The 71,516-nt window shown below is 45.3% G+C and overlaps 4 protein-coding genes across 4 annotated transcripts; 2 read left to right on the top strand and 2 right to left on the bottom strand.

The window, feature by feature from the left end:
- Window positions 1–12,487: 12,487 nt before the first annotated feature.
- Window positions 12,488–23,401, bottom strand: FLVCR1 (FLVCR choline and heme transporter 1; the record flags this gene model as incomplete). The annotated part of the gene is made up of 10 exons (XM_081997053.1): window positions 22,651–23,401; window positions 19,150–19,294; window positions 18,488–18,628; window positions 18,130–18,197; window positions 17,780–17,883; window positions 16,478–16,588; window positions 15,313–15,418; window positions 14,982–15,093; window positions 14,245–14,312; window positions 12,488–12,550 (listed from the first exon to the last, which is right to left on the bottom strand). The coding sequence occupies exons 1-10, from the start codon at window positions 23,290–23,292 to the stop codon at window positions 12,488–12,490; spliced, it is 1,560 nt and encodes a 519-aa protein (XP_081853179.1). The 5' UTR covers window positions 23,293–23,401.
- A 19,651-nt stretch (window positions 23,402–43,052) lies between these two features.
- Window positions 43,053–48,142, bottom strand: TATDN3 (TatD DNase domain containing 3; the record flags this gene model as incomplete). Its single annotated transcript, XM_081998371.1, has 10 exons — window positions 43,053–43,196; window positions 43,556–43,636; window positions 44,820–44,932; window positions 45,148–45,203; window positions 45,617–45,726; window positions 46,842–46,904; window positions 47,517–47,601; window positions 47,812–47,885; window positions 47,979–48,011; window positions 48,083–48,142. 10 exons carry the CDS (start codon window positions 48,140–48,142, stop codon window positions 43,053–43,055), a joined length of 819 nt encoding a protein of 272 aa, XP_081854497.1.
- NSL1 (NSL1 component of MIS12 kinetochore complex) lies at window positions 48,141–62,053 on the top strand (the record flags this gene model as incomplete). The annotated part of the gene is made up of 6 exons (XM_081998370.1): window positions 48,141–48,440; window positions 48,679–48,763; window positions 55,643–55,773; window positions 58,278–58,332; window positions 61,095–61,162; window positions 61,775–62,053. The coding sequence occupies 6 exons, from the start codon at window positions 48,141–48,143 to the stop codon at window positions 62,051–62,053; spliced, it is 918 nt and encodes a 305-aa protein (XP_081854496.1).
- Window positions 62,054–67,532: 5,479 nt separating this feature from the next.
- BATF3 (basic leucine zipper ATF-like transcription factor 3) lies at window positions 67,533–71,034 on the top strand (the record flags this gene model as incomplete). The annotated part of the gene is made up of 3 exons (XM_081997214.1): window positions 67,533–67,610; window positions 68,255–68,359; window positions 70,849–71,034. The coding sequence occupies 3 exons, from the start codon at window positions 67,533–67,535 to the stop codon at window positions 71,032–71,034; spliced, it is 369 nt and encodes a 122-aa protein (XP_081853340.1).
- Window positions 71,035–71,516: the final 482 nt, after the last annotated feature.

Below are 71,516 nucleotides of genomic sequence, written 5' to 3'. Positions count from 1 at the left end.
AGGAGTTGACGTAACTGAGAGACCTACCAGTAATCTTCCCTGCTGCATCCTGGCCACATGGTATGCCTGAATCTCATCAGGACATTTAACGTAAGGGAAGCCAGAGAAAGGCTCTTCCATCAGCTACAGCAAACCAAAGGCTTCAGCTTACACAACTTGCCCAGTGTCAGCTTGCAGCCCAGGAGACTCTGATCTAGGGAGCCCCCTGAGCTGAACATGGGAGTTCAGTGTGTAAATGGCGATGCAATCTGGGGGAGAGGAGGAAAAATCAGAGCAAGTTTAGAGCTGCTGTGAAGTCTTCACCCTCTCCACTATGCCCAGCATTTCCCTAATGATCAGGCAAACGCTGCAGCTGGAGGTGCCCCATGCTGGCCAGACACAGTCCGCACACACCTCCCCTGCTGAGTTTTGGATCAGGATCCCCGAGGGAAGCACAGTCCCTCTCTCCTTCTGGAGCCCAGACAAGGCTGCACATCAGCGAGATGTGAGAGCACCGAGATGAGCTCCAGATGGGAGCTGATGAAGCACAGGGACTCGTAGAGGCTGCAGATCGCTGCAGCCACGGAGGAGAGGGCTCTCAAGGAGCAGAGGGAGGCTCAGGCAAGGCAGTGTGAGGAAAGGGAGGCTGAGAAAGTCTGCAAGTTTGCTGGAGCAGAGCCAGGGGAAAGCCTGAAAATCACTCAGAACTGGATTTAGGACTAATGGGACTGTGCAGGTGGTGGCAGCCATGTGTGAGCAGCCATGGGACATGCTGCATGTGACAGAGCCTGGAGCACTGGGATTGCGCAGCAGAAAGTCATCATCAAGGATGCTGATACATAAGCTGGCAGTCATGTATGTCCCAGAGCCTTGTTCACTGCTAGAATAGGCAACCATGGCAAGGCTGCCACAGCCTCGCTCAGTGCCGCTCCACCGCCCAGAGCAGCCAGGAACACTCAGATCATGCTTTCCTACACCCACCCACTTCTCAGCCACCCTGAAAGGGTGAAGACCAGAGCGATGCTACATGTTTTGCAGTTCAAAGCCTTCTGCATCCACCATGCCAGTGTGTGCTCTGTGCCAGAGGGAAGGACTCCCCGTGGCCAGACAGGTAAAGGGCACAGCAATGTTGGGACACCACAGCCCTGTCCATAGCAAGCCTTTGCAGCACCCAGACCCCTTCTGATCAGGACTGAAAGAAAAAAAATCCTCCTTGATGCTCAGGCTGAAGAGGGACAAGTTGAACAGCCAGTTGGCCAGCCAGTGTGTCCAAGGCCAGCTGTGGGCTGGACAGGCAGGGCAGAAGTTAGCTGAGGTCCTGAAGCAACAGAACGGCAACCTTAAAACAAGGGAAAGCCTTAATTACCCTCTGCCCAGCTATAAATTAAGAGTAAAAAGAGAAGAATTCTGCCTTGGTTTAGCCCAAGCCCTCCCCAGTATTAGTTATGAATAGACATCAGGGTGGGATATGCAGCGTGCTTCCCTGCATCCCCCCAGCATCCAATAGCTTTCACCTTATGGAACCACCTAATTTTGATATCGTAACTCTCAGCAGAGCCACCTTGTTCCCTGCTCCGTTCGCAGCTCTTCCTCTGCCCTGCCGGTGCTACCCTTCTACTTGCACTCGGGCTGCTGCCCAGTCTCTGCTCCCAAGTGCCAGAGCCTTTTGATTTTGAAATCCAGTCACTTTGCATGGAGGTACCTTTCTAAAGCTAACTCTAAATAACACCTTGAACCTATGTCTTGTTCCTAATGTGGTGCTTGTTGCTACCACAGCTGCTTTCTGGGTCAAAGGAACTAATTTGATCATAAAATCACGTAAGAGGGTTTTAACCTTCATTATTTCCAATTGCAGACTAATTTAAATGGAGCGTTCAAAAGGCCCTGCAGCGCAATTAGACAACCAACTGTGGGAAAATTAATAGCTCTTAATTGTACCATGGAAGCAAGGTGATATCAGCATCGGCACTTTTTCCAAGAAGATTTCTTCTCCAGAAGTGTCACCTCCGCACCCCTCCAAGGAGTCCCAATAGCCCCTTCCCCCAACAAGCATGTTCTTGCACACAGCGACGAATCCAGCCCTGCCACATAGCAAACCCTCACTACTCTGTGATATTCCACACACATAGAGGCGGTTAATTTATGTATTTATTTGGGCTTATTTGGAAAAACACTTCCTCTATTACCCATTGTTTCCAAGCAGTCCTTCTTGCTGGCTCGGTGCAGGCACTGGGAGCAAGCAGGAGAAGGCTTCCCTGGCCACTGCCAGGGAAGGGAGATGCCGCTGGGCTGTGGAAGGACCTGCTGGCTTTGCTGGGGAATGGCCCATTAGTATGATGAGTGCCTGTGAGATCTCATGGATGCCCATGCTCCTGCTCTGCTGCTTTGAAATTCCGTGGTTTTCTGCTCTGCAGGTCTTCTGCCAGCATGGCTCGAGCCTTTTGTAAGATCTTAGTAAGGCCTTGCCCCAACCCAGCTATCAACAGACCCATGTTAAAATATGTCTCACCATGAACGGGAGTGCCGCTCTGTGCTGCCAGGACACACAAGTGAAGCACCAAACCCAGAGGTGGAGCAAGACCGGCAGCAGCACCGCGGCAAAAGAAGGGCTGCCCGGCCATCTCTGCCTCTGCAGCCTGGCCTCCCAACCCCTCTGGCCCAGGCCGTGTGGTGGTTCCCCTGGTCCCAGCCCACACCAGCGCCCTTCTCAGTGCCACAAAGCTGCTCCCGGTGCATTTGCCTCGGTGCCTCTGTAGGCAGGCAGTGGGGAGCTGGCCCGGCAGCGCACCCGGCAGGGGCAGGAGACACCACTCACGGTGTTCCAGCCCCCCAAGGAACAGCTGAGGTTTGCTTTTTGGCAAGAAGGGGTGCTCAGATCTTCTGCCATCCAAGAAGCAATAGCCAAGGAGTGGTCTTACAGCACCTGAGCAAAAGCTTGACAGTTTATCTCTTTGTCTTCCAGCAGACAGATGCAAATTGGTGGCAGCATGATAGATCTGGACCTGTGCTGTTATCCAGGTCAGCAAAAGTGGACACTCTGTGCTCCGCATGCACTGAAGGTCCCTGTACCAGCACTAAACATATGAGAGGCAGGTCGGTTCCCGGTGGAACAGGAAATATGCCTGGTACCTCTGGCTGGCAGCAGTCAGTGCAACAGCCTGAAGCCTGGGTACTTGCAAGTGTCCCCACCTTGGGCACACTGTTCTGCTGAAGCCAGGCCAAGTGATCTTAATGGCCTTTTCTGACTTTAGGAACCACTGTATGTCCTGGAAAGCAGAAGTCTGAAATGGTTAATCCTACAAAGGTGCTTCAGCTTTGCAGAAGGGAAGCAGGAAAACAAGGGTCAAGAAAGTTTGCCTGCCACAAGTGAATTGCATTATTGCTCTGCAAACATTAGCTCGTTTCCTGAAAAGACCATAGCGACTTTGATCCTTGAAAAGGAAAATAAAACTTGTTTGTTTGGGGCTTTTTCCTAAACTGGAAGTTATGTTGGAATGGGATTTGTTTAGTAACAAAATGCAAGGTTAAACTGTGATCAGGGTGTAACCATGGTAATATGGAATGGCTGTTGATGCAAGTTTGTAGGAGTGATTTGTGTAACCACGAAGAATGACAACTTTATGTATTCATCAATGTGATCATTGGGAAAATAAATATGTAAAGCAGACTTTAAAAAAATCCCAAGCTATAAAAGGAATGCTTGAGGGTGCGCTTCCTTGGAACTTTCCCCCAAGGTAGCCCTTTCTGGAAACTCTTAACACACTGTTTATTTTGCAATGGTCTAGCTGAAAAAACAGCCACCAGCTGCTTTGGCTTTAGCAATGAAGAACATCAGCAATATCTTTTGATTTCTGCCTGAGCAAGTCCAGGACCTCCTGCAGTAATTCTACTGCAGCAAATCATTACGGCATTTATTTTAGATGGGTTTGTTTAACTGGGCTGTGGTTGATCTGAAGCTAATCCAGCAGGCAAGATTTGCAGCATAAAAAAAAAAAAAAAAAAAATTGAAGTGGCAGGAAAATCCTATAAGGCCTCACCAAAACCATTTTGCAAGTCTTTTCTTTCAACCTCTCATTGCAGGTCAGCATGTCCTACTTGGCCTGAGCCTTTGCTGGCTGTGAATAGCCCTTCCTCTTCCATATCTCTTATAGTCACCTCACTCTGATCCACAGCTGACAGCATCAGATACAGATGAAACTGTTTTTTCTCACTGGTGCAGCAGCAGCATGCCTATTAGCCTGCCTTACTCTTTCTGTCTTGTTCCAAGGTTTCAGTCCCAAATATTGCTGTAGCTTGGGAAAATATTTACATCGACACAGTTTGCTGTGAAAGTCTTACTCGCCAGCATACCACATGATTTGGTCTCTGCAGCAAGCTCTGCTTATAAAAACAAGGGAACACTAATGTAACCTTCTATAAATCTCATCAATCCATCTTTTTTGGACTAATTACTTCTTCTTTGACCTTTAGTCAGAGGGTAAAATACCCAGCGCAATCACTTCTCTTCAGGGCAACTGCATAATAAAAGTACAGGTAGTAAAGAAAGGCAATGGCTAGAAAGAAGTCTGCTACTCAGAAACAAGATCTCTTTTCAGCGATCATCAGCACCTGCAGCCCTTGTCACAGGGGAGCTGCTGGTGGTGGCACCAAAGGTGAGAGTCAGGACATAGTTCCACTGCCAAGTGAGCACCTGGGTCATCCCCACTTGCACGGAGAGAGGAAGGTACTGCAATAAAAGCCTTGCCTGCTTAAGATTAGAAGCACAATTGTTGGTGCTGTTTAGAAATTGATTAAGCAATGTAGTTCTGTTATGGGATACCCTGTGCCCTCTAGCAATAATATGATGCTGGTTAGGAAACGCTCTGAACAAAGGTCATCCTTATGTATTAAAGTTCCCCAAATGCATTATCTTTTACAGAAGTACTTGAAAAGTGGACTGAAAAAGTGATTAAGTTTAGCAATAGAATATGTCACAAGCCCAGAAACCACAAGACCTTGAATTTAGGTGCTGTGTGAAACCTGCAAAGAGAGATATGCGTGGTATATTGTTCTTAGTGCCATGGTACAACAAGATCATCACAACACTGATGATTTCATCAAACAGTTTCTGATCTGAAGCATCACTTCAAGCATCCCTGGAAAGCAGCGCTCTGCAGATTGATTCCCCCTCTCTAGAGAACAATGATTGAACAGTAGTCAAACCACTGCAGAAGTGCCTGAAGGCAAGAGTAGAGTTCAAATATTGTGGTAATTTTAAAAACTTAAAGATCTTAAAGGAATTATAGTCATCTGAAGCAAAATTATTTTTTTCAGTCATCTTCATTATTTGTCATCCCCTGAGTGATATTAATTTTCAGAGGTAACTAGCAAACTCAAGAAGCCTACAGAGCATTTTCCAACTTCGGAATCAAAACCAGGAACATCATAAGCATGATCATGCAAGCAGCAGACTTCAAGGAGGGTTGATAATGCTTTACGTCCTCCTGATGCACATGGACATTTCAACCACTGTGAGATTCTCACAGCTCAAGGCTGAGCAGATGGAGAAAGCGACAGGAAAATCACACCAAGCACGGGGCTCTTTGCTCCCCAAAAGCAAATGGACCTCCATATCTCCCCTGGCAACAGTCTGGTTTGGGTAACTTTGTCAAGCTTCTGAGCCTCTGAGGGCTCCTCTACCCTTTTGAAGCTGTGGAGCAGTGACAAGATGAGAAAGCATGGGATTTTTAGGCTCTAGGCATTAGCTTCTAAGTGAGTTTTAGGCTTTTAGCGTTAGGCCCCCAAGTGAATTTCAGTTTTTCTCTGGGAGCAGTAGATATAAAAATTCAGGTCCCATTGGAGACATTTAATCATCCAAGGGTTAGTCATTCTCACCCTAGTGGGACAACACCTCTTCATTCAGCACAGGATGTAGGTTTTGTCTAATGCCTGTGAGTTTGTTCAGAATTACCTGATTAATTATTGTGAAGAAATCAAGTTACCTTCCAGGAATTAATGGAGACAACAGTATGCACAGGCTTGGAAACAGCACTGTTATATTTCAATTTATTTTTTCCTTGGCAGCAGCTGGACAATTTGATTTCTAAAAAAGTAACTTTGCAGTCATCTGCTGTCCCTTTTCTACCTTATCCAATCTAGCAATCAGCATCTGAGAAGCCTTAGGACTGCCCTATTCCAAAGAAAGAAATTGGGAAGTTTCTGGTCAGCCCAGTGTAGGCTGAGAAAACTTCTGAAACCTCGAATACTTCCCTGGGATTTTTCCTAGCAACTTTCACAGTGCTCTAAGAACCAGGGTTAGCCCCTGACATCCCTAAGTCACGCTGCTCACCAAGAACTTGGGTTTAATAGTTACCTACCTAACTTTTGAAAGCCAAGCCGATGCATGATTATGAAACTAAAGTTCAGTTTTGCTCCTACAAGTCAGTTGAAGAAAAAACTTTCAAAATAATTTTCTAGGGTAAAAGCCAGTTTCTCCATTAAGGAACACCTAGATAGAGAACTAAACTATCAATCAGAGGTCCCATTCTCTCAGTAGGTTTATTGTTCTTAGTCAGGCAAAGCATTTCTTTCCAGCCGCTATGTCCAATAATGCCAATGATACTTTACTCACCTGACTGGTCTCATCCAAAATTCTTTTTCATATGGCTTTTACAAGGTATTTCTTTATGATGCACACACAACTACAGATAGAATATAAAGTGAGTCAAAACAGTAAGAAATTGCTATTACAGACATTAAAAAAAAAGAGTCACCTAGGCATGGAAAAAGGCAACTTCTAATTACACCTTCACAATTTCCAAAATCAGCTCACTAGGATGCATGTCCACTGCCTTTTCTATAAAGCTGGTGGAACTCTGACCTGCGGAGCTGTATGAGGCATCTTGAAACAGATTTTTTTTTTTTTAAAAAACACTTGCTTTCCTGGTTACCATCTGCATAGGGTTTATGGCTTTTGTAGGGTCTTGTCTTTGTTTCTAGAACTCGCAACACAGGGCCACAATTCTGACAATGCTCCTTAGTTATTATTTACAACTTTTTTAAGCATTGTTACAGGCAGAAGCAGTTTATTGAGAACAAGACTGAAAATCAGCATCCTAGAGGCTGAATTTTGACCACACCTGATATTAAGGAGGTATGAGCCAGCCTCACAAATCCGTAACTATGCCTAACCATTGCCAGTACTTAGACTTTTTTTAATTTTATTGCTGAAGTCCTTTCTACAGAGTTCAGGGTATTATTGTTTTGTCTTCTGAAAGATGTTGTTTAACTGAAGATATAAATATTGATTCAGATCATGGCTAGATAAAGTTAGCTCATTGTGAAGTAGAACCAGGAGGAAATCCAGCAGGCTTCCAAGAAACCTTTCCAGCCTAGGAAGCAGCTGGACTGTTAGGCACCTGCGTATTTTACCCATACACAAACCGCATGACTTTCTGGAAGGGGTAACACTTGTTAGCTTTGGATATACAGGGTCTCCTCCCAACTACAGAAACATTACCTGAATAATCACAGTCAGGACGGCTTCACATCTCCCACTTTACCTGATGAGATTTCTGGTGTTTTCTTTCACGAAAAACTGAGTATCTGCCAAAAAACCCCCGAACTTTAAGGCAATAATAAATTGCTGTGATTATTCCTTCCCAGCTGTGGGAATGTTTAAATTGCAGCGCTAAATGGGGATATAGCCTGCAGCATTCATAGAGATCTATGAGAGGAATACAACCCTACAGTCCCAGTTGTAAAACGAAGTGCCCATCTGAAGGTTCATCCCACCGTTGAGCTGGGTGCTAGCACTGCTTTACAACACAAGGCTTGCGCTTTCCTGTGCTCTGCAGCACCTGCAGCCTCCTCCTGCAATGAAGAATCTCTTACATAAAAATAGCCAAGAGGTAATCCCAGTTTTGTGGAGAAGAGAGGAAAGACAACCCTCAAACTTTTTCTTACAGTGACTCTACTTTCTCTGAAGCAGGTTGCTCAAACTTACCTGGCTTACAGCTGGTGTGCTGGGGATCAACACTACACACCTGAAGATAAGCAACAGAACCCTTACAGAGTGTTCACTGCGCTCCCACTGGAGACAACTCTGGTTTTAGAAACGAAAGTTGGGCCATAACTGAAAGTAATATCCCACTCTATCCTCTCTAAGAAGTTATTCTACCCTCTCTCCTCAGATAATCTCCCTATAGCTGGATGCTTTATTAAAATAATATTTGCACTACCCTTAAGGAACTGCTTTTAGATTGCTCTGCTTTAGGTGTTAACTGCACTTTCTTTTCCTCACAGAGCTTTCCCAAAGCAAAGGAGGAAAAATCACTGTGCTAGAGCAAGTGCAACTCAGCTACTGGTGCTAATACTTTAATTGCATGCCCTCAGAAGATTTCTCTGTAAGCCAATATTCTTGTGTATAATACATGTATATACCCTGCATACATGTACTCTGCATATACATATGCATATATGTTTATTAATGACACAGTATATCATTCACTTATAAAATTTTCCTACATTAAATGGCAGCTTTTAAGGAAAAAAAATTAATCATTTTTAGACCACCAGCTGTATCAGCAGCTGTCAAAAATTGTAATCTTGGCTCTAATCAAGTTACATGTTACACACTTTATTAGTAACATATAATGGCAAGGAATGATGCCACCCACATACACATACGTACAATATTGCAATCAGAGAATATTCATAGGGTATTTTTTATTTCCTCTTGAAACAAAGAATAGGACACTAACAAAACCAAAATGTTACAGCAAAAATCTTTGCTATCTTCATGAGAAGAACAAAGACATGAGCAGTAAATAACACGGGTCTTACATGGAAATACATTTCTCAGGATTTTTTTTGCTTAATCCATTCTAGTTCATGCATTAACATCACTTCTCCCTCTCCACAGACTTCAGACCAAATGGTGGTGGTGGGGAAATCACGTGCGATACAATAACTTGGCTTGTAGTCTATGAATCATTAGTAGCCTATAACACTTAAGAAGGTGGTACATATATATACTGAAAAGACAGCAACTGAAAAGGTCACGTTCCCATTCACGCAGGAAAACTCATGAGTTCACAGAATGGAAAATGAAAGCAATAAATGCCTATAGCTTAACCCAATTTCACTTGGTTGTAGGTGCACAAGATAGTGCAAAGATTTCTCAAAAAGCATTTTTTCATTAGGCAACATAGGCTGGCAGCTCTAATTACACACTCCAGTGATCGTCTCTGACACAACAGACTGTCTTGAACAAAAGAGATGACCAAGAGGATGAAGTTAGGAAAGCCCTATTAACCCAAAATGATTTATACGTATTCCACCCACTTCTTCCCTTGTTCTTTCTTCCTTGTAAAACATAAGCATTCAGCAACAGAAAGAGAGGTTATTAAAGACAAGCACCTATCTACAAAATGAATGCTCCAAAGGACTTCTCTACCAAGCTGAAGGAGAAAGCTCCTGATTGCAGCAATTCCAGACTATGCCTTACAGGTCTCATATTTTCACACCCAGCCAACAGAAACAAGTGTTTTAAGGCCATGTTACGAATCCTGAATAAAAGTGGGACGACATTTTCTGGATCTCTCCCACTGAAGTTAGCAAAAGTTTAAATGGTCTGGAAAAACAGAGACAGAGTTATTTTAAAGGCTAATCTCTGAATCTTGTAGCTGAAAGTTTGCAATTACACACCCTGGTGGGCCCCTGGGAACTTGGGGGCAACATCCTTGCTGATTGTCATCATTATATGAGTTCACTTGCATCCTCTAGAGTGCTCTTGAACCACTCAGAAGCACAGCGAAGAGCAAACACTGATGCATGGGATTGGGATGCCCCTCCTCACTTGGTTTCCCACTACATCCTCTCACAGTTCATGTGTAATTCCATTCATTACATGATAACCTCTTTAAGCAGTTACAATTTTTAGCCCTCACCTCTACTCCTACTGGAGGGCTGAGCCAGAATCTCAAGGCTAAGACAGTCAGAAACCCTATTTCCAATTCCAGATTGATGTTTGATTGGGTGGATGTTGTTTCTTTAAAAAAAAAATATTAAAAGCAAAAAAACCAAACCCAAAGCCCAAACTACGACAAATTTATTTCTGCCATGAGCCAGAACCTCTGTTCTGTCAAGAACCTCACTTTCTTGACAGACAGATGATTATTGCATAAAATTCCGGTTTGTTCTTTATTTGCTCTTTTTTTTTTTCTGCTGAGCCTTTTATTCAAATATTTTATCGTTGCCTGGAAATAGCTCACAAGTTTCCAACTTTCAAGCTCCTTTTAGAGGGGCAGTATTAAATCCAGGATGTAATTAAGCCTTCATTATTAGGAATATTTTCTTTTCAGGGACCCAGTGGGGTTTCCAGCATGCCAAAATCTTGTTCGGACCTTTTCAGAGCGTAGCCAAGTAATTTGGCAGAAGATAAAAAACACAAGGAGCCAGCAGGGCTAGAATATTTTTTCTATAATCAGCTGAACGTAACTAAAGAAACTGGAAACTAGTAGTGAGGAAAGGAATTAAAAAATAAATTTTAACAAGGAAGAAAGAAGCTCAGTCTTTGAATTTGAACAGTGTGTACTGGACATTTCAGAAAGCTTTCTGGATACTCCCAAAGACTTTCTATTGGACATTTGAAAATACTTCCCCAAAACTGCAAAGATATTATCTTGTTAAGATTTTGCAACAGCAGAAGTACAAAGTAACCACGGGCCACGAACACAAACATTTACTGAATCTCTATCTTGCAGAAGAACATCTATATTTTGGCACACATTATTATAATTTTTCCAACGTGAAAAGCCACCCACAGATAGCAAAACGCAAGAACTTCCACTTTGCTCACTCTGGCTGAAAACATGTACATCCCCTGATGGGGCAGCTTACATCACAACAAGTCATTAAATGTAAAGAAGTCCTCTCTAAATCTACAGTGAAACAAGAAAGAGAAAAGCATTTAATGATACTTATCATACTTGGGGTTAAAAAGTTCCCCATATCCAACTGTAACAATCCATGGAAAATTTGAATAGGATTCCACCTTCTGGGTGGCACTATCTCTGTGGGAACTCAAAGAGAGAGCATCATTGATGATACTGAATCTTATGGCTCAACTTAAAGGCTGCTAAGGCTTAAATGTTCGCAAAACGTCCACTAACTCAGGTCCGACTTTTTCAGTAATAGTAGGGCCCCAATATTATTGTAGTGCTATCAGTTCTGTAGGTGTGTAGATAGAGCACAAGGTAAAGGAGCATATTTTTAGAAGCACTGCAGTGAGAAATCCACATTACAAATTCAGATAAATGTAATAACACAAGGTGAATGTTAACGAAGTCCGCTCCTTTTGTAGCTAAGATGCATGATATAAACAGCAAACATTTCATCAAAGATCACTATTTTCCTTTCAGTCATCCTTACAGCTTTTAACAAACTGCACAAGACATGATTTAAGTTACATGAGCACAAAAATTTCACAAGACAAATGATACGATTCATCATGCTGAGAAATAAATGCAAAAAAAGGGTAGAACACATTTTCTGATATTCCACAAATATTCAGAGGCAGTTTAACACACAAAATGGAATTTCTTCAGCAGCACTGATTAAATGCAAGATGAGGCAAGGATCTGCTTTACAAAGTAAAGGCACCAGCTCTTTGTAAACACATACTCTTCTCACTTTAACCGAGAAAGCACTCAAAATACTCCATGGAGGCAACCTGTGTGGTAGCGTTCCATTGCCTATAAATGCTTCACAGTAGAGATATCAGAGGCCTTTCTCCTCCTTTTTACTATATTTCATATGAAATGTTTTTTCTTCAATTTATCTAGTGGGAAAATCTTTAAAATCTCCCCAAAAATGTTTCAATGAATCTGTAAGGAAGTGGTTTCTCTTACCTGCCTTCTGATATCTATCAAGAAGTTCCAAGGCAAAAGAAATATCGGACGCCAGTATGAAACACACATTTGCAGTCATCTCTTGTTTTCAATATTGTGCTATAGACAGTTTCCCAGAAGGAATCATTGGCTTATATTAAAAGTACAGATAGAGTTGAAAAAAAGGAACTTGTGAACATCCTCCAGCTGTGCAGCTACCTACTCTCTGACTTTTCAAATGTGCTAGCAAATATTGAACAAGAAATTAACTCTCAATTGTCTGGGGAAAAGAAGATTAGATACTTCTCAACGTGACGACTGTACTTCAGGATTCCAGATTTTTTCAAGTATGCATCCTGAGTGTACATGTCTCCCTAGCATGGCGAGTATTCACACAGTTCTTTACTAATGAAACTGCAAAACTTGAAAACTGTTAAAATAAATATTCCGTACAAACGTGAACTGTTTGCATCTTGGGCAAAATGAACTGAGCATCTTCATAGTTTCCACCGCACAACTATCACCAATATCAGCAAACACATTTTACTACTCATACATACAAATCCAGTGATTACACTAATTAATATTGTCCAGTATCCAACCAAACTTGTGCATTTCTAAGTCACCTTCTTTCTGTTTTATAAAGCTGACTGAATTTTTAATGTAGTACTTTCAGGTTCTACAGGACTGTCAACTGGTACCTGGAGAGGGGGGAAAAAAAAGGCAGAAATTAAGCTGTTGTACAGCAGAAGCTATTCCTAACTTCAGTATTCTTGGGTAATTATTAGGTTAGACTCCAATAGTATATGTAGTTAATTAGCCAAATTAGAAATCTTTAGAAAGCTCTAGTTTCCTTTTTCTCCATAATTAAAAAAAACCCAAAAACATAGAATTGAGTTTCTTAGTATAACTCTAAAGTATTTACTTAATGCACATAGATATTTATCACATGGAGATTAACTCTCAGCTTCTTTTCTCCATTACATTTAAATACAGTAGAATCTTGATGATCAAGGTTTAGAATCAAAGAGCTATTGTACCTTATTAACACGGGCAGCTCTCAATTATGGCTAGTAATATCAGGGCAAGGACTCCAGGCTTTTATTATATCCTGGCTAATATAAATGAAGTTGTGCGACAGTCTAGGCTAATTAGCAAGGTCATAACAGAAAACAGAACAGTCACAGACCACTGCCTATAGTCAGCATGTACACCCCCGAGATCGCCCCAACCCAGGCTGGTAAAACCCACAGGATGCCATACTGTGCACACACAGCTGCACAGGTTTCAGGTTCACATTAGCTCATATAGCACCAGCTTGGAAGTTTCTGGACCTCAGGCAGACACTAAGTGTGCTATCACAGGTGATCAAAAGCTGCTCCATATGCAAGACACCTAGACATAAAAAGAGGCATGACAGAGGATCTTTCAATATCTGACTCCAAAAAGCTGTTTCACTATCTTGATCCAAATTATCAAAAAAACCACAGAGGTAAAAAAAAAGTTTCCAATGTCAGCCTATTTCTACTAGTGACTGGGATAATTTGGAAAAGCTGCCGAAACATGGTTTTGGGACCTCCTGAACAGCAAAAAGTGCTATGCTCACTCTTCATTTAAATCGAGAGACTGCTTAGCGGAAGAGCAGACCCAGCTCTTCATACAGTACAGTATAGAAACTGCAGCATGACTTCTGTTCATCAGACACTTACTTTACTTAAACTGCAGGTATTTTAAATAAAATATGTAGTCTATAGCACAGCCTCCTCCAATGAGCAGGGACATCTTCAACTAGATGAGGTTGCTCAGAGCACCATCCAACCTAACCTGGAATGTTCCCAGGAATGGGCCATCTACCACCTCTCTGGGCAACCTGGGCCAGGATTTCACCACCTTCATGGTGAAAGATACCTTCCTTGTATCTAGTCTAAATCTACCCTCATTTAGTTTAAAACCATTACCCCTTGTCCTATCACTACAGGCCCTGCTAAAAAGTCTGTCCCCATCTTTCTTGTAAGTCCCCTTGAAGTACTGGAAGGCTGCAATAAGGTCTCCCTGGAGCCTTCTCTTCTGCAGGCTGAGCAACCCCAACTCTCTCAGTCTGTCCTCACAGGAGAGGTGTTCCATCCCTCTGGTCATTTTTGTGGCCCTCCTCTCCAACAGGTCAGGAAAATCTGAGAGCAGAAGGTCTTTAACTTTTTTTTTTTCCCATGGGAGCTAAAGGGAGAAATAGATACGTGAAGGCAGCATCCCACATGGCTCTGTTGTTCCAAAACAGCATGGAAAGTGTGATGTAAGTTTTTGTCAATTACTCTTTTGCTGTTAATATTATTATGCCAATAGAAAACAAGCATTCAAGTACAGTAATACAGTCATGGTAAAAAGAGTCACCACTTACAGCTTTAACATCCAAATTCATAATCCCCGAATTCACATTGTGTCTTCGCAAATCTGATTTTATTAAGGCTGAAACAAAAAAAATACAGAGAAAGCATGTTCACAACTTTGCAGTTCAAGGGAAACGTTTGTACACTATAAACACACAGAAGCTGCTTTCAGCGCATATTCAAAATACCTGTATTCACTCTTCTGCAATTTGAACTTATTGGCAATTTGAACTTGCTCCTCACAAAGCACACGCAGAAAATTACAATAAAAGCTTTTAAGCCATGAGTACTTAAAGGAAAGCTTGATAGTTTTAACATTTTCAGCACATTTGTAAGAACCAGCATGTGTAAGTCACTGGTATAGTTCAGGAATACATCAGCAACTTTTGCATTTGGAAAACCGCAAACTGTCTCCATTTATGTATTTGCTCACATTTACTATCCTACTCTGGAGATAGACAGGACTCAAGAAATGGGTGACAGATGGCTGTCCATGTATTAGCAACATCATTCTTAAAACAAAGGGCATGCACACAGCAAGTATTTAAACTGAAAAACAAAGGAAAAAACCAAAAACAAAAACCACACCCTGCACTTATAACTTCTGTCGTCCCAGACAGGGAGCCACATATATTTAAATCCTAGATGTCTGAGACATCTAAAAACTAGCCAGAAATTCATAATCTCAAAAAGACCTCCACATTTTTACATTAAAGAGAAATTATTACTTACATTTCTGATTAATTACCTGTTAAGATAATGCCCACAAAAATCCAAGCACAAAGAAAGAGGTTTCCTGCACGAGGATTGTAGTCTGTTGTGAGTTTTCCTTGAACAAGTGTAAAGACAATTCCAAATATCTATGAACAAACAAGTTACTTCATCAGGATCACATAGAAAAGAGTCACTACTTTACCTTGCAAAGTTTCAGGTCACATCTTATACAAACCAAATTGAAAAAATTAAGACTACAGCAACACAACAGAAACTTAGCAGCCAAGTCTAAGAAAGCCTTCTTAGATTTGAGCAGAGTGGCCTTCCTGAACATTACTTCACTTGAAGAAATAAAATTATATAACCTGTGCTGATGCATTAAGGAGACCAGAGGAAGTGCCTTCAGACTCTGGGTATGTAATTTCCACAGCAAATTCAAATCCAAGTGGGAGATAGCCAGTCATGAAGAACCTGTTGAAGAGGAGAGTAAGAGGATGACAGGTGTGGCCTTCATTTATTACTACAGTTAAGAAAATCAAACATAAACACATGGTATTATGAATTAGCTGGTATTCTGAACTGTCTGTTTTCAAGACCTAACATGACTCAGTAGTTGCTTTGCCTGCTTCATTCCCTTGACCTCATCCAACAATTATAGCTGTACATCTCTTTTTAGGACAAGGATGTTTTAACGTATTTGTCCTGTTTCCCATAACCACTCCATACATATGAAACAACCTTCTCTGACCAGTCCACAAACCACCTCATAACTGAAGCCAATTACTTTCAAATGAAAGACATGCATGAACACCACCATTTGATCAGCCCAAACATCCGTGCTGGAGGACAAAAGTAAGAGACCATATGTAGGGAGCGAGGCTGAACACTGGAATATCTGCTAGAAGCTGCTGTGGAAGAAGCCGAGGGGACCAACAGGTGACAAGAAGACCAGGGGCTTAATGCGGTTGAGGTTGGCTGATTGGTTTTTGAACTGAAACTCAAGACACTTTGGGCTCTGCCTTGACTGCCATGCCTGGATACAGCACCTTTCCCTCAGCACCTTCTGGTGCTTTTACACTACATATCTATGAGAAGTGCACACGCTCTTCTGAGCGAACAAAGCACTTGGCATGTTGCTTGGCCTATCAAAATATAGATTAATCAAAATGCACAGAAGCCAGTCTTCCTAGATTTGCTCAGTTAAACTCTAATCGCTTACCCACCAGTCAACAGAAAGATAAAACTTTACTGCAGGCAGCTTTTTGAATTGGAAGCAAACAAACTGACCACATAGACACTTCTGTTACGTCCATAAAAATGATAAATGAAATTCACTGAAAAGTGAATTATTTTAGATTTATTCTGACGTAACAGAAGGTGAAACCCCAGTAAACCATATCTGTACTGTGAGCTATAGGCATAGGTTGAGAGCTTGATGACAGAATATACAGTAGAATCATTTAGTTAAAAGTTAAATATTGTTTTTGGATGGAATTGCAGCAAGTCTTCTAGTCCTCTTTAATTGCTCACCCAAGTACTCCTCCAGTCACAAACACTACTATAAGGTATCCGAGGTCCAGCGTGAAAGTAAATACCAGCAATCCAATGAAAGAGAGAATGTAAACAATCAAAGTAGTTTGCCTGCAACCCAACCAAAGGAAAAAAAAAATGTAAAAAATTAACATTATTAACATAAGGTAATAGCATATTGCTGAAGCACAGAACAGTAACACAAACATTACATAACTGTCTGACAACTGACATTCTACAGCTATAAAATTTGCTTCATGTAATTCTGACTCAAACATACCATGCAATGAGAATGTATCCCTAAAGTCTTTATTGCCTTGGTTACACGGTTGCTTCACTCAAGGCTAAAGAGACTGACTCAGACTCTTTGTCAAAGAGTGGACAATCACAGCATATACTGTTACCTTAAGACTATTTTCGTTCTCTGCTATCAAAATACAGATTGTACCTCTTGGCCATTCTGCAGCGCTGCCCATTATACAATACTTCAATACATGAGCAGCCAAATCGAACACTATTAGTGATAAAAGTCAGCCTAAGAGGCAAGTCAAACAAATCTCATTACAATATTCTATTTATTTTAAATCTGGAATAAGGGATGTCATCCAAAATATTAAAGCACATATCACTTATCTATAAGCCAAAACACATGCACAAACAAAGCCAATCTGCATCATTAACATCCATTAGGTTTCTAGAGCTCTTGCACATAATATACTGAGAGTCACAGGGGAGAACTACTCCACTGCAAGCAGCACTTCAGGACACTGCTCACTCCTGGAGGGCACCACACCATGGATGATGGACCCAGGAGCTCCTACCGCAGAGTTCTGCGCCATGGTCACCTCCTGAGTTAAAGCAAGTGCTATGCTTACTAATAGGACCAGAAGTAGTATTTAAAAAAAGATACTCCATCAACTGTCCGTTTTAGAAAACAACACAGAGTAGGTTTTGAGCCTTTATGCTTTCCTAGGAGAAGGAGCCCAGTGGGCCACCTGGCTACTGCATGTACGACATACAGTGCTTTCCTTGTTAGCCTTACACTCCTGAAGAGGCAGGAGTAGATGGAAAAACCCTTTGCACCTTTACATTCTCCTCTCTCATTTCTTTTGGCCAAGAGCCAGTAAGAGTCTCAAGCTTTTGCTGTAGCCTCAGAAACTAGTCTCCATCAAGGCTGCTAGAAGATCAGGGATGAACTGCATTTTATCATCGGTTCACTTCAGCCCTTACGTTGTAGTATTTTTCTAATGCAATTGCACTGCTCTCCTACCCCTAACCCCATACATGCCTACCCACACTTACTTGTATGTTTTAGTGTAATCCAGCCACAAACCACAAATAATCGAACCCACCATTCCTGCCACCACCAGTGTCAAGCCAATTCTCCCAGCGTTCACTTCTTCTCCCTTTCAACAAATATTTATATGGTGCTCATTAATAACTTGCTTCCACTCAGAGTCAAGTTCAGACCTCTTGGCAGTCATAAGCGCAAACAAACATTCCTATGACTCCCATAGCTGTAGGGAGGTATAAAGGAAACCAAATGTCCAAGCACACACAGCACCTAAATAATAAGAAACGTCACCCCTGCAAATGTACAGTAAAAAAACAAACAACAACAAAAGCACAAAAAGATGATTCAAGAATCTTACCTCATAATGAGTTACTATCATCTGGTTTAATAACGTGGAAACAGAATAAAATGCCCCAGTCATAATACCTGCAGTACCAAAAGAAAAGCTTCAGTCATTCCAAGTGTAGCCACACAGATCTGCTACCCTAAAGGGTTGATCTTCTGATATTTAAGACTCACATCAGAGGCAAAACTTTTTATCTGCCAGGTAAAATCTCTTCACCAGACCTACAAATGGTATTTTGAATCCTGCCAGATTTTCCAGCACTGACACTCCCTCCCCCATAAAAAAAAGCACCAGCACAGCTAAAGCTCGATGTGCTTTCAGCACACATTTGAACCGTTCTGCCAGACTACAGCCAGACAGAACCACTTACCATAACTGATCAGCAAAAGTACAAACGGAGTATTTCTGAACAAGTTAATAATCGACTGCTTGTAGGAGTAATCCTCGGGAGGCATAGTTTGCAGGACTGCTTGAGAGTGACTAGGAGGGTATTTGGGCTTTTCTTCAAACACTAGGGAAAAAGAAGGAGGAAAAATTTTGATTTGTCTTCACCAGACTGTTTTTTCTTTTTGAAGTGTTTCAGTTTGATGAATTTCAGAAGATTAACTTGCATTTTTTAACACTTCCATGAAAAAAATATTCTAGATTTTCTCATGGAAGAATCAAGTCACAGCCACAAAGGATGTGCTAGTTATTTGGTCACATCTGAATGCTACCAACATATGGTCAAGGACAGGCTTCATCTGCAATGTGTCTAGACATTTGTACCTGAATTCTAAGATTATGATATAATGTGACTTCTCTCTGTTAATGTCCTTGTAGCAAAAAGCCTAAGTGAGCTAAATACTCTGAGAGAGGTCACCCCACACACATACAGTAAACGGGCTGTTGCTTAACCCTGGCACAGCAGGTAAGTGAACGCAAGTAAACTGGAGAAAAGGTAACCTCAACTACTTTGAGCAAATCAGATGCTTTGAGATGTTGCAAATGCTCCTTATTTAACCATTTGAATTACAAAAATGGAACACTTACCAACTCCCGTTAAGAAGAACAAAAGGGTGGACACTATTGCTGTTCCATAGAACATGATGCTGATGTTATGTGCCATTAGATCGATATCGTTAGGTGTATTTGGAACCAAAACAGGTGGCAACAAAAAGCCAATTGCAGTGCCAAGCTGTAAAGCAAGGAAAGAAAACCAAAATAATTTTCTTGTAAACATAATTAACAGAAGTGAGAAGCCTTTACTAGGTAGAATTCAGAATTCATATCATAATAAGCATTAGTAAAACTATAAAGGAAAAGCATTCCTTTAGTATCATATTTCTGAGCCATTTGCTCGCAATGACATTTCACAATCAGGTTTTCCATAACTCAGGTTTTAACCTTTTAATTTCTAAATTAAACTACATATAGTGTAGCATATATATACTACATAGTATACAGCACATTCAACAACTAAGCATTAAGGAAGTTTTTTTGCAAAAGAATCTTTCACAGGAGAATCTGTGCCCACGTGCATGCCCATAAATTTGTATCAGTCATTCTGCAACTGAAGGCCTACAGACGACAGAAGACTCCAGCTACTCTTGTAGAAATGCTCTTCTCTTTTTCTCCATCAAAACACTCCACTTGATGTCATGATCCTGCCATTACAGGAACAAAGACTGGCATGCAAGGTTTGTCGCAGAACTGATAGAGCAGAGAAGAGCAAGAGAAAAGGAACATCCTTATTAAGAAACACAAAACCAAAACCTCCATCTGCAATTATTGCTAAGGAAATAAAGAAAAATTACAAAACAAAGTAGTAGTGGGTTTGTATCTGGAGTCAATTCGAATGTACCAACTGATTTTGTATTAAACAGAGACAAAAACAAGGACTGACATTTTGGGTATATATATAAAGCATTTTAAAACATGAAGGAAGAACAGTCAGACTACTCTCCAATTTATCTCTGCTGCTCCTCCAAAACTAAACAGCATTTTAAAGTGTTAGAACAATTTTATTTTTTTAAACTAAAACACCCTGCATCTATTTTGGGTAAAAAATAAAAATTAAAAACTAAAAAATAGCACCAAAGACTATTAGAGTAGCAAGTCCAACACTCAGAAAGTACTCAAGTTAAAAGTGTGCCAGTGTGCTTTCAAAGCACCCTTTGTGCACATGCCCAATGAGGGTTTTTCTGCCCTTTTTTTTTTTTTGCCCCAGAGACCATCAGATTTACACAGTATCCCATGTTCACCTGAAGAATTGGTCTCTTTTTATCCTCACTCTTCAGTATATGAACACTACAAACACGAACTGAGAACACAGTTACTCTTTTTCTTAAGATATGTTTTTTCCTCACGCAATGTGAACCAATACAGTACCCACAATACTCCAAGAAAGTCAAGCGAGACCATTTTTCACCTTTCACATCTAGAGAGGTTAAGGCCAGAAGGATCAAAAGTTCCAACGAGTCTGGTGCGCTCAGTTTAAGACGCTGAATACTTGTGGAAATCTGGCACTCCTAACAACCCTTGACAGCTACATCGCCGCGTTCCCACCGATTTGTGTTTCAACTGCAAATGATCAGCATCTCAAAAGGTAACGGGTGCGATCTGATTTTTGGTAACTCCTCTGTGCCTCCCCTGCCTGCAGTCCCAGCCCTGTTTGCTGTAGCTCTGAAGTTATGCAAAATATCTGGTAAGAAATCAGATGACCAACAGCCCAGCAACCCGTTACAGCAACCTGTTTGTTAGAGATTTCACCTTGTGCACTTGAAGAACAAGCGAGACTGTACTGTAATGCATATGCAGAAGTGAGCTGCATTGGAATATACATTACTTCTAACTTCCAAGTGCCTAATTTGTCATTTTACTACTCTTTCAGTCTAGCTTTTGAGGGTTGATTTGTTTGGTTTTTTTAAGAAAGCAAAAACTGAGAACGGAGAAATTCCGTTGTTTGACACTGTATCAGTCTTCATAGGTCACAAGCAGGACTGGAATCCCAAGACTTGTGCAGCACACAGCTCTGAGCCAGTGGGGTACAGCACAGCTGCAGAATATGCCATTATCCTCTGCGCAGGACTGCCAGAGGGAGATGAAACACACTTTGTCTGTGCATTTTGCAGGTATTTCCCAGATAGGTGGCAGAGGACCACCAAGCACATCAGCACGTTAAGGCGAGTCCTAGCTTCAGCAGGGAAATACGCTCCAGGAATAACTAAGGTCTTTTTTTGACAATTCTACTCCTATTTTCCTTGTCCATCCTTCTCGTAGCTCCTATCCTTGAAATCCCTGCTCCTGTCCTTCCCCACTTCAACCCTCACATCTCAGCATCAAAGCAAAGCATCCATATCAGACTCCCAGGTGGATTAGTGCCACTGTACTGCAGAACTGAGACCCCAGTAACTCCTTGCTACTAGGAAGACTGGTGCATGTCAGGAGAAGTGAAAACTTAGCTGCCAAAGAAACCTTTAACCTGATTCTAGGAAGCAGATGCAAAATTTTTGCTCAACTGCTGAAACAACCAACCAACTCCCAAATCTTCAGTCCAAAAGGGACAGCTGACTTGTCCACTGGAAGACTTCAGTTAAAAAAAAAAAAAAAAAAAAAAGTTTGGAAAAACCTTTGGGAAAACTGTAAGCAGCCAGGTATGAGATAACGAGCAACCCTAACTGTAAATATGTAACATTAATATTACCCCTGTAATAATCCAAAGTGCACAAACATAACATCATTAGACTCACATGAGGATAAACAAATCCCCTGTTACCTTAATTGAACTGTACCTACGACCTCAGCCACGCCAGCGATGTTCATGGGAATCTTAATGTTTTGTCTCCACAAAAAAGCAGGGACAGTGGCAAGTGGTGAGAACAAGGCTATGCAAGGAAAAAAAACTCATCAGCATCACATCTTCACCTGTGCTTTCAGATATGGTTATTCCAGCTCTCTCAAACCAGCCAGGACCAGGGAGCTCGAGGAAATCCGTGACTCAGTGATCAGCTCCCCACAGTGACATGAACTACCACAGCGTTACAGAAAACTTCTGAGTCACCAAGGCATTGACTACTGGCACTTAGTGATTCGAGGCCATATTTTAGAAAGCAGGAACTAATAGATGTTGGTATTGCGGCTTTCCACAAAAGTTCACATACTTGATCCCCCTCCAGCCAGGGGCAGATTCAGTCAGATGAACGATGCCAAACTAAGAGACAAGACACTGAACGCCAAGAGGAAGAGAAAGCAGAGCAGGATGACTTCTGAAAAGGGTCTCAGCTGCTGTACGCCGGGCAGCTGATAGAAGCATGCGAGCTGCTATGCACTGCCACATCACCAGGGTCCTGCAAAGCAAGGCTGGCAGGGGAAGGTGGGACAGAGCATCACCTCCACGCTTGCCCCTGCTCTGTCACTCTTCCTCTCTCCAATGCTGCCCCGTAACCATTTCTTGGAGAATGCTTTTTCCCACTGAAACCATGTATTTTTAAAATCAATCCCACACCAAACGCTAAGGAAGCCCACTTCTCCGAGGCCTCCCTTCCCCCCTACCTGGTTGCCCAGCACGGCCACGGCGCAGGCAGTGGAGACCTCGGTGGGGCCGAACCAGACAGAGGCGACGCGCGAGGGCAGCCCCAGGATGAAGACCTGGGCGACGGCGCAGACGGCCTGGGCCGCCAAGGTGAGGGGGTACCGGCCGGGGGCCAGGCTGGCACACTTGAGCCACGCGCCCAGGCCGTTGAGGCCGGCGCCCAGCAAGGCGGTGAGGCGCAGGCCACGGGCGTCCAGCAGCCAGGTGGCGGGCAGGATCAGCGGCACGTAGGCCACCATGTAGACCATGGAGAGCCAGTCTATCTGCGTGAAGGAAACGCCGTAGAAGCCGGCAAAGACGTTGCTGAGGATGCTGTACTGGATCCACTGGAAAGCGTTCACCAGCGAGTAGCAGCTGAAGACGGCCAGCACCGCCAGCCGCCGCCGCGACAGGCGCGTCTCCACCCGGCCGCCGCCCGCCGACAGCATGGCCTCGGCCTCCGCCGCCCGCTCCCCGCCGCCCGCCGGGGCCGCCCGCCCGCCGTCCTCCGCCTCCTTGCCGGGAAGGAAGCCGTTGCAGCGCTGCAGGGGGGGCACGGCGGCGGCCGCCGGCATCTCCCCGCTCTCCCCCTCCGCTTCCTCCTCGCCGCCGTCCTCCACCATCTCGGCCGTCTCCCCACCCAGCTTCCCCGGTGGCGGTGACAGCGGCGGGCAGAACCCGGCTCTGCCTGCCAAGGTCACCCGGTTCCGGCTGCAACTCCCGCTCCGGCTGCGGCTCCGGCGGCGAGACCACGCCGCCACCGCCCCGCCCCGCCCCGCCCCGGCCCGGCCCGGCCGCCCACCCCCGAGGCCGGGCCCCGGCGGGGCGGAGCGGGAGGCGGCCCCGGCGAACGGGGCGGGGTGGTTTCGCCGCGCGAGGCGGCAGTGAAATGGCCGGGGCTTGGGTTTGAAAAGCTGTTGCTGCAGCACTGGCTGCTGGCAAGCCGTTGGGCGCGCGCGTGCGTGTATGTGTGTGTATATATACATATATATATTTCTTCCAGTCTGAACCTATAAAGGCTGCCTGTGCGGGTCACTGAGAACAATATGGAAGCGGGGATGATGTAAATAATCCCCACGACATCTCTGAGGAAAGGAGCAGCATAACCTCATTCCTGTCATTGCTTTCTCGGCTGGTGTGGCCTGCGCAGGCCCTTGGCAGCTGGTCCCTCGCCTACCTCCCCTGGGCACCGCGCCGCTGCGCCGGGCTGTGCCACAGGCACTCAAGGCTGCGTCACTCCCAGCACGTTCAGGGAAAGTCACTGGCCTTCCCCGGAGATAATAGGTTTGGCTCTTCGCGGTGGTGGTGTGGAGAAATGTACTGGTATGATAAGAGATGGAGGGGCAGAGACAGAGGCCCAAATTGCGGCAGAGGGTGGCTGGGATGGATGCATCGCGAGGGCGTGTGTGTCCACCCCGGCCCTTCATGGCCTCCGGAGCCGCAGGCAAAACATTCCTTGTTTCCACTCAACCTCGGAGATTTGATTTGACACGTACCCCAGAAAACTGGCTGTCTGGCTCACGTGTGGATGAGGTTCAGTATCACTTCGGTGAGCAATCCTCCCTCAAACCCTGCTCGGCACGCATCTGCGCAGGAGCAGCGTCTGGCAGCCCCTGTCATGGTTGGTAATACTGCTGCTGCAGACACTGTACCATAATAAAATGATGGATTATTCTCCAGAGAGCCTTAAGAAAATACAGATATATTTAACTTTGTTAACAATGTTGGAAGTATTTGGCTGGCTTTTGTGGGAAATAATTTGGCATGTGTTCAGCAAAGAACATACTGCAAATTGTTCACCGATATGTCGGAGCCTAATCAGATCTGTGTCTGTGTGGTAGATATGCTTAGCCACCAGTCTTAAGTTCCCTCACTAATTATGAGTTGGTATTTTACTCAAGATCAGGTGATCTAGGTAAGCCACAGTTCCTGATCTTATTTACAGCATGAATAGTAATATGAACACATGCTTCAGAATATTAATTTGGCTATGTTTGCTGTCCCTGAGCACTTAGCTGAGCAACGGTAGTGATGATTGCAGGCCCCATGGATTTTCATAGACGACTGGAAGTGTATCCTGAATTTGCAGATCACAGGTGTGCTTTCTAAAAATAAGACTCAAACCCTTCTTGCCTTTTTCATTCATACCAAGAAAAAGCCTGATTTATTTTTATTTTTCCTGTGGAAGGTCAGATGCTGGGCAAATTCTCCTGAATTCCTCTGCCTAACTTCACAGTTCAAGTGCTATATCCCGTAGCAATGAAGCCTTTTTAAAACAGGACTTCAAAAGGAAGAAGTGTACTGGCAACTGAAACAAACATTATCAAAGCAACAGAATAGTCAGCTTTTGCTTTAGGAACACGTGTCCATGTTACATAATGGTAGAAATAAGCTGAAAACACACCTGAGACTACGTCTATGCTAGTACTTCCAGCAGTGCCCATTCATGGTCACTGGGACCCAGTCATCCACGCTGCTGAAGTGCTACAGAAATCCCTGGCACAGGCTGTGCTTTGGCCTTGCGGCCAAGGAAAGGACCATGGCACTTTGTTTGGGTCATATAGATATAGCGTTAGCATCCTAAACAACTCTTGTTCTTTTGGAAGAAGGTGTAAACATTGATCTACAGCTGATTTCATTTAACATTTTTGCCCATTGAATTTTGGATGACCTCAAAGTCCATCCAAAGATAACACTCCTTAAAGACAGAGGAAAATAGGCTTTGTTCTTCTCTCATTCTTCCTTTTCCTACTGTTACACCCTCGGCTCCGTACAGCGGGCCGAGCTGCTGCCAGCTAATACCCTCAGCGAAAGGTTCGAGTTCAGCCTGTTCCGGAATGGCCGGCATGCCTTGGGTTTCACTGCCACAGCACCCGCAGGGCATCGTCTCCTCTATCCACCTGACAGTTCAGCACACGGAGCATCATCTGCTTCATGCACAGGGATCCTGCACAGAAGAAAGAACTAGGCATCAGGGACCTGTAGAGAAAAAGAGGCTAAGCCTGGCAGTGGAATGAGCAGCTGGATGAAAGCTACCTAGGGGAGGAGACTTTTTCCAGAAAGAAGTAAGTTTATTTACAACAGATCCTACACGAAGCCAAAACCACCTTTGCTACAGCTGCACTGATCTTGGTGAAACAAAACCAGGTTGATTTTGATGAGGTACGGTCAAAACAATTCCATCTTTGGGGACATTTATCTCCAGAAGTACCTTCCTAAACACGAAAGGGGAAGGCAAACCAAACTGACAGCATCAAGGCAAAGCTTTGATACATATCTCCTGACTTTTTATACTGCTGTATTTCATAGGCTTCACAACCATTACTTCTGATTTACATCCATTTGTATGAGAAGCAGGGCCAGGGACATAGTTGCCCAGCAAGAGAAAGGTATCCCATGAGAAACATCTGTTGCAGAAGTTCACTTAAAAGGCGAGTCCTTGGATTTCTACATTTTGTGACGATTTATTAAGCTAAAACCAGAACACTGATGTCAAGGTTTACAGCACAATTTTAGCTTAAAACTGCTGCTATCCTTTTTCAATCTACCCTCTAACTGAAAATTTAGGCTCCCCTGAGTATTCCTGTTAGTGACACAGCCAGAAATTGCTCACGTATACCCAAACATTAACAAAGTTGTTTTCCTGAATGCTGTGAAAAGGCTAAAATATGTCTTATGTATCAGGCAGTCACTGGGAAGTAGCTGATACTAATTTACTCCACAGCATTATTTTCTTGTGCCCAAATTCCAGAAGTCAAGCAGAGGACAAGCACTCAATTTTTTAGGCTGGAGAAAGTTAAAAAACCATTAGAAATGCAGTATCTTTACTTGTAAAGATGTTATTGTTCCTCCTGTAGCATACATTCCATTGAAAGAACAACATATTCTCATAACTATTTCCAAACTTAAATTTTATCTTGCAGGTAATGCCATCTTTGTACAAAAAAATGGCTCAGGAGGTGCCTTTTTGTTTCAGTCCAGGGTATTTCACAAAATAAAGGAAACCCAGCTATAGAGTGCTGTTTTCAGGGTGTGATTAGCTTTCCAACACTCCTGGCTAGATTATTTCAGTGATATCAATTCCTAGTTGTGTCCTTCTTCCAAATCTCAAAATGGTATCTAAGCCAGCTGACCCCCCAAAAAACACAAGCCAATCCATCTTTGTAAAACTTGAGTCCAAGGTTGGGAGTCTGAAATGAACAACACCGAATGTTGCCAAAATATCAACACTTCTAAAATAAAACTAATAAAACAGTTAAGACTTTCAGATTTTCTTTTTTTAATGTTTCAAACCATGTATTTCAGTCTCTAAAGGAAAAAACCCAAATTAAATGTTAATTTATAATGCATTTAACTCTTGGTTACGATTTTCAATGCAAAAATTGATCTCTCGATGCAGAGAAAACTCGTCTTCCAGACAAGTTGTTTAAACAAGAAAACTACAGCAGCTTAAGAAAGGGATTATGGAACAAAAGATCTGAAGTTCCAACTGAGCTAGAAATAAACTATTTTAGGAGGATATTAAACAAACCTCAATAAGCTGGACTTGAAAGAAAGTAGTTGGAGAGTCACATGTTTAAATTTCTTGATTGAAAGCTATTAGAGAATACAGGGGAAAATGTAAACATCCTCTTCCCATAAGATAAAGCCATAACCCCACCTGGAGAATGAGTGCTTGCAACACAAGGCACTTAACTGAAATTTGTTTGTAGCTCCAGCTGTTTGTTTGGCCACCTCAATTTTGGAATATGACTGCCCACAGTAGGCATGTTTGCCAATGACCTGGATTCAATTTTTGCTGTACTGACAGGAATATAAACTATACTCTTAAGTATCAGAGAAAAGTTTTGAATTTTAAAATATAGATAATGAACTCCTCTACTGTAAACAATAGAAATTTGCATTTCTGGGTTTCTCCATCCACATAAAAGATGCAGAAACGTACATCTGGTACTTCTGTCGGGCTGCCATCTGGTTTGCCTTTCATAGTTAGCTATCAATTTCATGAATGTAATGGAATTTTCCCCCTGAGTTTTGTACCAAAGCAAGCATGGGAGAAAATTAAATACACAAAACAATTTTTGTGTACAAAAAAAAAAAATCATGTGAACAGATAGAGTAGGTAAATTTTTTTGAGTTCTTATTTGCCAAGATTTGCAGGCTTTTCATATATTACAAAAATGTAACTCCCATCTGAATCATTTATGCATAGTAAGAAAAGTGTATATGCCCACAAAAATTAATGAAAAGCATGATCTGCAGAAGAGTTGTCTTGGATGAACGTTCTCTTGTTTGACAAGCACTCATTCACTCAAAGGTTGCTTAACTTTGGGGAAAAGTTTTGAGGCATTTTTGTTGTTACTTCACAAACACCTTCCACTGACATGCCTTTCACCGCAGCAATGTGCTGGCAGACAATCCTGATCTTCTCAGGTTCATTTCTTTCCTAAAAGACAATTGACAAAGCTCTTTTGTGAGAGAGGTCAAGTGACACCAACCTGACCCATCAAAGGACCATTGGATAGAAGTGATTAGAGAAGCCGTGTAGATACAGCCAACACCTTCTGAGCAGGTTGGCTTGGTTCAACCTATAGCCCGAGGAACGTCTAGGCGGCAGTTCACCCCATCCTAAATAGTACACCAGGGAGATATTGCAGGTTTCTGCTAATGCAAGCATCAGCTTGGCATATAAAAATTCAGTAATGTGAGAGGAATGGCTCCCAAAAAGTTTTCTCTGATGGCTACAGCAGGATCCCAGGTGACTCAGATGTAGGCTTCTGTAGATGCAGAATGTCCACTGAGAGCTCCTGCTCCCTGCCCCATCTACGTAGGAATACATAGCAATATTGAAGGAATTAGCTGGTGAAACCACCATTCAGAGCAAAAAGGATAAAAGGTCCTCTCCACTTCTAGGAGGTCTCAGATAACTTAAGAGTTACAACAATTTAAAGCACTATACTCATGAAAAAACACCTTACTGTAACTTGAATTTTCCAACTCTCTCTGGCTACTTAATCATTGCAACTTACCTGCCTGGTCCTTGCACACAGATCCATTGAAAAGTAAACTGAAGGGACATGTGAATTTGGAGCCATTAAGAGCCTAGTATGGAATTGTGCTTGTATTTTAACGACAGATTGCTCACCCGAGTTTGAGAAATATTGCTACTTTTACTATTGAGGAAAACCAAATAGTTTAGTAACAGCTTGAAGTTCCCAATTTCTCTCTGAAGAGGTTATCAGCAGGAAGAGAGCCATGTTCTTTAAAGGCCTACATCTATTCAATGGGGAAGGTGCTGGCTGACCTCGGCTTAACTAAAAATCAGCAGGAATTTTTTTTGTTTAGACTGAATAACAATAAAAGATGCCTGCCCAAGACCCTGGCTGCGACAGTACATTATGGAAAATGCATTAACATTCCAGCAGCGTTAATCATTTTAACAGGAACTCAGGCAGACGGACACCAGGAGAGGCTCCCCTTGTTGGAGCTCCTGCGTTGGGAAAGCACTCCAAGCGTTCTCCAAAGACCCTTTCAAACAGTTGTCTTTTGCAGCACATCTAGCGAGAGATAAACTATTTCAGATTAGCTGCAAATCCAGAATCTCTCACAGAAAATTCCCTCCCTTTTATTATCAGGGGAGACAAGCCTAGTGCCCCTCTCAGCCATGCCGTTACTGCCACAGCCACCGGCCAGCGGGCAACTCCTCTGCTAGGATAACCCCAAGGCATTTAGAGCTTTTTGCATGTGAGACAACATCTACTTCATCCAGATGTTTAGAGAGCAGGGGAGGGCTTGGTCTTCTGCTTCCACCTCCTGCCTGCACACTGACCCACTCAACGCTACGCCCAGCTCCTGACGGCACTGCTGGGAACGGAGGGCACTCGGCACCTGCGGCACTCACCCAGCACCTGACATCCCTGAGGTGTCCACGAAGACATTCATCAGTGTGTTTTGCTGGAGCAGCTGTCATATAATGTCAGCCCAACAGCTGACTTACAAGTTGTTTTTCTGTGCCTCCTTTTATATATATATACACATATATATATTTTTTTTATATATTTTTTTTTAATAATAAGATCAGGACAGTAAAAAAGAACGTATGTAAATGTTACATAGAATCATGGAATCATTTAGGTTGGAAAAGACCTTTAAGATCATTGAGTCCAGTCTACACGTCTTTTAAATACCTCCAGTGATGGTGACTCAACCACTTCCCTGGGCAGCCCGTTCCAATGCTTGACAACCCTTTCAGTGAAGAAATTTTTCCTAATATCCAAAGTAAAGCTCCCCGGGCGCAACTTGAGGCCATTTCCTCTTGTTCTATCACTAGTTAGTTGGGACAAGAGACCAACACCCACCTCCCCACAACCCCCTTTCAGGTAGCTGTAGAGAGAGATAAGGTCTCCCCTCAGCCTCCTCTTCTCCAGACTAAACAACCCCAGTTCCCTCAGCCGCTCCTCATGAGACTTGTGCTCCAGACCCCTCACCAACTTCGTTGCCCTTTGGACACGCTCCAGCACCTCAATGTCTCTTAAAGTCCGTGAACTTTAGAGAGGATGTAGAAAAAGGATTTTAAAGGAGCATAAATGTAGGCACTAATCTACATGTTTTTGTCTATACCTCTTTGTTTGGACCAAGGGAAGGGGAATCGGTCTCCAAGCAATGTTCTTCAGTGGAATCTGTTTAATTAACTTCTCTCACCAGTGCAGCCAGGAAAATAAACAGGACAGAATAGCCCATGAGAAGGCCAACATCACTACAGCAATCAATATAGCAACATGCAAAAGAAGTACCAGATCTGCCAGAATGGCATTCAGACTGTTAAAACCTTTGGGGATAATCCTATATTTCCAATGAACTGCAAGCACAGGCTGAACAGAGTACTTATGTCGCTTAAGACCTCAGGCAGTACCAACAGCTTATAGCTTTTAGAAACCTTAGGAGGGGAATGAAGAGGAAATAACTTGGGTCCTGAGAATAGCTCCGCTTTGTGTGTTTACTTCTTTCCACTGGCCATACAATAACCTTGGGCTCGTAGGAGCTACGCACAGGACAAAAGCCATGTTGGACGCCAGAAAGCAGATTGGCAAAGCTGCTGAAAAGACACGGGTCAGCTTAACACCCTGGTGAAAGAACGACCTGGCTGGCAGCTCGGGAGCACCGTGCTCGGAAACATCCCAACCTCCTTCCGCCCAACCTAAATGAAGGGATTAGGGAGAGCCTCCTTTTACCGAGGGAGATTTGGCACGCTCAGTAGTAGCTCTCGTGTCAGCTCAGCCCTTCCCTAGGTAAATATCTGGGTGCTGGTAGCAGAAGACTTTGTGCCTGCATCAGGTCAGAGGGAGGTGATGGAGCAGCCGGAGCCTGGGGCAAGAGCAGCGCTGGGCTGTTTGGAGCGATGGTGTGAGGGTGACACCCCTGACAAGGGGCTGGCTTGGGAGGGGCTGTGTTTTTGAGGGACCAAAGTTACTTATGTGTTTGGGAAACTTTCATTTATAAGTACCAGAGCATTTCACTGTCAATTTCATACTGAGCTTTCAGTTAAGAAATGTTGAAATGTTTGGTTTTACCTGGGAAATACAGGGCGGGGGCGGGGGGAAATCAGCCTCATTTAAAAATGGGCAGTTTTGTTTGAAAACAACAGCCTGTGGGAGACTCCGCTTCAAGCTGCTACATGAGTTCCCTTTCTCATGTTGTTTTTCCAAAGCCCCAAAAAAATCACAGTGTCTCACTTTCACTCCCAAGGAAAACAAGTTTATGGGGGCACTAACATTTTTCATGGTGTGGAAGTCACCCTCCAGTCAGCCACAGCCAACCCCCCATCCCTGCTAGCATCACTTTTCCTTCTGCATTGATTCAGGTACTGGAAAATGATAGTTGGAAGAGAAGGCAAAATGCCAAGGCTCATGCAATCCAATTATAACCCTGCTGAAATGGTTTCCAGGAACTCTGCAAGCACTAACCTTCATGCCTCGTAATGGCTGGAGGAAAAGAAAAATAATAGCCAGCTTGTACCCCTTCCAGGGTGACAGACTGTATCCCAGCAAAGTTATGGAGCAGGACGTCCTGAATGCCTACAACACACGTAAGAAACCAGAGAGCTTGAGACACTGGGGTCAGAGTTGGGCAACCCAAACACTGTGTATCAGGTTTTCTTATAGCCGGATAAGAAGACTCCAAGGTTATAGTCAGCAATACAACCACTGTGCTATTGCACAGTGTAAAGCTTGGACGTGTTAACCCTGCCCTCCACATGGTGAAATGGCTGCTGAGATTCCCTCAGCCCACTGGTAGGTAGGCAAGTACCACCAAATTAACTTCTTATCGGTCACCAGAGGACTGGTCATGGGCACGCTTTTCAATTAGCACCTGCCTGATCTATACTGGGACTTGCAAGTATAGGAAAGATCTTTGCTGTAATTGCTGAACTACCTCTCTTCCAGATCTACAGCCCCTCTTTTTCTGTCCTGCAGTCTTCTGCCATGCTTATATTTTAAGGTATGCATAAACCTAATTGTTTTTAAATGAGTGGAAAGGATATAATTTTTTTTCTCCGTTAGGTAAGTCAAATATGGAATATACATATCTGCTTAAAATAGCCCATGAGGAGAAAAAAAAAAAAGTTACGAAATCATGCTTTCTTACCCTAATTAAAAAAAATACACTTTATTGGGTAATGCTGAGGCAGCAGCTGTTTTTCTCTGCTACCTTCACCATTCCCTCAAAAGTTACAGTGCTTTCCCTGGTCTCTTTTTCACTAATTTTCCATCTGACATACCTGTTCAGCTGTACTGTGTTACTACTGACGTTACTAGATCAGTACTGCGTAGCACCCCTGTGCTTTCCACCCAGCTCTCTTGATGTTACCGAGCCTCGAGGTGCACGTTCACGGCAGGGGTGCATTACCAGCAGAGTCATCTCGCGCATTGCTTCCAAAACCAGATTATTTCTAAGCCTGTGTGCCGTACCCACTGTTAAAAAAAACAGGAGCAATGCCTACCTTCCTCCTTCAGGAAAGCAAACCGCCTGCCGGCTGAGCGAGGGTGCGCGTTGCCGCCCCGTGCAAACACGTGCCTTGGAAAAGCGGAGCGACACTGAGCGAGTTCGTGGGTTGTATCTTAAAAGCGAATTTGTTTACTTTTCGAAAGCAATAGCCTTCTTTTAGCAACGAAGAGCAGCTGCGGAGGCAAGCCGAGTTAAAGCTGGCCCTCGGAGCACAGCGGAGGGGTAGGAGCGCAGGTGGCTGGGGGGACAGCCGCGCGCGGGTCGGAGGAGGGCTTTGCACCCACCGCCGCGTGCAGCCACCGTCGCTGCGGGAAAGCGAGGCAGACCTGGTTCTTTTTCCTTCTAGTTGTCCTTCTGCTTCCATCCGCTTCGGTGGTGGTGGCACATCCGCCAAACGCACACTAAGGTGGTGCCACTGGAGGGTTACCGTGGAGGGCACCTGCATCCTTTTGCTACGGGAAGTGCGAGGGCAGGACCTCACCTGGTTTGCAGTCACAGGGCAGGCGGTCTGGGGCAGAGGTACTACCCGGCAATGATCTCCCTTCCCATGGATCCAGATCCATGTGTGTGTGGATTTGGCAGCACGAAACATGTCAGAAGTCAGGTGCAAAAGTAGTTCCAAGCCCCGCTTTCCACTGACTCGCTGCCGGTGCCGGCTGGAGCGGGCCCTTACAGCCGGAGCGCAGGGTGAGCGGGGGCTGCGCCCTCCCGCCTCAGACTGGACAGAAACCCAAAGCAGCGGGCTGGGATAAACACTCAGCCCCTTTTTTTCCAGCCCCACCTTTGCATCTGCTATGCCAGGTCCAAAGGGTGTAAGTGGAACAGCTGGCAGTGGACTATACCCAAAACACCCTCTCCTGGTCACTCAAACTGGCTTATGGCCCGGAGACACGGAGGGTGCACCGCAAAGCGGCGGCGCTCCAGAAAATCTGATCTTTCCTTTCCTCCAAACACCTGTTTTCCAGTGATCGCTGCTGGCCGCGTGTTACTTCATGGTTGTTGCTATTTGCATCCATCTGAAGTTTAAGAGGGTCTCTTGCAAGTGTTGGATTAGATTTAACTTGGTTTTATTCTGCCAGCACCCAGGACGCCTATGCGAATACAGCTGTGACCCTTCCCCACGTGTGTGGAGTGCACGCAGCATGCTTACTTATAATAATGCAGCATCTGTATGAAAACAAAGAAAACAAAGATCTTGGCACTCCTGAGGTTAATATTTATATCACGAAAATAAAATTAATTTCTTTGTAACAATGTTTTTTCCTAAACACTGATAACATTGGCTACAGAAGAAAATCGTATCTACAACAGAATAAGGGCTTTAAAACAGACCCAGATCTTACTTATGGCGATCTAACCCCAGTGATTTCTCAGGTTTACACAAAAATAACATAGCTGAGCTACGGAAGTCAATGCCCTAAGAGGTCTGCATAAGAAGACGACAAGCTTCTTTGTTCCATCCTCCTTTCTCCATTGCAAGTTAGATATATCAAGGGCTGAAACCTGAACTTGAGTCAAGAAGGAGTTTTTAAGAATAACTGGACAGGAGGCACATCCATGTGGTGCAGCCTTGCACAGTCAAAACACTAGCAAAATTCCCCGGAGGTGCCAGCAGGCCCTCTTTCATTTTTCTCCCCTTGCTTCAATGGGAACCTCTCCTCTGCTACGCCGTGGAGCGTGGGAGAGAAAATGAAGCCTTGAGAGCAATTCTCACAAGCCTAAATCCTGAGTGGTCATTTTAGGGGAGCATAATCCAGTTATCACTGAAAGGATGGTGTAAGTACTAACAGAAACAGGTGAAGAACCATAAAATGAAGTCTCCTTCGGGAGAAAGTCTGGGAAGTCTCCCATATACTTAGCAGAAGCACAGCTGGAAAGGAGCATTTCTCTAGTTCGCGTCTGGTGGCACCGCCACTCTCCTAGATGCAAGAGCTTGCAAGTATTGTTATTTTTTTCATCTCAAGTCATTGAACACTTGGATAAACAACCTGTAGTGTTCTTTAGAGGATGCATGCAGAGCTGTGATGCAGGAAACAAGTGTCGAGCCTAGTTAAAGCCCGATGTATGAAGGAGACGCTGTGTGAAAGGTTTCTGGCTCACACCGGCAACTCCAGCTGTTTTGCTGTGGCCAGCTGCAGCGCAAGGGCTCTCTGCTGCTCCTCGCGTTGCTGAGGCACGGACACGAGCCATGGAGTGAAGCCCAGCCCAACCTGCACCAAGAGCCAGCTAAGACTTCACAAAACACGACAAACTTCAAACTGTGGAGATCTAGTGCCTTTGCTAGCTTAATTTTCTCAGGAGAGCAGCAAAAGCTCTTAGCAATAAAGAAACAGAGCAGAAAACAGCCCTGTCCAAAAGGCAACATACCTGGTTCTCTAGCTTCCCTACAATGTTTTAATTGCAGGAAAACAGCACTTCAGACATCTCCTATCAATACCTCCCCTTGTGGGATTTTGCAATTTTCGTTTGACTCCTGCACAGATATTTAACCAGGAAAATATAGTTTTGGGTTTTAATCCCAACTCATTTCATATCTATCCATACAGAGGAATGTAAACGACCGGAAATTACAATGAGTGACATGCACCTGAACACAGTTTGCGTATAGTCAAATCAAGCAAACTCTGGGTATGCAGAAATCAGAGCAGATGACCTTGCAAATGGCACCAGCTTATCTTTGTATTTTTCAAAGAGCGGGAGGGCAGATTCCATGTCCTGTAATAAGCCGCTCACGTGCTCTGTGAGGACTGCTGGATGCTAAGCTGAGCCACGGCAAACAAAACCACGCGCAATTATTATTGGGCATCCTGAAATACAAGTCGTGAAAATGACGGTTCGGGACAACGGAGATCAGTCTACTGTGTTACTAACATCCTCTGAAGAAACTAATTACCCAGCCCTTTCAGAAGAAAATGAAAAGACAGATTATTCAAAGAGAGTTGAAGGTATCTAGTCCAGGTAACTCTGCTAGTGAGCAGAGGAAGAAAGACCTCATTCTTCCTACTTTGGCTGAACCAAGCCTCATCTTCTAAGAGCTGGGAAACCTCTGAGAAAGGCGTCTTGGCAACTTACTAGGTCTCTGGCAGCCTGGTCCTGAGCGGAGTCCTTCGCAGAGGAAAGGCAGCTGTCAGCGACAGCGAACAGGAGTCACTGAACCAACGTGCCAGACCAGTCCCATGAATCACGGCCTTCTCAGCTGAGCCCTTCGTCACTCTGGGCTCTTCAAGAGCACAGGATCATGTTCAGGAGCTGCACCAGCAAACAGCATATGGACACAACAATTGCCCACGCTCCCTGTCCGCAGCTATGGTAAAACTTCACTGTGGGCTTCCAGCAATGAAAGCCTCACCCAGTGCCATGTGGGATGGAGGGTAAGTGGGCAGGAGACCTCTCCCCATCCCTGGGAGATGGGGCAAGACAGCCACTCCCGCTGAACCTCAACTCCATCTGTCACTGTTGGCAGCAGGGTCAGCACTTACCATCTTCAAGCGATGCCCCAGTGTTCACCCTGCCCTGCCACAATCTGCATCCACCAAGACAGCAGGGATGAAGCAAGACCACTGCATGCAGCTGCACCTCTCCCAGAAAAAAAAAAAGAAAGGGGGGGGCAACCTAAGGACTTTGAGAGAAAGCTCTGAGCATCCTGATACTACAGCAGCCTTCAGGTGCTGATCCTGAAACAACTTCTTTGGATAAATGGCCCCACATACACACAGAGATTGTCAATGGGTGTGCTGCACTCACTGGCAGTGCAGACAAGAGGATTTGACGAGAGGATTTCAGAGCGCGCTGACATCTGCTCTTGCATGTTATATACCACATTAGCCCACTGCACAACCACTTGCCACTGCCTCAACTCAGTTTAGAGGCCCTGTGTAGTACAGAGCTGAGTTTCCACCCCGACTTTCCCAGGCAGGAATAATGACCCCTAAAGAAAAGGGAAGTTATCTAGTGATGCTTTGATCGGAGCTCCCCACATAGTGCTCCATTTAACTTCTTCCCACAGCGCTCACTCTATTTGTTCACTTCCTCCCGCTTTGTTGTGCGTCCAGAAATGTTCTGAGCACAAAAATACTCTCTCTATATATTTATATCAATAAGCCAGTGCCATTCAGGACTTCAAAGCTGCCCTCTCCAGGCAGTGCACTTCACAAGGACAGACCTTCCTGCTAGATAATCCCAGGTCCTTTGCATTTCATGGGTTCCCCAGTGGTCATGTGCTGAGCAGACCTAAGGAGGTCCCAAGCAGCAGGTCCAGTTCCACCCAGGAGACGCAGCATCCAACATACACACATTCTCACAGAAATCAGTTAACATGGTCGTGCTGTCTCCTAGTCCCCACCCGCAACTCACCATTTTTTGCAACGGTCAACAAAATTTGTCAGATGGACAAAGCTCCTGGAGATACAAAATTCCTACAAGGTTGGTGAGAGTTGGTGGCCATGTAGATGACACCGACCCTCTCCATTCTCCCTCGAGGCTACCAAGATAAGAGGCACACACCCAGCTGCTGAGTCTGACACTGGCAGCCATCCAAACATGACCTGGCTACCCAGCTCTGGGCTAATCTCAGCACGTGCTACCCCTTGCCTACCTGGTAATCCAACAAGCACAAGGAGGCAACGTGGAAGAGAGCTGGGGAATTACAGGGAGGCCACAGGGACGCAGAAGAAAGCCAAGGTACTGTGGTGGGCACAGCCCAGAGGGTACGCAGAGGAGCTGGTGGTACCACAGCAGGGATCAGGAAGACATACAGGGAACTGGAAATGCAGCACCAGGAGTGCTGGGCCATCATGGGAGTGTTACAGTACACGGGCAGCAGACTGGGATTGCCACGGTGTGGAGGTCACAAATCCCTGGGGGAAAAAAAGCTTTATTGGTTGTGCTGCTCACAAGATTACTTGTTTTCTGTCAATGGGGGACACATGTACTTTACCTCTACTGTGGCTGGCCACCGACAAGGAGCCAAGCGCCTCTTCGCGTTCTTTGGTGACGGAACACGCAGCCTTGGCACAGCCGAAATAGCGGATGCAAAAATCTGAATATTAAAAAAGGTAAACCCAGTGTCCACACCACGTCACAGAAATAGGAAACACACATGGGAAGGAGCCAGGCACCTCACCCGGACCATGGCGCTGCACTGCCCGTCTGGTCCTGAACCCCAAAACACGCCGTGACGGAGTGGCCTCGATCGCACCAACAGTGTTCTGGCTTGTCCACATCTCACCCCCTGCACTTCCAAAACAGGGAGATGGGGCCCTGCTTCCCCCCATGTCAGTGCTGCTTCGGGGTCTTTCAGGGGGCTGTACTCGCTCCTGTGCCAGGAAGCTGAAGGTTTCCTCAGCCGCGGCGCAGGTGCTCTGCCGTGCCGGGCTGGGTGCCTCTGTACACAGCCCCTGACCGTGGATGCCACGCAGCCGCCTTGCCTGCCCTCGAAGGCAGTGTACATAGACATATTACCTCACCCAGGCATTGCACACAAAACCCATTTATTTTGATGCTGACTGCCGCTTTGGTAGGACATCAGATCCGTCCCCAAGCGCCATTGCAGAAGCAGCTTGCTCTTCAGATCACAGCCCTTTGAAAACAATGCAAATCTTCCTGTTCTGTGCATGACCCGCTCCTCTGCATTTTTTTTTCGGCTTTGCGTTAAGACCCTCGATGCCACCTGTGCACTCACTACAAGATAAGACAAGACAAGCGCTCCACGTGCCAGCAGCTCCGTGCGCCGAAGCCCTCCGCGGCGGCCAAGCCAAACGCCGGCACTGCGCGTTACGCCGTTTTCTAGGGCGGAGAGGGGCTCCTACAGACTCCTCGTCCCACTGCCTCATTGTTTATGCTTTTTTGGGTGAGCCACATCACCATTTTCATCTGCGGACCTGGGTGCAAGAGCAGCACCGATCCCCTGTGTTTGCATTAAGCACCCCGCTGGCAGCATTGCTCTGCGCACAGCACCGAGCGTCTGTGGAGATGGGTATCAGTTCCTGCCCCTGGCATGGCTTCATCGGGGCCACGATCCTCACTATGTTTTTCTCACCGTTTTCGTCATTCACAGCAACTCAAAGAGGGGGAATACAAATTTGCCATGCCCCGGAGGGGGTACTTTGCACTCCTTGCATGGTGGGGCCACCACGCAGTGCAGCGAGGGTTATCACGCCCGCACCCCAGCTGATCCACACCGATAGAAAAGCCAACCCCAGCAGGGGAAATGGATGGATGGATGGATAACCACCTGCTGAAGAGGAAAATGCTGAGCTAACTAGATGCTATGGCAGTTCGTATCCTTTCTTTGATCCCAGCTGTATCTTTGTACTGCGTATAGAAAGCAGAGAGAAGAACAACAAACCTTTCTGCTAAGCCAATGACTCTCTCAAATGCATTTTCCTGCTCTGTAATGGGAACGGAGGCTCAAACCCTACCCTGCATTAATGAAAAAACAAACAAAAGCAGAAGTTCATTAGTGATGAAAGTTGCATTTCCAGCCAATTATTTATTTGTTTTTGCCTCTAAAGACCCTATCTATGCATTGCATAGGAGCCTGTTGGAAGCACTTCCAGTAAAAGTCTTTGGTCAATTTGTTTAAACTCTTACCACAATAAACAGCAGGATTAAACAGCGTATCATCCACTTGGCCTCATCACCATCTCCTCACTCGTTCCCATGACAAAATCCGGAAAAACTCACCACCCTCACAGTTTTTCCTGGAGTTCAGCAGATTCACGCCCTGTTAGTCCATGACTAAAAACAAGTTTCAGAAGAAAGGGGAGGGGAGGGTGCTCCACCTGCAGCCCTCCAAAAATTGAGTGAGCACAGATAGAGCCCTTAGACAGGCCCTTAGCTGTTGGTCCTGAACTCAGAGGGGATTTCCAGGATCTGAGGAGTTCAAGCAACTTATGCTGAACCTTTTAGTTCTACTATACCCACCCTACTCTTGCAAGTTACTTGGCCTTCAGGCACAATCACTTCAGTAGTGTTCCACACGAGTCCTGCAAACAGCTTGGCATGGGTGGAGAAAGGGCAACACCACCAGCCAGTCCAGGAGTTGCAATTTCAGCATCCTTCCAGCCCCTGCTTCCGATTCAAGGTGCTCATTGAACGAGGAAGGTGCAAAGCACCTCTGTGGGATTTTGTAGCCATTGATGGCATACACTGGTCCACTCTCTCGCCTCTATCAACAGACAAAACCACTTTAGATGCTCTCTAGGTCTACAAGCTCCGCACCACAGCCTATGGAAAGTACCTTCACGTTGTTACCGTCACCCTGCATCGCCCTCATTCTTTATGCCTGGTGTTAAGCTGTGCTCTCACTGTAAGCCCTTGCGCGCGTGGGAGTCCCTAGTGCACGCAGCGCATCCGCATGCATTATTTTTAGCCTGGAAAGAACAGAGCAACATGGGGCTCTTTTTTCTGGCAGAAGCTGTACCAGCCAGAGCTGCATCGATAACAGAGTACTGACTAACGAGCGAGGCGCTCTGAAGGCACTAATTATGCCAAAAAAATCACAAACCTTTCTTGATTTTTCTATCACATCACATCACATCCATCCTGCAAGACAGACAGGAGGAGTCCTACGAAGTGCAATCATCAGATCTGCTGTTTGTAGCATCCCTGGGAAAAGTGATGGCTAAAGGTATTAGATGGAGCTTGGGACCTGCCACTTTCCATACTGCTGCAGACCATCTGTGCAGTTCCATCTCTATGAGACAGAGGTCACTGGGGCTGTTAGTGTCCCTCCAAATTAATGGCATGATTGAAAAGAAAACTTGGTTCCCGAGCCCCTGTGGACCAGGCATTAGCCCGGGACTGCAGGCAGAAACACAAGCTCTCTGCTCAATTCCCCTTTCAAGGTAAAGATACAGGATGACTGCTGTGTGATCAACGATGTTTTTCAGCCCGGAAACCACACTTCCTCCCGCCATGTGTTGGCTACCACTGGTCCCGAGCAAGCACCTTAAAAAACTGGGTTTCCTGCACAACGCAACAACTTGATTTCCAGCGCCTGCCCCCCGCCCCGGTGCTGGCTGCAGGCAGCTGGGGCACGGCTCGCACCGCAAAACCAATGGCCCGGGGGCAAGGGTGCTACTTCCAACCCTTGTTTGCTGTTAGGGACGTGGAGACAGGGTGGGAACGACACTGCGTTTTCCTTTTCTGGAGCACCAGGCCACCTACGCCACGACTTCGCTCAGGCGCTGCAGGTCTACGGCGAGGACAAAGCGGGTCCCTGCCCCGCTCGCCCTACCCACGGCTGCTGCAGGGCCAGGTGTCCCTTGCCCGGCGGAAAGCAACTTCGTCTCTCCTTCCCCAGCTCCAACCATGGTCCCACGCCACCACGAGCATGTCTGGACCCTGGGTCAGGGTGTCCCTCAGAGCCCCCCAGGGCGCACGTGGGGCTGGCTGCCCTCGGCAGCCCCGCTGCCCAGCTGGATGCTGCGGAACGTGAGCAGGTTTTTGCAGCGCTGCAGCAGTAAAAGGGATTCAAGGGCTCAGGCCAGGTATCATCTGCCCGTGAGGTTAAGCTTGAACCAGAGCAACGTTATGCCCTTGGAGAAAGAGGGATTTTGAGCTGACTAAATTCTTGATATTCCCCTTTTTGCAAAACCAGTGTTTTCACCCAAGGCTAAGAATTTCTTAGGGAGTAATAAAGCCAAAACTCTGCAAACATTTGGGCACTGCCTGACGTTTTACCGGGAGCATCTGTGTACATAACTGCATTCCCATGCAATACTGGCAGCCTCCTGTTCCCACAGGCAGCAGGAAGCACATGTAAGACTGCCTGGTATCACCCCTTTAGCATCTCCGGTAGCAACATGATTATTAATCATTGTTAATCACATTAATACTCTTTAAGACTATTGCACACCTGTTTCCTAGCACCATCTGGAGGCAAACTCTGTCCTTCACCCAATTTAGTGGAAAAGGTGCTTGTAGATGCAGGATACCAACTGGCTCTGACTACTCTAGGTCAAACACTCGGCAAAGATTCAGGTGTTTGCTGATCTGAATAGGCATTGTAAGAGAAAAATTATCCAAGTTTGGTTGTTTGCTGCAGGCCAAAAACTGTTTAGGAACATATGTTTAAACTTAACAAGCTAGGCAAAAAGCAGAACACAGCTGTTCTGCTAAAGAGAGAAAAAAAAAACCTTCTTGGCAATGTGGTTTGAAGAAACTGAGGAAGAAAACAGAGCAAACCAAAAATCTAAGAATGGTATCACATAACAAGATTTTGCTTCCATTTTTTCCTACCTGGGAGCTGATACCTTTTAAATTTGCATCCTCCTCAAAACAGGAAACCAAACCCTTGCCTTGCAGTCCTACACCCAAAAGGCAGACACCAGATTAATTCAGAACAGGGCATTACAAACCATTTTGCAAAGGGTCAGCTGGTAAGATGCTTTAACCACAAAGACAGGAAGGAGTCTGATCTGAAAAATCACATAGACGCCCAAGACATAGAAGACATGTGCCCAAAGCTTAAAAGCTAAATGCTCTCACCATGGGCTGGTATGACAGATGATTTTGTACCTGAAGTGGTCCTGGACAAAGCTAACGCTTGTGTATTTTCTTCACTGAGCTAGTAACACTGCCCTCCTAGGAGGACAAAGCCTCTGCTTCGGTAGTGGCCCTCCGAACAATCAAGTGTCACACAACCCACCTCGTTCATTGTCGTCTTGTAGTCAGCCAAATTTTGCTCAGTGTTTCAACAGGCCCACATCCACACAGGTGCTGTGAGGGAGCACACGATTCAGTTTTTAGGACACTGGCCAATGTAGCAGAATACAAAGCAGATCGGTACCTCCAAGACGTCCCAAAACTGGGCTTGTCTCCCTTTCACATCCCATGTCTCCCAATACTGAGCAGTCAGAAGCGCAAGTCCTTGAAATAATATGAAACGCAGGGTTCTTCCTTTGAATATTATTTTAAAAAACATAAATCTTTAAAAGCCAAAGCAAACCTTTCTCAAAATAGAGAAGATCTGAGCTACTGTCAAGTTACTGTATACAAGGGAAAAGGAGAGGAATAGAAGGCTACAATTCTTTTGTTCCAACTGTATTGTGAAAGAAATCAGGTGTTGCTTCTGCAGCACAAGCAGAGCCCAGTAAACACAAGACAGAATGGGTTTTTAATGGCTCAGAAAGGGATGTGCAGTCTGCAAACCCTAACAGGAGCTTACATGTCACATGAGTGGGCCCACAAGTGAGTGCCTTCCAGTCAGGAGAAATTAAAGAATGCGAGGGACGTTAAATACCACACAGTAGACACCTTGCTCAGGCTAGGAGCAGCTGAGCAAGGAGTCTGAGAAAGACGAGATGCACGTTGGTTTTATTTGTTATACCATAAATAGTAGTTTCCACAATATCATACATTTCAGTTTCCAAGTCTATATCCGAAGAAAGTTCCGAAGTTTGGGGAATACTTTCAGTGCATTCTGTGTAGTCACTTCTATAACTTCTTCAACTGGAATTTCTTTTATTTTGGCAACATATTCTGCAGCAATGTAAATATTTTTTGGTTCATTTCTCACCTGAAAAAAAAAAGCCAAACAGACCAGAGCAAATTACAGATCCCTACCGATGACAGGTGTTTCAGATTCAGTACTTCAAGACAACCACAGTCATCTGAAACACAACTTGTGGCACCTGAGACAGAGAAATTACATGTGTCTATTCTTCTTGGATTATTTTCCCCTTTGCCCGTTTCTAGAATTTCTTCTCCTTTCCCAGTCTCAGGAACACAGACTTTTTAATCTCATCATTTTCACTTGGCAACTTCTTTCGTCCCTTTGTCCATGCTTACACTACTTCACCCTCCCGTGCCCGTAACTAACCTCCATAAGGTGTGGGTTTGGATATGCATACATAGAGTCCCTCCCCCATCACTTACCTGTTTTTCAGGCCCCAGAGCAGGAGAGTCCGTTTCTAAGCACATACTTTCCAGAGGTAACAGTTTCACAAGCTTCTGCTTCTTGAAGAAAATAAGACAGCTATTAAACACTTCATGCACTTAGACCTGTGGGGAAAAATGCATGAAGGGAGGATATCCTCTGTATTTAAAAACAGTATCAAAAGACTTTGGTGCCACTGTCTGCATTTTATCAACAATTTCAAAATGGAAGCATGAATACCAGGAGCGGCTCGAGAAGTCCCTTCAAGTGAGGATTATCCTGTTTTCTAAATAACTGAAGTACCATTACCAAAACACTGAATTCATTGTCATTTATCAAATCATGTAGTTATATTGCACAAAATACCCTATATTTAGAGTTGCCAATGCAATTTTTAATTTGCTATTTTTCTGTATATACAATATTTGTGTACCTTTTTCCCATCTCTCCTTTTACCCCTTAGCCCCAGTTTGCTTTCCTTTCTCCAAGTTCCTAACCTTACCTGTGTCCATCTCTCACACCCCCTCCGCTTGAATCATGCCTTTTACTTTCCTGCATTTCCTGAGCTTATCACAGAAACTGATAATGGTGCAGGATGGAAACAGACTGCTACCCCAAAATAAGAAGTTAGCATAGCTTGCAGCAGTCCAGAATAGAAACTAAAAAAGCAGTCTCAGCAAATCAAGGGCTGAACCTGACCAATCATGTATTTAAGTAATGTAGCTGCTTCTTTGCTGGGCACACCTTGTGATAATCACAATTTTTCAAAGGTCTGACTTAAGCCAACTGTGAGCAGATTTCCTTTTGAACAAAAAAGGCCATAGCACTGAGAAACTAGGCATTTTCCATGTGTCACGTCCCTACTCTAAAACGGTACAGTGACAGAAGCTTCCAAAGAAGAGTTCACCAGAAACCACGTAAGAAAAAAATTCCTATTTTCTTAACCCTTGTTTCTCAGGAATAGCAGAACAGTTTTAGGCAAAATTTCCCCACAAAGGTCTAGCTATGACAAAAGCCCCAGGTAGAAATTTAGCCAAAGTAAAAACGTGAAACACTATAAGCAACTGAAACATCTATGAAGTGTCAGGTGACAGCAACCGTAAGCCAGTACTGCTAGTCCCACTTCAAACTGTACAGACTTAAAACCCAAGCTTATTCTTGAGCTGCACTGTGAAAACAGTCCCGTTTGCCATCAGGATAAGCTGTCAGCTATTACCTGCAATCCCCAAGCACCGAGAAGTAGCAAAACCCTTTAAAGCTTACCTGTTCACTCCTTACAATGGAAGGAGGAATGGAGAAGTAGTATCCAGCTTTCACCCCTTCCATTGCTACAGATGGCTTCCCATCAAACGCATGGAGCAACACCTTTGTAGCACCTCCGAGAAAAGCAGCAAACCAAATCATTAGCAGTGTTTACAGTAGGGCTGCAATGCCAGCTTCCAATGGGACCTCACTCCCATAAAGAATGAATACTGAATCTCTGCACTATTCCTCCCAAGCTTCACGTACACAAACTGATGTGACGATATGGCACAACTGAAGAAATTCTGTTGGCAAAAATCATGACAGAGAAAATGCATTAAAAACATACCTTGTTCCTTTAAGAGATTAATGGTTGGTCTTCCAGCTGAGCGGGAATGAACATTTCTGCACAGCAAGGAGAGGCCCAGCATTAGGAAATTCAGCAAAATACTTTTTTTTTGTAAACACAACAGAACTAACAGCAGCTTGGGAAGAAAATAATTAATCTGTATTACACCTTTCACCAGGAAAAATATCTAGAGACATATATATATGAATCATTTTAGTTACAGTTAAGATACAGGGACATATCAGCAACAACATAGCAGGGACAGAACACAGAAGACCACTGTATTCAAGTGCAAACATAGGGAAAATTCTGTAATTAAAATTCAAACTAGAGACTGACAGGACACTAATGCCAGTTTAATCCATGTAAGAAAAGTTCTGTGGCATCTTAGTAACTATAAATCCTAGGAAATATTTCCACATGTTACTGAGATCTGGCAAATCCTCCCTCTAGTATAAGCAAAACCTACAAAGGCAAATCCAGTCTTCTTGCTAACTCAATCTGCTTGATCAAAACCTGTCTTTGTCCTTCCTTCTGTTCATCTGTGCTGGCAAATCTGGGAGTGAAATCTAGTCCAACCTACAATACAAGAAAAGAAGTGAAAATATTTTATAGACCTAACGCTTGACTAAACCACAATACCATATATAAAGAAAAAAAAAATGCTTCAAACCTGCAAAGCATTTCAAAATACATGTACTAGAGACTGCAATAAAAATGAGCTCAACTGTAGCTTAGCTTGGAAAGGAATCCATTCTCAGCCATAAGCTTTTCAACTATCAAAGCATCTGTGGACAGACAGTTACTAACAAGTGTATTTAACATTTTAATCTATAACTTGTTTTCTGGGGTTTCGTATTCCATGGATTATTATTTCAGATTAAATCTCAAATCTGGATCTCAAATACAAGTAAAATTTCTGACCTGAATCTGTAGCTTTAGTCCTATCTCTAGGAAAAATTACACATTAATTCTATACTTTTTTTGATTTAAACATGTTTGGGCAAAATTTAAAGTTTGTCAAAGCAGCGCCATTCATAGCTATACCAACCAAAGTCCTTGATATACAGTACAACATGGTAAGTTTAGCTACAAAGCTCTACCAATAACTGCTTTTTCTGCAGCCAGTGTAGAACCAGCCATAAGTCCCTCCAGTACCAACACACGAAAGAGGCAGACTCTACCCTAAAGCCTTCAAGCTTCAATTAGTTTGTAAACAAACGTAAGACACGAAACAACATATGTATAGAGACAGATGAGGGATCACAAGGAAAAAGGACTGTGCAAGTCATTGAGGTGTGCCAAAATCAGAGCTTAGCCTAGCTTTGTCAGGGAAGAAGGCAGGAAGGATCTGAATGAGGATAACAATGTGACTCAACACTTCACTGGGCCAGAGAATTGGTAAAAAGACATTTGGGTGTAAGACAATATAGCACAATTATGCAATTCTTCCTACTAAATCCACCAGCATAAATGCCATCTATTTCCTAATAATGACAATGAAGGAAAAGAGGCAATCTGGCAAATCTATGAAGCACAGCACATTAAGAGAATTACAAATGAGACTCAGTACTTGTTCAGACTGACAGCAATACTGCATACACAAAACCAAGCAGTCACTAAGTTTTTGTGATTCTGGTGACAGATGCTGCTGAACTCACAGACATTTAAACAAGTTACAGGATTCTACTTACTTCTCCAATCCCCACCAATTTATCTTTGTAGAGTTCTATAAGCGGCAATGCAGCATCCAGATCCTACAAGAATAAATTAAAGATGCAACCCTCACTGCCTTTACAAGATGGAAGGGGTATGAACTCAGCATTATGATTAAGTCGGTGTTTCCTCTGTTGTTTTTAAATTCTGTACCTTAAAACTTGCCATTACTGTGAGCTGTGTGGTCAGACAGATTTTAGAAACCTGCGGGATTTCCCTTCTTTACTTAATGACCCTTCATCTCAAGTTCATATTTCCACCAGAGCATAACAGGTAATTAAAACAAGGGCCATAAAAAGCCTGGTAACATTAAACAGCTGCAGACAGCTCTCTAAGTTTTTCAGGCTAAGGGCCTTCCACTGTCCAAAGGGACACCTGCAAACACACATGTATGCTGTAAGCAAAGCACTCACTTGGGATTTTTAAAACTGTTTCACTGCAGTCATATGGCCAGATGACTCCAGCGAACAATTCTGCTTTAGGTCTAATGCAGAAAACCAACTGTGCTAAAAGACCCTGGGATTTGGTCTGCTGTCTTCTGTATTACAGAAGCACATAAAGGTCACTGGGCAGATCAGAGCATCCCCTCGCCTGCCCTGGGCAGTCCCTGCAGCATTTCACAGCTGCACTAACCTAACTTGCATGCGTTTTACCTTCAGAGTAACACTGCGCTGCTCCTCGGGCGAAACCTCTTGGACTGGGTGCACCCCCAGGCATGGCAAAACAAACCCTGGGAATCTGGACACGGAACAGGTATCAGAAGCACGAGAGACAACCCAGAAAAATCAAGTTTAAGGTAAAAAAGAAAAGCCAGCCTGACCAAGGACGAGGGCGGCACGTCCCCCGTCTGCTCCCACGCTGCCAGTCGCTCCCGCCAAAGCGCAGACCTCGTGGCCAAGGACATGGATGGGCAACGGGCCGCCCCCCCGCCTCCCGCCGGCCTCGCACCTCTCCGATAGCGCCACGACGCTCCGGAACTCCCCCGCCTGCTCCGACACCACCACCAGCGCCGACACCGCCGCCTGCGGCAGACAGAAACCCCCGCCCCGCTGAGGCCGGGCCGGGCGGGGCCGGGCGGGGAGGTGTGGGGAGAGGCTCGCTGCCGGCCGCCTCACCTGCTCCGCCGCCCGCACCACGGCTGTCACGTCCTGCAAAAGACACGCACCACCTTAGCGCCGCGGCCAGGCTCGTGCCGCCGCCGCCCCCTCCCGCTCCTCACCGTCTGGAAGCAGGGCGCGGCGAGGTGGCAGTGACAGTCCACCGGCCCGACCACCGCCATGCCGCGTCCGGAACTGAAGGGAAGAGGCGGGGAGGTGGCAGGTTCTGCTTCCGGGCCGGCATTTTCACTGCGCCCAAGGCGGGAAATGGCGGCCGGCCCAGCGCCGCCGTTGTTACCGCCGGGGGAGGCGGGCGCGGGGCCGCCGCCCAGCCCGGCCGCCGCCGCCCGGCGGGACCCGCGGGTGCGGTGCTGCACGCGGCGCGGCCTGGGCGAGGTGATGGCGCTCTGCGCGCCCTTCGTGCGGGCCCTGGCCCAGGGGCAGCCGAGCGGACCCGCCGCCGCGGGAGACGCGCTCTGGGTGAGGCTGAGGGGGGCGCGGGGAGGCTCGGCGCTACCGGGGCTCGTCTCTGGGCGCTTGCGCCCGCTCCTGCCGGGGGCCTGTGGTGTCAGCCCTTAGCTTGGTGGGTTTATGTAGCTGTTTTCGCCCGAGGCGGCCGAGCCGGGCAGGGCCGTGAGGCAGAAGGGCCCTTTCCAGCTGCAGAGGTTGCGTACCTGCGCCTGAAGGATGACTTCTCAAGCTCTCCCCTGTCTTGCAGAACTTTGAAACAGCAGTGCGGGAGAACGTTACCATTAACGGGCAGCCCTGGGAGGAGACTTCGGATGACTCCGAGCTACAGAGTGGTATGCCTTGGTCTCCATTAATTTCCTGCTGGGTGGTTTTGTTTTGGGTGTTGCATGTGGTATTTTTTTATTGGGCAGTTTTCCCCCCAGCTGTCTGTGGCAGTAGGCATGCTCACGGAGCAGGTAAGGTCAAACTCCAGGTCGGATGTGCCCATGTGAGGATCTGAAGTGCTGCACTGCAGGAGCATGATTCTTGCAGAGTGGTGTTCGTAAATGAAAAGAAAGGTAACCAAGATGTGTAGGGACCCGTATCCAAGAGACAAGGGAAAGGGAAACAGCTTTATCCGAGGGTCCCTTGCTCTGTTTTACATGTCTCTCTTATGTATTTTGAAAAACAAGTTCCAGTATCATTAGTATTGTGCCTACCTAACTTAAAGGATCTGCTTTTGACTACCAGAGAAAAGTACCTTAGAGACTTCCAAAGTATCTAACACAGCAAAAATAAAGGTTTAACTATTTTTAATGGCAGCTGTCTTTCTGGAAAGTCTACAGCAAGCTTATAGAAAGTTGGTATTTCAAAGCAAGATTTTTCATTTGGGAGGTGATGTGGTTAACCCCAGCCAGCAACTAAGCACCACACAGCTGCTCGTTCATTCCCCCCGGTGGGATGAGGGAGACAATCAGAAGAGTAAAAGTGAGAAAACTCATGTGTTAAGATAAAGATAAAGACAGTTTAATAGGTAAAGCAAAAGCCACGCATAAAAGCAAAGCAGAACAAGGAATTCGTTCACTGTATCCCATCAGCAGGCAGGTGCTTTCAGCCATCTCCAGGAAAGCAGGGCTCCATCGTACATAATGGTTACTTGGGAAGACGAGCCCCATCACTCTGAACACCCCCCCCCCCCTTCCTTCTTCCCCCAGCTTTATATGCTGAGCATCATGTCATATGGTATGGGATACCCCTCTGGTCAGTTGGGGTCAGCTGTCCTGGCTGTGTCTACTCCCACCTTCTTGTGTACCCCCAGCCTGCTTGCTGGTAAAGAGGTGGGAGAAGCAGAAAAGGCCTTGACTCTCTGCAAGCACTGCTCAGCAATAACAAAAACATCTCTGTATTATCAGTGCTGTTTTCAGCACAAATCCACAACATAGCCCCATTCTAGCTACTTTGAAGAAAATTAACTCTATCGCAGCCAAAACCAGCACCGGAGGTTAGGAAAGAGCGTGTTCTATTTAATCGGCTTTTATCAGAATAAAGGGAGTATAGAAAATTTTAATGGAATAGGGTAAGTTGATCTATTTTTAAAGCCAGGACTTAGAAACAGGAGTTATATTTGGAGGCTTCACAACCTCTCTGGGCAGTAATTTTCTGTGTTTGACTGCCCTGTTGGTGATAATTTTCTTCCCTGTGGCCTGTTGGAATTCCCTTTACTGCAGCATACCTGTTGTCTCTCATCCTTTTGCTGCATACGTCTGAGAAGAGCCTGCCTCTGTCGCCTCTGGGACCACCCTTTGGATAGCCAAGGGTAGCAGTTAAATTACCCCTGGTCGTCTTGTCTTCAGGCTGAGCAAACCCAGCTCCCTCAGCTGCTTCTCATATGTCATGTACTCCAGATGATAACCCTCTTCATGCTCTTCCAGTGGAATTGCTCCAGTACTCAATGACACAGTCTCCCAGAGCATCCATGCTAGGGTGGTATGGTCCAGGTAGGTGAGAATCCTGGCTAGATCATTGAGCTCAGAGGGTAGTGTATAATGGTTCATACTTTTACCTCGGGGCTGATTACAAGCAGAGTTCCTCAGGTGTCTGTTCTGGGACCTGTTCTTTTTAACATCATTATCCGTGACCGAGTTGGAGACGGAAGGTACCTTCACCCAGTTTGCAGCTGACGTCAACCAGGCTGGCAGGCAGTGAATATGCTCAAGGACAGGCCCATTCAGGGGAACATAAACAGGCTGGAGAAATGCATCTATGGGAATCTCATGAAATTCAACAAGGAGAAAAAGCACAGAATCACTAAGGTTGGAAAGGACCTTCAAGATCATCAAGTCCAACCATTAACCCAATGCCACCATGTCCCCTAAACCGTGTCCTGAAGTGCCACATCCACATGTTTTTTGAACACTTCCAGAAGTGGTGACTCCACCACCTCCTTGGGCAGCCTGTTCCAATGCTTGACCACTCTTTCCGTAAAGAAATTTTTCCTATTAGCCAATCTAAAACTCCCCTGGTGCAACTTGAGGCTGTTTCCTCTCATCCTATCGCTAGTTACTTGGGAGAAGAGACCAACACCCACGTCGCCACAACCCCCTTTCAGGTAGTTGTAGAGAGCGATAAGGTCTCCCCTCAGCCTCCTCTTCTCCAGACTGAACAATCCCAGCTTCCTCACCCGCTCCTCATAAGAGTTGTGGTCCAGACCCCTCACCAGCTTCGTTGCCCTTCTTTGGACACGCTTAAGCACCTCAGCATCCTTCTTGTAGTGAGGGGCCCAAAACTGAACACGGTATTCAAGGTGCGGCCTCACCAGTGCCGAGTACAGGGGCACAATCACTTCCCTACTCCTGCTGGCCACACTATTCCTCATACAGGCCAGGATGCTCTTGGCCACCTTGGCCACCTGGGCACACTGCTGGCTCATGTTCAGCCGGCTGTCAACCAGCACCCCCAGGTCCTTTTCGGCTGGGCAGCTGTCTAGCCACTCCTCCCCAAGCCTGTAGCGTTGCATGGAGTTGTTGTGACCCAAGTGCAGGACTCAGCACTTGGCCTTATTAAACCTCATACACTTGACCGCGGCCCATCGACCCAGCCTGTTTAGATCGCTCTGCAGAGCCCTCGTACTCTCCAGCAGATCAACACTCCCACCAAACTTGGTGTCATCTGCAAACTTACTGAGGGAGCACTCGATCCCCTCATCCAGATCATCAGTAAAGATATTGAACAAGGCCAGCCCCAGAACCGAGCCCTGGGGAACACCACTTGTGACCAGCCGCCAGCTGGATTTAACGCCATTCACCACAACTCTCTGGGCTTGGCTGTCCAGCCAGTTCTTTACCCAGAGAAGAGTAAACCTGTCTAAGCTGCAAGCCGCCAGTTTCTCCAGGAGAATGCTGTGTGAGACGCTGTCAAAGGCTTTACTAAAGTCAAGGTAGACAACATCCACAGCCTTTTCCCCATCCACGAGGCGGGTCACCTGGTCATAGAAGGACATTAGGTTGGTTGAGCAGGACCTGCCTTTCATGAACCCATGCTGGCTGGGCCTGATCCCTTGATTGTCCTGCAGATGCCCTGTGAGCACTCTGAAGACGAACTGCTCCATGATCTTCCCTGGCACAGAGGTCAGGCTGACAGGCCTCTAGTTCCCGGGATCCTCCTTCCAGCCTTTCTTGTAGATGGGTGTCACATTGGCAAACCTCCAGTCTCCTGGGACCTCCCCTGTTAACCAGGACTGCTGATAAATGATGGAGAGTGGCTTGGCAAGCTCCTCCGCCAGCTCTCTCTGTATTCTTGGGTGGATCCCATCAGGCCCCATAGACTTGTGGGTGTCCAGGTGGCTTAACAGGTCCTTAACTGCTTCCTCCTGGATTATGGGGGGTTTATTGTGCTCTCCATCCCTGTCTTCCAGCTCAGGGGGCTGAATACCCTGCAGATACCTGGTCTGGCTATTAAAGACTGAGGCAAAGAAGGCATTAAGTACTTCAGCCTTGTCCTCTTCCTTGGAGACAATGTTGCCCACCATATCCAGTAAGGCATGGAGATTCTCCTTGCCTCTCTTATTGTTGTTAATATATTTGTAGAAGCATTTTTTATTATCCTTTACAACTGTGGCCAGACTGAGCTCTAGCTGGGCTTTTGCCTTTCTAATTTTGTCTCCGCTTGACCTAACGAGATCCTTGTACTCTTCGTGAGTTGCCTTCCCCTTCTTCCAGAGGTGATAAACTCTCCTCTTTTCCCTGAGTCCCAGCAAAATCTCCCTGTTCAGCCAGGCCGGTCGCCTTCCCCACCAGCTCTTCTTACGGCACATGGGGACCGCCTGCTCCTGTGCCTTTAAGATTTCCTTCTTGAAGACTGTCCAGCCTTCCTGGACCCTTTTGTCCTTCAGGACTGTCTCCCAAGGGACTCTCTCAACCAGTGACCTGAACAGGCCAAAGTCAGCCCTCCAGAAGTCAAGTCTGCCCTCCGGAAGTCCTAAATCTGGGAAGGGGTAACCCCCTGCAGGGGTACAGGATGAAAAGGACCTGGGGGGCCTGGTGGACTAACCCTGAGCCAGCCTAGTATATTGTGTTAACAGGAGTGTAGTCAGTAGAACCAAGGAATTGATTATTTGCCCTTACTCTGCACTTCCTAGAGCATATCTGGAGTAGTGCACTCATTTTTGGATCCCCTCAGTATAGGGATATTGTTGATAAACTGGAGCAAGTTCATCAGAGACTGCCAAGACTGACAGGAGACTGGAGCACTTGCCCTGTGAGTTAAGTCTGAAGGATCTGGAACTTGTTTAGCCCAGAGAAGCCAATCCATCCTTCCAATACTTACAAGGAGGTTACTGAGAATATGGAGACAGTCTATTTATTGAGGTGCACAGCGGGAAGGGTCATAAATTAAAAGGGGAGGTTCTGACTTGAGATATGGAAGTAATAATTCACTGTTAGGATAACTGAGCATTGGAAAAGATTACCCAGTGAGCTTGTGTAGTCACCACCACTGGAGGCTTCCAAGAACCAACTGGATGAAAGTCCTGAACAACCTGGTTTGAACTGGGTGTTGACCCTGCTCACAGCAGGAGGCTTGAGTCAGGAGAGACTTCCTGAGGGCCCTTCCAGCCTGAGTGATCTTGTGCTAGGGACATTGGCCAATATCTCATCCTATCAAGAGACCCTAGTAATATGTCTGTTGCTACTATTTAATATACAAATTAAGTAAATGTTAATAATTGTTGCTATATAGTCATATATTTATATGTAACATATACAATATTTTTGTAATTATTGTCTTTTGGATAATAGTGGTGGATATTCTTGGTAGTCTGATGTCCAAAGAAAATTTCAGTGTGATTCATTTGCTCACCTGCGTTAGCGTTGGATGTTCTTTGCCTTTAACTTGATGCTTTTACAGTTGCATGAAGCCGAAAATACAGATATATTGAACTGGCTATGGAGAAAGAGCTCCTTGAACTGTTTTTTTGTCAGGAAGCTTCTGCAATTGTAGTTCTAAAAGGATAAAACTCCTTTGACTACAAAGTCAAAAACGCACTGGTCTCATGATGCAAAGTGCTGAACTGATTCAGGCTCACTTCACTAATTCCAGTTTGTTCAAAAATTCTTAAGAGGATTTTCTTAACAGGAAAACTTTGTCCAGATGGATGTTATTTTCAGTAAGTTATCCTATGTCTGTACAAGTCTAACTTTATGCCAACTGAGAAGCTGTGATCTTCCTGCAGCTGGCATAAAGCCGGTGTAAGGACTGTAGTCTGCTTTTTAGTTTGACATAAATTTACTCATGTGCCTAGCTCTGATCCAGTTTAAATCGCCAAGTGATCTGGCATTTTGTGCCTTGAGTGTTTAGGTTGACCAGTGGCGCAAGGCTTTCCTCTCTGTACTTAAATGATGTAATGGTGACCCTAAAACATACAAAATAAACCCACAAACTTTTAAAACCTTGGGTTTGCCTTTCTGAGGCTTGCAATCACCCGATTCTGCACAGATTGACCAAGAGAGGGTGCTCAAAATCCATCCTTTACCACTAGATTGAAAACATTGCATAGCTTGCAAGTTGTGCTCAATGCGTTAGTGGGGACACTGAATTTAAATGCTAAGGAGTTTGCAAAATTAAATTAAAAAATAAAAAAAGCAAGACTATTGTCAGGGTTTCAAATCTCCACGGCGGGGAGAAAAATTATAGGAGTGTACAGGTGGAAGAATATAGAAATAGGTACTACCTCTCAGTTACACACAGTTGGGATACAAGATTGAGCAGTTAATTCCATTTTCTTGTAGGATTCTTAATTTTTATAGTTTGTAATTATGGTGTGTGATGTCAGGAAAGTGCAGGCATTTACTTGTCTAAATGTTGAAACCAGTTTTAAAATACTAACTTAAGCTTTTAAAATTGTTAAGTTTAATTGCAATCTTGCAGAAGCCAAGTACCTGTAGTAGGTAGCATTAGTCAAAACACTTCATTTAAGAACTGAAAATATGTTCTAGGTATTTAGTCTGATCTTAGAATTGAAAAAAAAGGCTATGAAAGTTAGCTCTTACCAGATTCTGTCTCTTGGGCCTCAGATGTTGAAAGCAGACATGTTTTGGGGGTTTTTTTGCAAACTCCATACGACTAGTAATTACAGGTGTCCTCGGGATGCAGAGGATTTCCGGGAACCAAGTTTCCTTAAGGTGGCATAACATATTGTTAAAAATTCATAGATGGATTTTAAAATTAAACTGTTAATTAAAATTAATCTGTGCTCTTTATGATATAAAATCACTTCGGCCTCAAATTACTGTTTGGACAGTTGGTGTTTGTTTAATGATTGTAAATTACACAGATCAAACCATTTTTCGTGCTGCATCTTGCTCTGCATTTTGTCAGTTGAAAAACAGATCATCTCAAGAGATAGCCATTTATTTGTGAGACTTTCTTCATAGATTCAGAGTTCATAGATGAATGTGTTTTGGATTTTTCCCCAGATGGTTCCCCGCCTCCTCCAGCCCCCCCCCCCCCCCCCAGCTCATTTACTTCAAAAGCAACTGACCATTATCCAGTTGTGCTCCAGTTTCTCTATCACCTTAACAAGGACATCCAAGGCAGATCGATTTAGCTTTTCGTTGATAATCATGCATGATTTCTTGTTTCAGATCTAAAGCTGTCTTTTTCCTTATAACTTTGTTTCAAATTAAAAAAAAAATGTAGAAGAATTCCTACAATAACTTTGCGTTTATCATTTTTAGGTTCCAGCATCAAAATTCTTGAAGATCAATTTGATGAACTAATAGTAGAGACAACAACAAAGCGTAAGCAGTGGCCTAAAAAGATACTGGTGCATGCTATCCAAACCATGAAAGCAGAGCAAGAGATGTTGGTGAGTAACCTAAGATTTTCAGAAAACCTTCGCATGTGGTAGCTGCTGACCACATGTAACTTGGAAGAAATAAATCATCCAATGTTGCTTTTGATTCTTTGTCATATAGTGAGATTGTTTCTTTGCATTAATTGGTTTTTCAGTAAAATGAGGGTTACTACAGAGTGTTGTGACTATGAGTGAATTGGGCCTGTGGCACAGTTCCACAAGTTACTTAAGCAGATTGCTTCAACATGATGACTCGTGATTTACAGGCCAGTATACACGTATTTAGCTTGACAAATCCGGGTTTCTGAAATCCTTGGCTGAAGACTGGTTGAAGTACTAACTATTATGATACGTACAGATAGATACTATCATGTGCAGTGTATGACTTCTAAAAAGATGTCTGTGTTTTCCTAAGTACTTAAGTTGAGCTAACTTTTTGTTGACTACATTAAGTACTTTCAGTAAAGAAAGAAAAAAAATGGTAATATGGATTAATGAATAGGTGCAGTAATTTCTCTGGTTTTTTGACACTAAGTGTAAGGTAATTACTGGCATTAAACAACCCAGCCATGTCCTTGGTTGCTAAATTTCTTTCCTGCAGTTATGTTAGGCCTGCCTTTTGCTTACCTGCTGATTAATTAGAAGTCAGTTTTCTCGGGGGAAAAAAAAAGGACAAGAGGCAATGGGCACAAATGGAAATGCAGGAAATTCCATTTAACCATTTACAAATAAAAATGGACTGTGAGGGTAGTCAAACACTGGCACAGGTTGCCCAGACAGACTGTGGAGCCTCCATTTTCGGAGATATTAAAAAAATGACTGGATGAGGCCCTGAGCAACCTGTTGTTGTTGGCCTTGCTTTCAGTATGGACTAGAGCATCTTAGGAGGGCCTTCCCAAACTCAGCTATTCTATGATTCTATGCTAAAGATGACAGGGTTTTTTTTTTAATAAAGTTGTTTCAGAGCCTGCATTGCATTTCTGAGGACTAAAATTGACAAAATTAAGTAACTCTCTAGGTTAGCCAGGCATAGATGATTTACAGTAAGTAAAAGTGCATATATATATTTGTCTTAAATCTGAGATATTTTCTAATATATATTGCCTTTTGTGATCTCTCTGTTTTGTCAATATATCAAGTATGTAAAACAAACAAAAAAAACCAACTAAAATAAAATATGCTATGGCATAACACCAGGATTTAACAAGACCTTTTAATCTTTCTGCAAAAGGAAAACTATGTTCCATCTGAGTCCCCAAGTGAATTAGTTCTTTAGAATGCCTCTCACGCTAGCTTTTTTCTTCAAATTGTACACCACCACAGCTAGATGATTATTTTAATTAAAAGTGTCTGCATAATATAGAAAACTTTTAGCTTATCTCTGTAAATGAAGTAGCTTTCTTTTCACTCTCAGGTACTTCTGCGAAGGTACTAGTGTTTTCTCTGCTTTTGGTTGAGGACTTTTTATGTTCTTTTTTGACCCTAGCTACTCCTGTGATGCATGTTTTCTGAGGCAAAAAGAGCAGCTATGAAGACATGGTAATTAACTGCAGTTTACCTGGAGAGAATCACTCATTTAGTGTAGTGATCTCCCTATAATTGCCAAAGCAAGAGATCATGCTGCAGGTTTTCAGTCAATACATTCTGTTATGTTTGGGGATAATGCAAGCAATGTTTGTTCTTCTGCTTGGAGCTGTTCCTGTAAACTTGATAAGAAGATGTGTGAACTGTGAAAATTTTGCTCTGGAAAACTACAGGGAGGAATAATTAACTTTCCTCTTACTCGTTTTTGGTTGAAGAAGATTGAGGGACAGCTCCTGAAGTGGAGAAAAATACTAAGTTAGAGATGATATAACTTAGTTCCCACGTCTTTGCTTTCTTTCCTTCTTCCCTGGTAGTAACTTCTAATTCCACCTTTAATATAATGAAATATTAGTTGTATTTATCATTTATTATTAGTTAGCTTCACGTCACAATTAACTGATGTCAAGTCACAAGACTCACAGTAGGACCAAAGCGCCAGAGAGCCTGGTCTGTGAAGGAGAGTGTTCTTATTCATGCGTAAGTAATTGCAGGGCTAGAACGTACTAATTTAAATAGTTTTCTTTTTCTTAGCTTTTTGTCTTAATATACCCTTCGTTCAAGTTTGCTCCTCTGTGAAAGCTTACTGGTTTTGTGAATGGCTTCTTAGAAGCCAGAGCAGCTTTTTCCTCAGTTGTGCAGCAGGTGGCAATGCTTCTTCCAAAATGCCTGGATTTCAGTTTAGTTCTCATGCTTTAATAATTAGAATTCTGCAAACTGAAGCAGATTTTGGAGACGTGTTTGCAGTGCACTTAACTCTGTTAACCAGAACACTGAGTATCTATAAACTGTACCTCTAATACATTCTCTATCTAAATAATTCCACCACCATCTCCTCGTATTAGCCTTACTCCATTGTTCTGACTGCTGTGTGTATATTAGATGTCTATTAAACCAAGAAAGTATTTCAATTTTTTTTTTTTTTGATTATGCAGAAGCTCTACCAGCCTTTAGTAACACCAGAAGAGATAAGATCACAGCCTTCTCAAGGTAAAGATTTTGCTGGGAGGGCAACTGTACTGAGGAAACACTGCCTACCTTAGTGGCTAGCTGTAAACGTTTAAGAAGCTTTCTTTAAACTTGGTTAAAATTGTTGACTGTTTAAATAATGAACTAAAATAGCTAGAAGTTCATCATAACTGAATGTATTGCTGCATCAGTTTGTTGTACCTGTTTCTCTTCTTCTAAGTCCTGTCTGCTCTTAAGCACTGTACTTAAAGGGAAAAGCTGGCCACCATGTGGGTATTGGGTAGAAATTGTCACAGGGCTACCCTCAGTAGGTTTTCTTACTTCTTTCCTTCACCACTGGTGGGGGCCAGATGGGGAACTAGATGGATTGCTGACACTATACTTTGACCATTCTTGTGTTCCTTTTACATGAATACTAGAAATGCTTCAGTCTCTCTTCCTAATCAGTCAGTTTCTTCAGGGAATTGAAAGCAGTTGGGTAGTACTCAGTGATGGCAGTGGTATCAAATTTTCTCCTGCCTGTGTCATTTGTAAGGGTTGGTAAAGTAACAAAACTGCAAACAACGTCATAAGTTTGCTGCATGCTTTTGAAAGATTCCTTATACAAACTCCTTGGAACAAGGTGGTGTGTTTTGCAATTGGTGATTGGGATGTGCTTTTTTGAGGCTGGCCTTAAGAAATTGAAAGTTTTGCCTTGCCTGTTCTTAAGTATTGAAAAATGACAGAATTTACCAATGCTGTTCTAAGTAGAAAAGTGTGGTTACAGAACCCTCACTATGGATTACAGCACATGATGTAAAGCTGGTGTAACAAGAAGTGGTGTTAAAAGCTGGGCTTAATCTTCCATTTCTCACCCTGCTGATCTGCCTTCACTCTAGGCATCGTTTCCTCTTTATAAACAGGAGACATTGCTTCCAGAAATGCCAGTCTCTGCAGCAAAGCAGCTAACAGGAGCAATGAAGAGTGTCACTTCATATCTGGGTTTCTTCTGGTTTCTAGTGTCCCAAGCTATGCTTTTCTGATGTGAATTAACTAGTTCTTTTAAGTTAGTAACAGCTTACACTGTGATATTGCCTTTTTAGGTTAGGTAATAGCAAAGTCCTAGCCAAGATGGCATAGAGTTTGTTCTGAATTTTAGTGTTATGTAGTCTTTGGGAAGTTTATGTATCCCAGTTTAGCAAGTACAGTGGCCAGAAACCAAAAATGTTTAGATTACTCAATACCTTTCGTTTCCTTTTTTCATTTCCCTATGTTTTGGAAAGCCTTGAACACTGAGGAATATAATGCTGTCCATGTCAAGCTGAACTCCTGCAGGCAAATTTCATTTAACTGTGTGCCAGTCTTTCTGTATAACTGGAATAATCCAAGTAATTATTTTTACTTTTACTTAACTCCTTCCTTGCCATTTCATAGAGTCACCAGTCTTCTAATACTGTACTCTAAGAATGCTTCTTGATGTACATAAACTTCTTCTAGAGAATGTCCATTCATAGGCCTCTGTGGTGTATTTAAGGAGGCTGCTGTTGGACTGTTTTTCCTTCCAAACTTTAAATGTTGGTGCATTTTAACATCTGTGTTCATACATGGATGATGCATTCCTAAACCATGTCTGATCAGCACATTGGGCCTGCGGACAGTCAATTTAACAAAACACCGTCTCTTGCTGCTTACTACATTTCAGCAGGGGATCACTGTCACCCTGCGCTGGAATACAGTGATTGACTTAAATGATCTTCAGTAGCCCTAATGAGATTGACTTCAAAGCAGAATGCTGTGTTGAGCCTTGAAAGGGTTTAGGGATGTGTGCACCATCTGACATCGTATCCTACTGCAGGCACTGGTGAAACCCTACAGAAACGTAACAGTAACGGCAGTGGGACTGCTTAGTTCCCAGGAGCACGCTTGCTTATCCACTGATTTTAAGTTTTTCTTGATGGTGTAGTGTTGCAGATGGAATAATGGCGGAGAACGTGCAAAACAGTTTTGTAATAAAAGAGTTTAACTCTTGACTAAAGAATTATTATTGCTTGTAAAGCAGTAATAAAAAACTTACATTGAGTTGATGATCTTGCCGGATTGCTACTGCAATCAAACATTTGCCATTTTTCCCCAGTATTCTGCACCTGCTGTCTGCTTCAGTGTTCCTGAAAGCTTCTTTTTCTTTCTTTTCTTATTAACCCAGCAGAATTAATGCAGTTCATGTTGTTTACATTTGGTTCTTTTTTATTCTTGGTGTTAAACACTTGGTAAGTCAAGCCGGGAGAAAAATGTAGCCCTTATTGTAAAAGCAGACTGGTTGCTGCCAAGCTGGAGCAGTAAGATTATATCTTTTCGCCTGCTTAAAATGTGTTTGCTTCATCTCATTTTCTCCACAGTTGTGTTTATTCTCCCTCTTTTGTGCATTTTTATCAAATGTAATATGAGCTTGAAAGGTTTGAAAACTGTTTGTTTTATTTTTTTCTTTATAACTGTTTTCTTCCTTCATGTCAAATACTGCCTTTGTGTCTCATGTTTTGTATAAGCTGTGGGTTTTCTAGTGAAGAACTTTGTGGCTTGCTGTAGTTGAGACTTCTAGACACTACTGCACTTTGAGTGATTACAAGTAATAAGAGTAGGACAAAACATACAAGTTGACATCCCCAACGCTATAATGAAAGGAGTGTGTTGCGGGTTTAAGTTTTATACTACTGCTTTTCTGTCTGATTTCTAGGAAGTTGATAGAAAGTAATGGGAGGAGGGAATTACCTTTCAGAAGTTTATTTGGGCTCTGTGTTTTTCTGTAGATGCTTACATCACAGATCTGAAGCAGATGACAGAAATGGCATCCAAACAGATCAGTGGATCAATGAAGGTGAGATTTCTGTGTGCTCCAAGAGGACATTTTTTTTCTTTTTGTGATCTGATAATATATCACAAAACAGGAGTTCTAACGCATCTTGGTTATAGTTGTGTACAAAAAAAGCCTGTGCGTGTACTTTTGAAGCAAGTACTTCTTTAAGTTTGGACTACTAAACTTAAGTCTGTAAATTATTGCCCCTCACGTGGTAGTAAGGAAGATTGCCCACAAAAAATAGGAAATATTTTTTACAGAGATTTTAGAACCTGCAGCATCTGAAAAATAAAACATCTTTTGAAGACCTATACAACTTCATATAGCACGTGACATTTATTATTTCAATACCAGCTTGGATGTGAAGTGTGGTGTTCTTGTGATATTTATTCACCTTAGAGATGTAAGGAAGAAATGTTTAAACTGGACATACTCTTTGCATGGCTTCTGAGTGTCGGCCCTTGTCACTGTTAGGCTGGTAGCTCTGAGTTCCCAACCTTCACCTGCCATCCTAAGGATCACCTCTGCAGACACTGAAGCTTTTGTGCCTGTCAGAATCTGATTAACATATTTCATTCATTGTAACCATTACTTTTCCCATGTAACTTGAGATACTTGGGTTTGTTTTTGCAGTTTCTCCCAGCGCTAATAGAAAGAGCAGAAGGTTTTTCCCAAGCGTTAACTTGGCAACCAACCTTGGAACTCTGCAAGCTGCGGCAAGAAGTCTTTGCTGGTTGCAAGGTGAAGGAGGAAAATGATGTCCAAAATTTTGTATCACCAGGAGAAGTCACACCAACAGACGCTGATACCAGTAAAAATCCTTATGTTTTGCTAAAAAGAAAAAAAGTTGCATCTTCACCAGAAAGAAGACGCTACCCACTTCGACGGAGGAAGATTACTCTCAGCACATGAATTTCTCATTTAGTATTTACAGCTGAGATTCCGATCTGAACTCTTGTTCAGTGTGCTCGGTCTTTTTTCTTAAAACTCCGTCTCCCCTTCGATTCAGTGCTATACATGGGAGCTTCCTTAATAATTTAGTCTTTGATCCTTTTAAATATTTCTGGTTTTACTGTCACACTAGTGGTATATGAAAGCCTACGCATACCAGTAGGATCTGATATCCAGCAAGTATATTTGCCGATTAACTCTCATTTTTTGCTCTTCTGTTACAGCATTTAGCTCGAGTCCTCGTGCTTCTCAGCGTCTGAGCACATGCTTTATGTATGTGGGCAGTCTTTTAGCAAACCACTAAGTGCTCGTTTATATTAAGCATGTCTCTAAAGAGGTTGGAGAGCGTCTAGTTCTCCTAATGCATCTTCATTTATTACTGAATTGGGTGGGTATTTTTTTAATAAATAAATTGGAAAGAAATTCACAGTGGAGCATATTGAGAACACCAGATTTGATATGACGTTACAGTTTTTAGAATACCCACACACGTGTGACATTGGTCCCTGCTATTCCACCTTTCCTGAATTTAGGTCAGATGGGCTTATATTTATAGTCATGTTTGTTTAAACTTGGATTTTTAGTAATTGTGTTTACTTGCAGTGCACTCTTCTGAACAAGGATTTGACCATCCGCGTCTTACCATCTGATACTTTGTTTCATGTAATCCAATTATGCAGTCTGGGGGTTTCCTGGACAATATTTCTACCCATTACAGGATCTTGACAGGGGTCATGTATGCATTTTTGGCGTTTGACTAAACTGGAAAGATAGTATAGGCTACCAGGTATTAAGTTGAGCTTACTTTTTTTTTTTCCTTTACACATTACTACCTAGACAATTGCACAGTAGTACTAAATTGAGCATTGTGCCTTAACTATTCATAACTTCTTCTGGTTTATGATTGCATGTGCTTGCAGTAAATACTCATGTCTAATATGTAATGTATTTCTCACACAGTAAATGGAGTGGTTTTTTAGAAGCTTTATTAATGAAATGTACTGTGGTAAGAAGATAGGTTCAACTCAATATCTAAAGAGACTGAAAAGTTTCAAGAAAATGTGTGACAGATTTTAGCATTTATTTTGTAAAGACGAGCATCTGTACTGAGACTTTGTATATTTAATCATATGTAAATATTTGTTTCCCGTGCTCTTGTATATACAAACGTGTGTTTTTATATGAAGTAAATTAAATCAATTAAGGAAGATCAGAGCTTCAGATAATGTTGTCAGTTCTAATCCTGGGATAGATGGTGACTGAACAGTGAGTGTACTTCAGAAGACATCTGTGTTAAATATTGTCTCGAATAACCAAAGTAGTTCCGTTTACCGCCTTTGAACTCACAACTGTTATTAATCTCAGGGCTACGAAGCATCTAATGTAAGTGAGGACAGGATGTGAGCGGGACTGGAGCCACAAAGCTGTGGGACTGGGATGTTTTTTCACACGGCAACTTGCTGTTCTAGCTGCTTTGCGTACACGTGCTCTGTGCTGTGTTGAAAATGCCCACCATGGCTTTCTTCACCAAGATCCACAGATACTCTTTAATCTGAGTGTTCCTAGACTAAGATGAGCCCTGCAAGATTTTGCATGGCTACCATTACAGTATTTGAACGTTTTCTATGTTAATAGGAAGATTCCCTGCTATTCTCTGCAAATAACGAATGAAAATAGCTAGGAATGGGCACATCTCTCTGAAGAGCTCCCATCAAAAATGGCCACGGTAGGACAAATGCCTTAAGAAATAAGGAGGGCGAGCACTGTGGATTAAGACTTAATAAGCGAATTAATGAATCTGCCCTACAGTGCATGTTAGTGTGAGGAGATTGCAGGATAGCCGGTCTGCACAGGGTTTGAAGGAAGTGGGAATGGATGCCCTGAGCTAGGGCAGCCGGGTCGGGTCCTATGGCTCTTGTTTCAACCGCACCTGGGTGGAAAAAGAAAACAAATGAATCTGGGAGTGCTGGCCAAATAAATAGTGTAAAGAAGGATAAAGAAAAAAATCAAGATTCCTAGTGCGGCGTACGAATTTACAAATCTCTAATGGCTGCTTTTGGGCAGGCAGCAATGGAAGGTGTCAGAGGACCTCCCTTTAAATGCAGGTTCTGTGATGAGCTAAACTGAACACTTGAATGTTCAGCTGTTTTTCAAATGATTATTAAAAATTTCTACAGCAAGTGCTATCTGCAGCTGGCCATGCCTGGCATCTGTTCTTCTCACGGGCAGAAATAGGTAGGACACTTCATTTTTTCCCATTCCAGTAGCCTTTTGTCCTTCAGTTAACTTTTCATAGAAATCAGCAGTGTTGTGCAAGACAAGTGTCTAATCATGCTTCTACTGAAGTGTCACAACATCCAAACTTCTTATTTTTAACTTGGGGCGAATTGGTATTGCATCAAGAAATGTCTGGTAGTTTTTCTTTATATAGCCTTTGAATTTTGTAAGACAGCGCAATGGTGATGGATGCTTGGGAACATTTGCAAACCGAGTTTGAATTTCTTGGCCTTTTGGGGTGAGATGGAACATCTCGTCGTTTCTCAGCGTCTACTGTCAGCAATGTGCTCGTCAGGGTGGGCCATCCTTACCCAAGAAGAACTTGTAAATTGGAGCACTACCCACGCACGCTTTTGCTGCATGTAGTTTCTGAAGGGGATTACAAACAGCATGCAGGGAAGCTCCTCTTCCAGAAATCTTCACGTGGATGCCAACATCTGTTTGGAAGCTTGGGTGCGCTGGTGCTCTGAAACCCAGTTCTGATACGTGCCGTTCTTCAGAAAAGCGGCGGCTGTGCCAAGCTGCCTTCAGCGACTCTAGTCTGCATGTGTGTAGGCTGCTTCAGTGCACACAAAAGTCACTGATAAACTGCAATTTTAAACGTAAACTCGGCTGACTAGGCTGCTTTCTGCGCTTGTTTTCTCTCCTGCATAGAAACGGTCTGCCTTGACTGCTGCGTTGTCTGGAATTACCGTGTAGGCATTTCTACAGATGTACCAGAGATAGCCTTAATACTAAGCAGAAACTTGTTCCCACAAGCAAATTTTGACTTTTTATTTCCTTTGCCACTTTGAACAAGAGCAGACTGTTATTCAGGCTCAAGGGGACCGTCCCGTGATTTCTCCCATACTTGTGGGAGCCTGGACACCTTACTCTGCATTGCCGGGAGTTATTCAGTGAAGTAGATATTTACTCAGTACTAATAAATTCTTGGAAAGGTGCTCAGGACGTGATGCTGTTAGACATCCTGTGCCTCCCTGTGCAGCTGCCATTAACGGCAGCATTGCTCCTGGTACAGCACGAGAGCGTCATGTGGGGTCAGTTCAGAGGCCCTCTGTGGAAGGGGGCTTTTTTTGTCCCCGCAGATCACTCTGAAGGGCTGTTGAGGTATTTTGTCCTCATGGTTCTTAGATTTTACTGCAAGAGACTAGACCTGTTCCCTGAGCTTATCAAAATGCCGGCTTCTAGTCCCGTTTATTTCAACTGCGCTTAAGCTACAAAGGCAGCAAGGAGCTCAGTGCTCTCTTCAAGCAGCTATCCCAACAAAGTCTCTGCTCGTGCCCGTATTTCCACTCTTTAACTGCGTGATTTTTACTGCAAGATTGGGCTGTTTGAAAGGGGAGAGCAATTCACCCTCTAACCGCTCACCGCCTGGCAGCTAGGGCTGTCTTCCACCCACACCTGCCCCCTCCGTCGGCACCCCTTGGTGAGCGTCCTGGTGTCGCCATGTTGGATGACGGAGGAAGGGAGAAGCAAGCCTGCTTTTAAATAAACCGGGGGGCTGGGAACATCCAGTAAGGTGCTTGGGAGACTCAGCGCTGTCTGGGGACACAGGTGAGGTCGGGACACTCTGAGGAGTGTGCCCATCCAAGTTGTAGGTCCCCATGGCCATTAGGGTGGGGAAGTACTCAGTCCTCCAGGGTCAGAGGAGCTCTGAGGAAGCGCAAAAGCAAAGGTGTGGGTAGCCTGGAAGATGGAGACAGAAGCTGCTTTGGGGTGGAAGAGCTGGGGAGAAGCGCTTCCCTCCAGGGAAGTCCTGGTCAGGTTTTTCAGTAACGCTGATGGTCCCGGAGCCCACCAGGAAGCTTGTGGCAGAGTGCAGACTTCGCTTTGACTCTCGGACTCCCGGGCAGTGCGGTTCTCTCAGCTTCAGCGTGAACTGCAAGCCAGATCTTCCTGAAAGGACAGTCTATATTTACTCAGTTTGCAAACTGTAACTTCATCCTTGTCTAAGCCAGATGACTCAAACTCCCGGGGAAACATGAAAAATAGGGAAGTATCTGGTTTATTAAGATACCTGGGCTTTATGACTGACTGCCCTGCAGGCTGGGGGCATGTAACCCTCCTCGCGTTGGCCATGCGTTTGCCCCAGGAGTTGAGTGTAGCCGTGAGCGCATGGTAGGTGCCACGTACAAATGCATCTTCGGTAGAGCAGGGATGTTGTCGGCGTACCTGTCGGTGCCAACATCCCCCCTTCTTTCAGAGCAGGGGGCCAAGGCAACGCTTTGGTTAAAACGTAGGGAAAGTGTTTGGAGGGATAAAGGAAACATTGTTCCGTCTGTTAAAATACCCTCAACAGAAGAGCTGAACAGAGAGAATTTTGTCGGCGGCAACTGTGTTTTCTTGGCCTTTACGAGAAGCCTGTGGCATTTCCTTATTATTTAAAGGAACAGGGCGAGTAGCGAAAGTGAAAGAAAGTGAAAATGGCTTTATCCCGGCACGGATGCCGCGTCCTCCCGCCCCTGAGCTCCGGTTGAGCCGACCGGCGCTTCCCCGCAGCTCCGGCCGCCTGCGAGAGCCGATGTGGCAGGAGCGGCCGGGGGTGAGCCGGGCCCCGGCGCCAGGCGGGCTTCGGGCGGGGGTCCCGGGAGGGCCGGGCCAGCTCCCAGGGCAGCCTGGCCTCCCCGCCCCGCCGGCGCCGGCAGGAAATTTGGGGAGAAGAGAAACTGCCGCGCGGTTATTTCTGCAGGCGAAAGCACGAGTCGGGCGGCTCGGAGGGGCGCCGGGCCCGGCCGGCCCCCGGGGCTGGGTTTCTCCGGGGGGTTTTCAGGCAGCGCCGTGTCCCAGGGTGCGGGCTTTCCCCCCGGCTCCCGGGGGCTGAGCAGACCCCGCGCTCCCGGGGGACGGGCAGCCTATCCGGCGCGGCGGGCGCACACCGGGGGCGGCTGGCCCGTAGGGCCGGGGCTGCGGGGGGGGGGGGGGCGTGTCCGCACGGCCCTGGGGCTCCCGGGTCCCCGGGCGCGGCGCGGCTGCCGCCGGGCGCCATGTGCCGGGCCATGCGGGCGGCGGGGCGGCCGCTCCGCCCCCGGGCCGGGGGGGTGCCAGGTGCCGGGGCGGTGCGTCCCCTGCCCCGCCCCGGCCCGCCCTGCTCTCCGCTCCCCTCCCACCCCCCGCGGGCCGGGGGAGCCCAGCGGCGCCCCAGGGCGGCTCCGCAGCCGGCGGGATGTCGTGCGTCGTCCCGGCCGCGGGCGGCGGCGGCAGCGCGCTGCCTCGGAGCGCGGCGGCCGAGGGCGGCCAGCAGGTAAGGGGCAGGGCGGCGGGGCCCGGCGCTGTAGGCGGGCGGGCACATGGGGCTGAGTCACGCCGGGCAGCGCGGTGCCGGGGGTGCCCGCTTCCCCCCTCCCCGCCCCGCCGGGCATCGGCCCTTCCCTTCCCGAGAGGCGGCCGTCAGCCGGGCCCTTCCAGGTAGGAGAGCGGCCGGCGGTGCGCGGGAAGCTCCCTGCCGCCAGCACACGGCGCGGCCAGCGGCCTCTTCCCCGCCGCAGGCAGCGGCCCGGAGCTGGGCTGGCCCGCGGCGGGAGCCCGGCGGGCTGCAGCGGGAGCGCGGCTTTCCCCGCCGCTGCTCGCACCTCCCTCGCGCTGGGGCGAGGCAGGTGCAAAATGCTGAGCGGGAGCGCCGGTCCCCGCCGTGGGTGACGAGGCTCTGCGGCGTCCCCCGGGGCATCTCTGCCGGCTTCCACCCCTCCGCCTCGGGCCTTACCTGTGCTGTGGGGCAGGGGGATGCGCTGCCCTTTGCAGGCACCGTGGAGTCTGTGGGAGGCCGGGGGTAGGTGCTGTGAAATTGTGTGTGTGTGCTCGCTCTCAGCAACCCTTATATGCCTGATTTCGGGAGCTGCCGTGTGCACCTTAAAAACCAGTGAGACAGTTCTGGCTGATGTCTTCCAGAGTCACGAAGAAGATGACAGGAAGGTAAGGAGGAGAGAAAAAAACCGAGTTGCTGCACAGAGGAGCCGGAAGAAGCAAACTCAGAAAGCAGATAAACTTCATGAGGTGAGTGGGTACTCAATGTTTTGCCAGGCACAGCTTGGGTACCGAGCACAGGACTTCATGATAAATGGGACTTCTTAAGCAGGCGTGGGCCTGCCTTCATGCTAATGCAGCTCAGAGAGCTGTGGGTGTGAGGCGGAGATGTGCTACGGGGTGCCTGCTCAGGAACTCCCGGACACTGATGCTCATGTTGGACAGCTCTGCCATCGGTGACGCTGCCAAGGAGAGAGAGAGACGTGGTCCAGCCCTCGCCTCACCCTCCTTCTTTTTCTGTTCCCCTGACCACCCGGTAAACTGGATCATGGGGCTCCTCTGGGCTAAAACAAACCCATTTTCGTCTGGGTTAGCGTTAAGTTTGTCAGGTTCGCTATGGCGGTGGATGAATGCTTGCCGCCTGACGAGGGAGAAGGCGGTGGAGGTGGAGGGAACCATGCTGCTTAGTGGCAGTGCTGGCTTAAGTCAATTCTAAAACTGCGGTGTGAGACAGAAATACCCAGTTGAAAAGGCTTCATAGGAACTTCAAAACCTCCAGGCGCGAGATCTCAGGTCAGTTAGCTGTTATACTTGTATGCTCTGCTAAGTAACAGTGGGTGTTTCCAACAAACCATGAAAGTAACTGATTCTTCCAGAAACTCTTAATACTTCTTCTCAATATCACAATGTGGTGTAGTTTTCTTTGGTCCCCAGTGCAAATGCTGGAGGACAGGAATCCCCTTTCTCTGGTTTTGGATGTTACCTCACACAACACTGCTTTTGTTGTCGTCGGGGCTCTTGGGGTCAGTGTTCATTCTGCTGCTGTGATTGTGGCTGGGTCAGTTGTTCAGCTCTGGATGTTCAGCACAGGCTCTTCTCTTTCTCAGTGTGGAAAGATCTGCCAACAGTCAGCAGAGGCCAAGAGGGACATTGTGGGGAGTTTTGGGGTTGTCTTTTCCCAGATCTCCTCTGAGTCAGTGCCTGAGAAAGCCAGGTGCGGGGTACTTCTGGACAGGGGTAACCCCTGGCTTTTGTGGAATCATTTCTGGGCCCTGTGCTGTCCTGCAGCATCTCTGATATGCCTTCTGCACTTGAGGATCTTCCTCATGCTGGGAATTTTTATTCTCGGGCACACAGGTTTTCCCAGGTCCAGGCAGTTCTGGTTGAATAGGCATTCAGTCTTAGGAAGAACAATTTGATAGTCTCATTTTTGAAAATGGGACAGAGCAATGGGAGAGTAATACTTACTCCAAAACCCAACCCCACAGGGCTTGGGGCAACAAGAGGTGAGCAGACCCAGACTCAGGGATGGACAACTTTGCTGGAGTTTGGCTACAATAATGTTAGAAGGGCTGTGCCTGTTTTACTCTGCATGTGGGAGAGCTGGTGGGTGGTGGAAGGGTGTGAGGGAAGGCAAGGGGATCCAAACTCCTGCAAGCAAAGGGCAGCAGAGGCAGTGCCAACCTGCCCAGAGGAGCTTTGCATGAGAGGCTCTCCCTGCTGCCTGGTAAACAGGACTTTTAAGGCATGTGTAGGCTTTGAAGTTTGCTCTGAAGCTTTCCCAGGGAGGTGAGATTGAGTGGGTGAGTGTTGAGCCCAAGGCCAGCAGTGAGGGGCAGACACCTGCAGGTTTTCCGTGGGCTGGCTCTGAACCTCTAGCTCTCTTCTCTTTGGGATGAGAAGTCTTGACAGCAGGGACACTTGAGACATGCAGTTACCAAAAAACATGACACGTGAGTCTCACATCTGTCACAGATGTATGCTGTGGAGCATCTCAAAACTCCCCTGCAGTTAAGAGCAGCTTATTCATTGCCAGAGAAGCCTTAGCTCAAAAGCAGCCTGGGTCAGGGATAACCAAGGCAATGGTCAGGCCATCTGGTGACAAAGCAGGGCCGGGAACGAGCTGGCGTGATGCTCCCCTCCTCCTGCTCTTGAGTGCCCAAGCATCTGAGCAGGTGGCTACAAGCCCGGGCCGGGCTGGAGGAGAGTGGCTGGCACCGAGCGCCTTGCGCTAGGTGCGCACCTCAGCCAGCACCTGGGGAAATGGCCTCTCCCTGCATTGGCCTGGGGCAGGGGCTGCCCTTTCCTTATCGGTAATGCCAGGCACCGGGTTTACCCGGCACCTGCCTGCACTCAGTGCTTTCATTTTCTCCACTCTGACAGTGCAGAGCTGCCCTGCTCGGCCCTTCCTGGCACAGGTGGCCCAGGGCTGGAAGGGGCCACCATGGGGATGCAGCCACCCATGCCTGCAGCCCTGGGCTGCTGGGCACTCCCGAGGGCCAGCGGATCCTCCTGCTCTTCAGGACCACAAAAGGAGTTGCAGCGTGGTCAGGGCACAGGTCGTAAAGCACTCGCCCTGTTCCAGCAGCCAGGCTGTGACTGTCTTTCCTTGGCATTTGGCACATTGCAGTAAGAAACCATGCAGGTTTTCTACAGTTACATGAATATACTCAGGTGGAAGCACTGAAAGGAATGTTTTGACTATGAGTAGGCTTTTTTTTTTCCCCCCCTCCTTCCAGGAATATGAGTCCCTTGAGCAAGAAAATACCTCCCTGAAAAGAGAAATCGGAAAGCTAACAGATGAAATGAAACACTTGAGTGAAGTGTTGAAGGATCATGAAAAGATCTGTCCACTATTGCACTGCACCATGAACTTTGTGACCGTACCAAGGCCCGATGCACTCACCAGCTGCCTGCCAAGATGAGACCTCTCCTCCATCACCTTTAAATGTGATGTGTGAAAGTGCCATTAACAGGGGAGATTTGAAGAACCGCCTACTTATGGTGCAGGTCTTCCATCGAAGAGGGCTGGACTTGATCATGTAGCTCTTCTCCACATTGAAGTGGTATAGTCGTCTGAATCTCAGGAAAACACCAGTATGGAAAAAAAACAACTCGAACTGCGACTTCTTATTTGGTAGAATCTTTGAGCCACTGTTTTGCATTCAGTAACGCCAAAGTGCGGTGCAACCCACCATTGCGCGATGGAATGTAGACAAGGAAAATTACCGACCTTGGGCTGGGATGCCTTTCTCCCACATGTCCGCTGCCAGTAACCCTTTGTCACTTGTCATCCATGTATATCACATTCCGGCTGCTAGATTTTTTTCTCTAAACAGGTTTGGTTAATAAAAGTGATGTCCCATCTTTATGATGTTCTCCACCTTCTTCAATAATCAATGTCTTT

The sequence above is a fragment of the Phaethon aethereus genome, assembly GCF_964289735.1.
Source record: "Phaethon aethereus genome assembly, chromosome: 3".
In the NCBI taxonomy this organism is placed as follows: Eukaryota; Metazoa; Chordata; class Aves; order Phaethontiformes; family Phaethontidae; genus Phaethon; species Phaethon aethereus.
This window is presented reverse-complemented; position numbering and strand designations above follow the sequence as displayed.